This window comes from Lampetra fluviatilis, chromosome 3, assembly GCF_964198595.1.
Source record: "Lampetra fluviatilis chromosome 3, kcLamFluv1.1, whole genome shotgun sequence".
Classification (NCBI taxonomy): domain Eukaryota; kingdom Metazoa; phylum Chordata; class Hyperoartia; order Petromyzontiformes; family Petromyzontidae; genus Lampetra; species Lampetra fluviatilis.
The window spans coordinates 8661995-8723046 of record NC_136277.1 but is presented as its reverse complement, the minus strand read 5'-3'; the positions used below and the strand labels follow the sequence as shown (position 1 = coordinate 8723046).

At 44.2% G+C, this 61052-nt stretch overlaps 1 protein-coding gene and 1 long non-coding RNA gene across 2 annotated transcripts; both read left to right on the top strand.

Annotated features, from left to right (window-relative positions):
* Positions 1–529: 529 nt before the first annotated feature.
* Positions 530–6985, top strand: LOC144948931 (uncharacterized). Its single transcript, XR_013640221.1, has 5 exons — positions 530–536; positions 1938–1997; positions 4462–4548; positions 6084–6176; positions 6554–6985. It is a non-coding gene; the product is annotated as an uncharacterized LOC144948931 (long non-coding RNA).
* Positions 6986–23034: 16049 nt separating this feature from the next.
* On the top strand, positions 23035–42420 carry LOC144948925 (chymotrypsin-like elastase family member 2A). Its single transcript, XM_078878662.1, has 8 exons — positions 23035–23077; positions 32169–32236; positions 33441–33538; positions 35809–35934; positions 36164–36300; positions 39021–39160; positions 40827–40985; positions 42331–42420. Exons 1-8 carry the CDS (start codon positions 23035–23037, stop codon positions 42418–42420), a joined length of 861 nt encoding a protein of 286 aa, XP_078734788.1.
* The last annotated feature ends 18632 nt before the right edge of the window (positions 42421–61052 follow it).

Here is a 61052-nt window from a genome sequence, read left to right as displayed (position 1 = left end):
AAGCTTTAAATCATTGGAAGGATGTTATTAACCAGGTAAAATCTTAACTGCTTCATGGTGTTGCCGTCATTTCCACATCTCCAGCTTCTTCAGCCTCCCACTCCCAGTCCCGCCAACTTCTCTCCCCCCCCCCCCCCGCAATTTGTCTGCTCGTCCTCTAAACGTTCTCGCAGCACTCCCCTCCCCCTACCCCACACCCGCCCCTCTCTATATCTCCCCCCTTGCTCCTCCCCCTCTCTTACCTATATAGCCTCTTGTTACAGCAGCCCTTTTGCCCACTTCAGCAATTGTTTCTTGCTGTGGTTGTCCCACCTGATAACGGATGCTTGTGTTGCACCCGAAACGTCGTGATGTAATTTATTTTATTTTATACCTACGTGACTTTACCGAAAGAACCAAAGAGTATGGGTCCCTGCAGTCACGAAAACTTCAAATCTATAAATTAAATAGCCCTCACCTGCACCACTGTCCCACCTCTCTTCTCGTTCCAGCCAAGAGACAGCTGAATCTCCGCAGAATTCCTGACCGAGTACTCGGTGAGCAGCATGCCAGCGAAACGCACTCGGATGTATTCTCCGCGCATGTCACAATGTCGTGCCGATCTCGTCCGCCCACTCATCAACACGTTCCGTCGTTTTGTCGTCCAAAGAGTGCGCACTGGATGACTGTTACAAGAAGACAGAGGAGTGCCTTGAACCGTACCACCTGCAGTATGCTAAAAACCCAGGTGAATGTTCTACACTGTCGCAAATATTGGGGACTAATCCATGAATGGTAGTAAAGGAGTTTTCACTAACAGTTGATGAACAACAAATACAAATTACATATAGTTTTTGTCTCTACCAATGTGGCCATTTTCATTTTTAATCATACATTTGTTTTATTTTACCTGGTAAGGCCCACTGAGCTCTTTAACTATTTTTCAAAAAACGCATGTTTCTAAATGGTGAGAGAAAACCGGAGGGCCTGGGAAAAATCAACACGTCGACGGGGAGAACATGCAAACTCCAAATATACAGGCGTCAGGGTCGGGATCGAACCCACGACCTCCTGTATACTAGGCGAAAAAGTTAACATCTAAGAAGTTAACATCTACGCCACTGTGGCACCCCATGACAGTGAAGGAGTTTTCACAAATAGTTGGTGAAAAAAGTATGCATATAGTTTTGGTCTCTTTCTGTCAATGTGGCGTGTCGATATCCGCTTTGGTATTGAGAATATTGTTCAATCGAGAACCTGGTGACCCTGAGTTTGAGTCCCAATCACGGCTAACATCATTGGCCAGCGATATCTGTTTAACCTGTCCTGGGTCTCCCTACACCTACCTTCACCAACCGACACTGGCCGGTTGGTGAAGGTGGGTGTGGTGAAGCAATGGATGGACAAAGAGCTGTGAAAACACGGTATATATTGCAGGGTGGCCCAAACGTCAGGACACTTAGGGTTATATTTATTTTTGAAAATCACATTAGGTTATTTAATTTATTTAAACAAATGTTCAAACTTATTTCCATTAACATTAATGCATGCATTCATTCTTTTTAAATGGATTTGGGATATTTTTAAAAGAGATTACAGTTTCCTTATTTAGCTTATTTAAAAAGGAATTGAACTTGTTCATCCTCAGTCAATCTTCTTACCATTTTTAAATGCCATCTGAAAAGGAAGATGAAAAATAGATATTAATAATGATGACAGATAAAATATTAACCTAAGGAATAAACAATTAAAATGTTTATTCCCAGTATTAAAATAAATGTTCCCTGACTTTTGGGCCACCCTGTATATATGCACGCCTACTATAATGCCCCAATGTTCAATAGAATGAGCATTAGACATTCTATTAGAATGCGATCTTTACCTGGCCATGCCCATTACTTTGTTGTTGGACTCTAGGCGCTCTGTCATTGACTTCCGCCCTGTTTTTTTTTCTGCAGCCTCCTTGCGGGAATTTCAGCTGGAACATTGTGCCTACGTCGCCAAGGACTTCCCCCATTGTGAGAACAGGGAGGAGCTCCCCTCCACTCATCTTCCTCTTCCTGCTGTGCTCCCATGGCCATGGGGCACCCTCCAGTCTTGTCTCCTCGTCCCCTGACACCATGAGAACAGCTTCTTCTAGCATTAGCACAAGCGTGGTTGACATTGGCCATGGTGCAGGCAATGAAATGAGGCACATGTTGAACTTCCCTCCTCTTCAATTTAACACGTAGCCTTTCGCGACCAATATTTCTGATTTATGTTTTTTGAGTTAGGTAGTGTAAGTATAAATGTGTCATTAATAGTTCTGCATATTTGCAGATAAACATAATCCATTATCATTTTCATAATTACAATTAACCCCCCCTCTGATCTTTGCACCTGATAGGCTCACAGTGATGATATCATCTTGCTCTATTTAAGACTAGAGGCAGGAAGACTTCTTCACAACGCCTGATGAAGCTGGTTGCAATCACCAGTGAAACATCGCACTCAATTGTAAATGTCGTGAGTTTACTCGCCATCACACCGATGTGCCAAAGTAGTGACTAATTGGCACGTTTTGTTTACGTGACAAACCTTACTAATTGGTTGTGTCGGGTGGTGAACGGTTAACGATACATTTATATTCCCTCCTCTTCATATCCCGGTGCCTGCGTCGCTCTGTCCCGTGGGACCCAGTGAAGCTGCACCACCTGCACACGCCATAGCAAAGCCACCTTCTTCCAGTCTCCATTATAAATGTCACATTTATAGCTGTGAATCAGGAAACCAGGACACTACCTTTCAGGAAGTGACATTGTTAGCAATGAAATATTGATATTAAGACCTTTGTAGATGAGACACATTAAAGGGGAAATGGCATTCCAAACTGTCCTACGCTTGAAATGTTTGTTTTTTGTAAGCCGTTGCAGCTGCAGGAGAGCTCCTTTAGTCTACAGTACCGTAGTCAGTTGCTACCCTTGCATTCAAATTCCCCATGAAAAGTGGGCATTCATGCCGATGTTGTTTTAGGCTTGTCTAGGAAATCGCCTGTGTCCGAGTCTTCAGCCCTTTCCGTTGAACCCAAGTCGCAATTATTGTCATGTATCTCTGAATCCCAGACATTTATGGTTCTGTGCTTGGCATTTATGTGTCGTGTGTATTTCTTATCCAACACTGTCACACTGTCGTCTTTGGTTCATCTTGAACTGTACCGGTTACTCTACCATTGCTTCGTCATGAAAACGTCATCTGCGGCAGTAGCCCCCCCCCCCCGAGTCCACTTCTCCCCAATGCTGGGTGCCTCAACACCTAACATGGATCTCGTTTGACCCAGTGTCATCCAAGTCGGTTTCACGATCAATAATCATCGTCTAATTGTCCACTGGGCTGCAACCATTCATCCTCCTCGTGAGTAAACACTTGTGAGGCACCTTATCTCTGTTGCCTACAAGCAAGACAACCTGGGTTTGCAATCGGAGTTTTCCCTCTTCCAGGCAGATTTGACTCAACAGGATAAGCGAGCTATATCTGCCCCGGTGTTCATTCAGAATTGCTTTTTCATAGAGCCCGTGCAGGTTTAGCCTTGGTGCGCGAGCGTCTGGTTATTGTTAGTCTGTGGGTAGGCCACGTATCAACCGGGGGTATTATGCACTCTGCCTCTGTTTGCAGCTCACAGAAGCTACAGCTGGGGGCCTACGATGTAGCACTCACAAAAACTTGACGCATCATGCAGACCTGTGCATATTCATCCGCACGACCCAGCGGAGAATATTTTAGGAACCAAAAAATTAGTACTCTTTTTAAAGAAAACTACCAGTCCACACGTTCTTTAAGCATGTCCTTCCCTCCACAGTTAGCCAGCCAGTCTTTTGTCTAATGTAGTATGATAGCGTATCCCGTGCATTTGCGCGGCACCCAGAGCCGGCCGGGTTGGAGGGTTGGGTGGGTGTAGGAGGGATGATGTCAGTGCGATGCACAAACTCAGCTCAATGCTGTGGGATGCAGTCACGTTCGCACGTGGACTTAGCCGTGCGCCAGCCAGACAGGAATCCAGGCAAATATGGTATGACGCCAGTCAGGTAAAATAAAAACCCACATTGTTTGAGAGACCTTGATATTTGAAAAGTTTGGCACAATTGTGGCAGCATATACATTTAATAATATTATATGCAATCATCCAGGAAAGCCTCATTGAGTCTCAAGACTCTCTTTCACAAGTGTCCTGCATTGGGATGTTTCGCCAATCTATTAAGGGTTGTCTGTCTTTATGTGGGAGGACACGGGAGAAACCCCACCCAGATGAGGTGATAAGACTCAACGCTTCGCAATGTGAGCTGAATCTATTTCTGTACTGCCATCTCCTAGTTACCTCGCTACCCCATGCCTATAACACCAATTAAAATCCTAACTAGGCTCAAATCTGCCCAGCTTCCAAGTTCCGAAGAGATCGGGCACATTTAAGGGGTTTTGTTTGCTTGTACGTTTTGTGTGTGACCTCAGACTGTGAGACCATGGAATGCACCAAGGAAGTGGATGCTTGCGGAATGCAGAATCGGAATTTGATAGAAGAGGAGAACGGGCCTGACGGTGAGTTACACACCATATTGCACGGAATTGTTTGCCAACTTAAAGAATACATGCAGCCATGGTGTAACGGTTAGTGTACTGGACTTGCAGTTCAAAGGTCGCTGGTTCAATTCGATATCTCGGCAATGCAGGAGTTGAAACAATGGGAACGTTTCTTAAACCTCATCGCCTCTATCCACCAGAGGTTGTCGATCGACAGGTCGCGAGTCGGTGGGGTAAAGTTCAAATACAACGGCCTCTTCCAAGATGTCTGACCAGTATGGAAGGGTAGGCCACACATAACTTCCAGAGGGGATCTATAGAGCGTCTTCTGGTGGAGGCCCTTCCGCCAGCAGCGATTGTAACTATGGCAAGTCCTTAATTTACATTGGGGATACGTCCATGGAAAACGCGACGTTGGGAAAAAGGCGTAAACTGAAAACCTACTTCACCATTGACTTAATGACATAAGTTTAACCCATAGGCTTTCGCGACCAATATTATTCATACGTTATTTTTGGGGTTTTTTCGTTGCATATAATGTGTTCATATCGCCTTGCGGCCACTAGACGTACCAACATTCACCACAATGTAAAGCAAAAAAACTAAAATGTATTACTAAAATCGAATCGTGCCTCCTTGAATCATGACAACTGGGTTGGATCATTCTACCCCTATAATTCCATAGTGGATGGTTGAATTTACATCATTGTCAACTTGTGCCATCTGCCCTACTATCAATATGACAGACCTTTTGACATTGTTATCAAGAGATGGCCACTTTGAGCCAGTGCCATGGATCATAAACCCAAAAATGTGATATAATTAATGCCCTCAGCACATTTTTATCAAGCCAACAATACCTTGTATTCTAGAGACTTGAGTTGGCCACATTTATCCCATAATTCGAGTTGAAAGAGAACTCAAGTTGGATCTTTACCAAAGTTATGTTTTCTATGATTTCTCAAGTTATCCCATGAGTTGGGCAGGTCAGCAAGTTCAGTCAATTTTTTTCGGGTAAGGGCCATTGGGCTTAAGAAGCTCGTTTTCAATGGCGACCCGGCAAATGGTCAATAGTGCCAAGCACGTTACATATGAATGTAGAATTTGCAGGTGTTACATAAAACAAAAGCAGGGACATTTGATAAACATGGCTAATAAACAACCTGAACTATGGACAATGGGAGTCAAGCTATCCATCCAAAATAACAGTTGGCATGACACTCGCGAGTGACAGGTGTTATCTATGAATACTTCTGAGCAAAGACTTTCCCAGACATAGCTTAGGGTAAAAGGCCAAAACCAATTTGCTGACGATAGGTTAAAATATTCCTGCCAGCTACAACATCTTTTTTCTCAAAACATATTTGGTACTGTATTTCCGCTTGGGCCTAATCATGACGCGGAGAATATCAGCAATCGCACGTAGCAAAATTACTTGCAGTTGAGAAAAAAATATGGATACGCAACTGCCAGGATGGCAACATAAGTTTCGTGGTTCACAGTCTACCAGCTCTACAGTGCACTGTGTGTGTGTTGTGTCTCACCGGGTGCAGTGGGTCTCATTGCTGGCGTTGTGGGTGGACTGCTGGTGGCCATCATCGCGGTGGCCTGCGTTGTGCTGTTCATCAAGAAACGAAGCCAGAGTCGTAAGTGCATGCTCGTTTGCACCAGACTCTTTGCTGCATCTTATGTTCATAATCGCGTCAATTGCAGTGAGACCTGACTATTAGCCATTCTTTCCTATTGTCTGTGGCATCGAATGAATAAAAAAAATGCTTAATCTATGTTTTTCATTGATAAGAGAAGCGATGCAGAAAATTCATCATATACATCCTCTTTTTCCGTAATTTTTTTTTACAAATCACCAAAAGAACCCCAGTAAATTTCCCCGGGTGATACATCACCGCCTGCCAGTTTGTTGTCATTCCCCGCACCTCCATTTAATATGGTTGGCTACGTACGGTGGGAAAGAAGTTCAACATGCATACATACTAATCGTGGACCTCTGTCACTCGCACAAAAGGTGGGAGCAGCCCCAACGGACGAGGCTCTCCCGTGCAGTTCAGCCAAGTTGCAACCACCGCCAATGTGTGAGGAAGCAAGAGAGCGAGCATGTGTGCCAGCATGTACGTACATGCGTACGTGCTGTGTGGTACGGAAATCTTTGTTTCACAGTGATGGACAACTCAAAAAGACCACACGTGCCACTCAAACCCATGTTTCTTGCGAATATCTTGTTAATTAGACTGTGTAAGTTTCTTGATTGGCATGCAATGGGGGGACCGTGTACGTCCCGTGCGGTCTTTTGAATTGCCTATGCATGGTTTTCTTGCTCAATAATAATTGCGTTGCTTTGGATCTGCGTTTTACTGAATAATTCCACTTACACATTCTATTGCAAAATTGTAACGAATGACATCAATGACAGCAATAACAATGCAATGATCTGACTAAACAAAATGAAAGCATTGAATCGAATTTCTCCAAGATAAATTCAATGTAATCCTAACGTTTGGCCATAAAACGTTAGGCGCATAAACATATCGCGCTTGTGAGACTCCTGACATATGCGGGTAACTTCATTGTAAACGCAACTTGCAGTTAACTCTAGAGATCCATTGTGTCTAAACCCCCTCTCGTCAATTTCAGTCCCAAGTGGTTCATAATATATGGATATGTGAGACGGTGCAGCGGATAGCTTGGTCCGTTGACCACAAAACATTTTCCTCTTGGTCCTCCCCCCATGATATTGGCACTCATGAATCTGGCCCTGAACGGCATTATCGGCCACCTTTGTAAGTATTATGAAGTTGATCTCCGCTGACATCAAATTGTGATTGAATAAATTGACCCAAAGCGATAAAAGGGTATCTGTTGAAATTTGCACTGACGAGATTGATATTTGTTATGTCTTTAAGACAACTTAAAATACTAGAGGACCATTGTTTAATTAGAGTCCGCATAGATTACCGTTATGCTTTTCGTTGCTTATCATTCAGGTGAATTTTCGTGCATTTTGGTGATCTGGATGTCTGCAGGGCGAGGTTCTCAAACTCCAGTCCTCGCGACCCACCATACTCTGTCTTTCTGCATTTACGTTCTGACGCGCCCCTACTACATTCTCATCTACCCCGACTGGACGTCTGTGGATAAAAAATAGCTTTATAGCTCACCGGATTCCTCCAGTATGAATACATTTTCTGATTCAGAATTACCAATATACTCTCCATTTAAATACAAATGAACTTGTTCGATCCTGCACGGGCCAAATTATTGTTAAACACGTCCAATGTGATGTGATAATCAATTAACGCTGTCTGTGTAAATATAGCACAATCAAATTAATATTGAGATCTCAGTGTGTGTGCACTCGTGGTTCCACGCGACGCGTATAGCGTTTATTGCTTAGCTCTCGTCACGTTAGACGTGTTTAACAATCATGGGGCTCGTGCGGCGTGGAACGAGTTCATTTTATTTGAATGGGGGGTACATTTGTCAATGCCGAGAGACGTAGCATAGTGAGTCACGCGGATTGGAGTTTGGGAAACCGTGTTCTATGAGTTTTTTATTAAAACTGTGGTTCGCTGGTTCGAGCTGAGACTCCAGACCCCTCTCACAAAGCAGATGCAATCCACAAAAATACTACAGCACTTACTTATTAGACACATTAATATGAATAAGAATGCGCTTTTTTAGGGTCCTGCTTTGGGATGTTTAGCCAATTCCATGAATGAGTGGTTATTTTAACTCGAGAATTCAGCCTTGAATTACTCTATACTGTTCCAGTGTCCGGTCCTGGAAGACATGTACAGGGTTGTCCAGATGTCGTGTGACGGCCATTTAATTCTCTTTAACTTAAAGGTTAATTTAATATATAAATGAATATACAATGAATATACAAAGGAAACATATTATGGGTCAATTAATTGAAGGTCACATGACATCTGCACCACTCTGTACAGTGCAAGTAATAATGTGTAATTTCATATATAGGCTTTCACAACCAATATTATTACGATTCTGATTTATTTTCTATTTGGGCTAGATCGTGTCGATATAGTCACGTAAACAAAATGTTACTCTAACCCTCCACCACCTGATAGAATCAATCAGCTTGATTTGTTTGGCTTTGTAAGGTGGTGAAGGTTTACGATCGAAATCAATTATGAATAAGCAATAATAGTTAATTTTCTCACTCAAATAATTCATTATTTATCCCTCTATGTAATAAGATGTTAAATGTGTTGTATAACATCATGCAATAGCGGGTAAAGTATCTACAGAGGGCATTGATACACATGGTCTCTTGGACCCAGGGTCATCCAATGATTAAAGCTGTGGTTAGCACGGTTGGCTTCGTACGGTGCGAAATAAGTTCAACATACATTGTGTACCATTTTTTTCTCCTCATTAACGAAGCTCCGTGTCTATGAAGGAGGCAGAGTGTTGTTGTGGATTGTGTGTTCCTTTAGGCTAAGGCTTTGCGCGATAATTCTGTTAGATTCTGGCCTACCGCTGTCATGAATATAGGTATCAACGTTCCCACAATATAGCCTGACAGCCTAATCACTGCACCACCGCCCCCAATACAGACACACACACACAGTCACAATAATCATTAGCATCGGTGTGAAGATTACAAACAACGGGATAAGTGGACACAATTTCAGTCAACATGGATCGTTGTTGGAAAATTCTAACAACACGCCAAAGTTGGATGTTAACTGAGATGTCTCCAATACATAATTAAAATCTGAAATGAATATCTATGGTATACAAAGACATTAGTGGTGCTGCTTGGTGCACGGTATTGCAATGTGTGCAATCTCTCTTTAATAATCGCTGGGGGTAATTTTTATGAAATTAGTTTTTTCTCTTGGAGTTTATCTTAAATATAATTGTTCATTCATAGGTTCAAGGAGCCGTCGGCAAAGTTGCACAGGATAACGGAAGCTAGCTGTTCACCATTGAACAAAAACTCAACCCGTTCGTCAATAATATTGTGCCCTTAAAAAGAAAAAAAGGTTATAGTAAGGGACGTTTCGGGCAATGCCCCTTTTCACAGTACATAGGAAAGAGGAGCCATTGCGTGAGACATCGCTGATTGTATCTTACGATTATTCAAGCCAATCGTGACGCTGGTTTCATGTCAATACTGCGATTCACATTCACGCCAGCGGAAGGCGTGAATGTGCCTGTGGATAGACTTTAGCCTCCTCATGCCGAGGCGGTGCCCGGCTGATATAAATTTATTCTGAGCTGTTTTTTTAAATAGCAGCTCAATAAACGTGTCACGTTTACTGGGGGGTCGGGTGAAGACAACATGTGATTTGATTTAAATACGGTGGTTTGTTTTCAACACCAGTTTGGTTTTCTGCATATTTGAATATAAACACGTCCGGTGGTGTAAACATCTCTATATATACCAAGTGTGGCAAATATCTGGTGTGTAAATTTCTCTGAAGTGAGAAATAAAGGCTTAAGATTGCTGAAAAATTAAGTGTTGTATTTCAAAGTGCGTACAAAAAGTGTCTAAAGTGTGTGTGTGTGTGTCGGCGCGGTGGCACAGCAGTTAGTGCACTACGCTACGAACCCGGCCAGTTCGAGTCCCGCTTACGGCAAAACACCAGTGGTGAATACAGTATCTAACCTGGTTGTAGGCCTCCCCTAGGTTGACTCAGCTTCAAATGAATACCAGGTGTGCTGAGTAAACATCGCCGCTTGGGAGACAAAGGTGGCTGGGAGTGGTGCTGGCCACCCATCCTCTTGTGTGTCTTGCTGGCCTTCATCGGTTCTTGCCAACAGTATTTGTCCCTACAGTCTGTTGAGGCTATACGTGGGATCTTTGTTAACTCAAATGAGATTTCGTTAAACTCATCAAGTTTGGCAGTGTTCGCCTTGTTGATGCCAAGACCATCCAGCCAATCACAGCAGTACCATGGCCATAGCGCGTTCGCCGCTTGTTGCATGCAAGGTTCACGGATTGAATCCAGTGGCCACCTTGGTTATAACCGAGGTTGTAATAATCATATTAATACTTCACAGCGGATGTTCAAGGTCCCCTGACGTCATTCACAAGAGGAGGTCACTGTGCGCCGGCGTTAGGGTCCAACATTTTCCAATTCTAAAAAGTACAGTCTGTTCTCCTGTAACGCCGGGTGTTTTCATAACGCGAGTTGGATATAACGCGATGAATGTATTAGGGGACACATTTTTTTTTTTATATAACGCGGATGCGAGTTGGTGTAGCATCACACAAGGCGAGATGTTGCTGAATGCTTCTAGATGCTACCCACGCACCTCAGTCTTTGTTCAACCTGCATACGCATCTCACGTGATATCACGGACCGTGCTTTATCCTATTTTATATTATTATAACGCGATTTTCCATAACGTTGTGTTCTTCAGGAACGTGACTACCGCGTTATAGGAAAACAGACTGTAACCCATAAAGAATACTCGGTTGGGATGACAGTATTCCCTCGTTATTCACGAACTGCGAATCGCATCTGGAACTCTACAGGACTGCATCGAGAGAGCGAAAGAAAGTGATGCGAGAAAATGATGAGAGGAAATATGACGAGATAAAATGATGAGAGATAAAGTGATGAGAGATAAAGTGATGAGATATAAAGTGATGAGAAATACAGTGATGAGAGATATGATGCGAGAAAGTAATGCGATAACTTGATGAGAAAGTGATGAGGTTACTTTCCCGTATTGAATAGCTTATTTGTGTATTTAAGGTAATTCATTAACAATATGTTTTTTCATTAGCAAATATCATTGTCCGCGAAATGTAACATTAACGAGCATCTCCAAAACGTATTCCTCATGAAGGAATCCTGTATACACACCAGCAATCAGCAGACTAATGCCCCAGGTCGCTCATGCAAATTATACTTAATCCTTGTCTCTTGAGTTCTCACTGCATTAAACGCAATAAACGCAATAAACTTCGAGCAGTGCTGCCGCAAATGCAACAACACTCCAAAATGGCTTTCGTGAAATTTGAGAGTTGCACATTCAACTATCGTAACATTATTTGCACCCTATGACAAATAAAGCCATCCTGAAAAAAACACGTGCAGTTAAAAACAACACTGCAGGAATGTTGCACCGTTTTAACATCAGCGTATTACTGCTGAGTGCTGATCCATTTGTGTTGTATGCAATTGGTTGGATGGAAAGTAAAAAAACAAATTCACGTAAGTGCACAACATAAGCAATAACAATAATGAGTATTTATTATAACCGTGACTTCCCCTGTTGTCGTTTTCAGATCTAGGGTTGCCGCGGTGTAATTATTGCACGATGCGATATTAATGTTCACGATATGACAAGAATCACGATATCAGTGTCCTATAACTTTTGTAATCGTATTTCACAATTGTATTGCATCGTTTTTGTGTATTTCCAGTAAGTATACTACACTTTAAGGTTCTCATTCACCTGTTTATCCCTTCATATATTCTAAAGGCATATTAATCATTGTAACCACCCCTTCTGCATGGACATATGTCGAACTTCTTTCGTACCGTACATAGCCAACCGTGCTAATCGGAGGTGCTAATTTATAACCATGAAGCCCCGTTAAGAATTATGCTTTTCCTTTCCATTACCGCAAGGCCGTAGCCATGAAGTCAACATTGGGGAGGGGGACCAAATCTTCCAGGGTTCTGGGGTCCCCCCCCCCAGAAAAAAAATTAAATGTAAAAACAAATTTCCTGCCTAAAATAAATAAAAAAAATTCGCTAACACATAGGATGGACTTTTTATTCATTTTTTACAATAATGTATAATAGTGTATTGTGTTACATTGCTCTATTTTTTCTTCTTTACCTTTTTTTCATTGTATGTAATGGCAAAGATTAGGGATTAATAAAGTGCAACCTTAACCACAATCATATGAACAGAAATCTATTTTATAGCAATATATTGGGGGGACATTTTGAGCATATTTGAATATTTGGGGGGATGTATCCAGAACGGGATGTGTCCCCCCCAATATATATTATAATTACGGCCTTGCATTACCGACAATGTCAGTCACTCGACGCTACGCGATGGACGCACACATCAACGAGTCACCCGAGTGATCTCCCCCCGTTGGCACTCTTTTCCCGCGTTTTCTATCATTGCGGGAATTGCTAAATCCGCTATTCTGCTAATAACATTCTCACCTCCCCCCTCGCCTTTGTCGATCCGCTTCTGGATGAAGGCCACCCCATGTTTGTCATCCATGGGTGAAGGGTGGTGGTGGTGGGGGCTGTATTTGTTTAACTATACTTCACCAAGACAGAACCAGTTCCAGATATATAACTCGCTAGTTTTGTTCGCCACAACACTGGATAAAGCTGGAGGCTCTTTCCAGAGTTCATAGCGCAGGAATACGAAAACAGGTATCTTTAGCCAGAATATGTGAAGAGTGTAGAGAAGGGGAGATATTTTGATAAGATCGATGAGAAAAGTTGGTGAAATTAAGAGGAATACTTGGAAGACAAAGGGCACAGTCAATACTGTAGTGATCACTGTAAATAACAGGGAAGATTGAGCAAAACGTAATTTATAAGTTGTTTGAAATAACCAGCTCGAAGATGTTGCTGTTGGAATTTGTAGAAGACGTAATAGATTTAGTCAGACTAAGGGTATCCAGAACGGACAAGAACATGAAGATCTAGAGGGTTGTCAACATGGACATTCAAATCACCAGCAATTATTACTGGAGTGGACATGCTCAGCACTGAACCATATCCTGAGAAGTCCGATGGTGGTTGATCATCTATTATCCGGCGCGCGATTATCTGGCTTCCAACATTATCCGGAATTTCTGGACCGATCCGGCAAAACTGCTTCAAAGGCTGTAAACCAGTCCGGCGATTGGCACCACGTGCGTGACAAAAGAGTAACTATGCTTGATTTCAGTGTCAAATATGATATACAGCACATTATACACTGCATACAATGTAAACAAAAAATACTACACGTATATACGTTTCAATGACTAATAACTACAGAATAAAAACATAATATACAGCACGATCCGGCGAAAAGTGCGTTGTGCAATTCGGCGTCTAAAGTCTACATCATCTGTCAGGCGATCGTCAAACACATCGAGTTGTTGACACAAGAGCATGGTACGTACATCACCCCATGCAAAGTCGTCGAGATTGGAGTGGTAAGTACAGTAAATACAGTAACTTTTAATAGTAGGATATTTATCTTTGTATATTTGTACGTTTTTTATGCAAATTTCATATAGTATAAACATTTAAAACACTCAAAATATATATATACAACACCTAAAACATGTTATACAAGAATGTGCAAAATGGTGATTATCCAGTGTTTGTGAAAATCCGGCACCCCCTTCCCCCCTCCCGAAGCCACTGGATAATCGATTATCTTACTGTAAAAGTTAATTAGTCTCGGGTGGGCGGTAAACCATAGGCAGCTTCAGTTAAGAAAAATAATGGTGATTTAAGAGGAAGGTGTTCAAAGGTGGAGTAGCTGGAACATTTAATCTTAACGAATTTAAAGTTCGATTTTGCAATGACTGCAACACCACTACCCCGACCTGAAGACCGAGCACATTCAAAGAAGTCGTATACTGAAGGGACAGTCAAGAAACGGAGAAACATCTTATCACGAATGCCACGTTTCAGTGAGGCAGAGAATATCAGTAGCCCCTCCAGAAAAAAGTCATTAATAATCGGTATTTTATTGTAAATTGACGGAATATTTAATGAGGATAACTTTTAAAAAGTAATGGCCATGTGGTGCAGGTGTAGATGGGAACCGAGACAGCGAACAGAATAAATGGTGGGTTTGTTGGTATAAACGAGTCAGGCCAATTGATGAATTAATTCTTCCACTGCGACTCGACCCACAGTGTTTCATTTGGCCGTCGTTGTAACATTCCCAGCAGTTGACAAGCCGAGTAGACAAGCTTGGGCCAGGATGACGCGAAGTGTATTTCAAGCCCAGCAGAAATTTACGGGAGTATCTCGTTGCCATATTTCAGAAGTAGGTGATGAGTATAAGTGACAACTTTGGACCAGCTAGCCGGGGTTGTCACAGCACTTATGTACGCAGGTAACTTCCCAGCCACACAACACCCCTTAACTATGAACCAGCGGGCAGCAAGGTCGTAACCAACGACCACACAGGTGCCCAGGGTAAAAGCAGCGGTGGATGAAGGTGTTGTATATGTCGGGTTATGAAATTTTGATAAAAATTAAAAAAATTAAAAAAAATTGGAAAAAGCAGATTTCGCGGAAATTATGCTAATGTATGTGTAGGGGTGATGTAGTGGGGATACGTGCTGGCAGGGAGGATCGTGAGACAGCGCGTGGTGATTGGCTACATCGCGGTCCGCAGGCGGGTGCTCACATCGCGGTCCGCATAGGCCCCGCCCCCTGGAGCGGAGGGCTATGTAAGGCGATGCGCGGAGGCGCTCGGGGAGTTGGTAACCGGCGAAGACAGAAGACGGAGGAAGAGATAGGCCCTGGGACCCCTAGCCCCGCTGCCCTTGTAAGGGCCGGGGCTCTGTGAGGCTCAGAGGCGAGGCCTTGGGATTCACGGCCCGACGCCTCGTAAGGGTCGGGCTGTGTAACTCAGTGGTCGAGACCCGTGGCCGGGCAGGGCGGGTCTGATAGCTTCCCGTGGAGAGAGCGTAGCCGAGAGCCTGAGTGCAAGGCAGAGTTAGGTACGCGTACCCTACGGGAGAGAGTGAGTGCAAGGCCGAGTTGGGCACGTGTAGGGGTCTGATAGGTTCCCGTGGGGAGAGCGTAGCCGGAGAGCCTGAGTGCAAGGCAGAGTTAGGCACGCGTACCCTACGGGAGAGACTGTGTGCGTGGCCGAGCCAGGCACGCGTAGCATAGGCGTTATTTAGGTTGTGCCTGTCATTGTGCAACCATTGTGAATAAATAAGTGCTGCCCCGGCAACTCGTCTCCCGCCATTATTGAAGATATTACATATGTAATTATATGCATATATTATGATAATCACGGAGATAATCATATTGATTTATGCGAATGCTTGCTTTGTTATCCAGAGTTGTATCAATCAGGATAAAACGATTATCTTTGATTAAACATTTATTGATCATCTTGTGTGTTTATGTTATGTTAGGTCTCCAAATTCATATCTCAATGCAGGATACAGTTCTTATAAATAAGAGTTTTGCATGGACTTGGAAAAAAACACTCAACCACTTTGTGTTAAGAATTTTTTATTCTAAAAAACATATGACACTCTAATATGCAAAGGCGAAAGCATACGTCAATAGATTCATCGGCAAGATTATGCAATTAACGAAAATAAATTACTAAAACACTTCTTATTCATGTAACTCGATGGGCAGCAACTGCTTTTCATGATCAGTTGATATTGAATGCACCACCCTTAAGTGGCAACCCTTTTCGAAACACAAAGATAACTTTTTGAAATAATCTTGTTCGTGTGTGTGTTGTGTGTGCGTTGTCCCCTTGTAAAATAATTTTTTTTTAGAGCCGGGAGTTGTGTCGTTAGCTTGCGGGGGGTGGGGGAGGGGTATACCAGCAGCAGCAGCTTCCCGCTCTGCTCCCTCGCTCGGGCGTGTCTCTGCTCTTTTGCTCACTCTCTCCACTGCTAGATGAGTGGCGTCGGCACGACGCTCGCCGTCGTGGTGCGCGATGATTCCGTCGTTGGATAGCGCGCAGCTCCTCCACTGCTGGATGACGAGTCGGCACGACGCTCGCCGTCGTGATGCGATGATTCCGTCGTCGGATAGCGCGCAGCTCCTCCACTGCTGGATGACGAGTCGGCACGACGCTCGCCGTCGTGGTGCGCAATGATTCCGTCGTCGGATAGCGCGCAGCTCCTCCACTGCTGGATGACGAGTCGGTTCTCAGCCGGTGCTGGTCGATGTGTGTGTGTATTAAACACACGGCGCATTCGATGGCGCTCTCCTCTTCCTCAAGGGCGGCCGATCAGGCTCTTTCCACAGCTCCGTTCTCTCTGGCGATGCACGTTGGCTCTCGTTGCTCATCCGCTGCTGCTGGTCCTCTGCGATGCTCGCTTGGTCGATGCTTGGCGATTTCCGCCCTTTTCTCCAGGTTGATTGCTTGTTATCGCAACTCTGTCGGCTCATACCGAACTCAGCCCCTAACAACCCCTCCTCGTCCCATCTCCCCTCGAGGCACGGCACCCATGGTTGGTGTTGATGCCTCGGCAAGCCTCCGCCCCAACTCCCTTGCGAGCCTCCCTCGCAACGCTGCGTCGCAAGCCGAGTCACAAGACTGAGCGCGACTCGACCCAAACTGAACTGCGTGATGTGCGTTTGTGCTTAAAACCCAAAAACGTGAACCCCTCCCCTCTGCGCATGTCTTGCGAGAGAAACAACAACAGAAAAACAGACGTCCCAGGAATGTCAGGTCATAAACCCCTCCTCGCGACCGATCTAACCCCCTAAGTATTTATGGCTGTCATGTTTTTGTGCCGAACCGTTGGAAGACAAAGGTGGCCGGGGCTTGGTGCTGATGTTTGCAGTTTTTAATGGCATTCCGCGTTTTTTTCAAATGCCTGGCGTGGCCTGTGAGGAGTAGCGGGTTGTTTTCATTATTTAATTTAACAAAATATATATATTGGCCTAATTATTCTTAATATAAATTTTTGGAAAAAGGGGCATAAATATAACAGAGGGTCCACGAGTTGGGTGGAGAAGGTTGAAGAGATGGTGGCCACCAGCGTATCCAGATGATGATTGGTCCAGAGGGGGAGGAGAAAGGCACGTGAGGGGGTGGGTGGCCAGCACCACACCCCCAGTGGCGATTTTTACACATCCAACCAGGTACTCATTTGATGCTGAGTCGACCTAGGGGAGGCCCACTGTGTTGGCCTTGAGCAGGAATCGAACTCGTGTCACCAGGGTCATAGCGCAGCATGCTAACTGTTGCACTGCTGATCCCCACGAGCAGCGAAGAGCGTCTTGACAAAATAATTTGCATATCAAGAGGAATTTTGCATATTTATGGGAAATGCAGATATGCGATTAGCACTACTTGTGAAATCGCGTAGGAGGTTTGGCGAGGGGTTTAAAGTCATTATGCCCTTGCATTATGCAGGATTAGCAGCATAAAAGGGAGGGAGTAAGGTCAGAATTAATAAAGGGAAGGAATGTTAATAATAAGGCGCCGCATAAACTAATATGCTTATTGACTATACCTTGTCATATTACTACCCACTCAACTGTATAGCACACTGCTATATATTCACTATAAAATTACGATACTATATATCAATCAACTTCAAGGACAGTGCATATCATTACCATTATCAGAGTTGTTTCTTTTTGTTTGCATTTTAACTGCTTGTGTTGCGGTTATTGCAAACATGATGCCTTGCATAAAGGTGTCAGTTTTGTACCAGTTTAAAGGGTAAAAACCTACTACTATATTTTGCCACTGGTAAAGGAGGTCTCATAGCGTAAATGCTTACCCCGAGCTCTCAATACTCTGATAGTGCACTGTTTGTGAGTTGTACGCCTTTTGGCGTCATCTGGTCCAACACCAATGGAGACTAGGCTCTAAGGAAAGCTGTCTCGGGTGTGGACCAATCAACTTCAAGGACAATGCATATCATCACCATTATCAGAGTTGTTTCTTTTTGTTTGCATTTTGACTGCTTGTGTTGCGGTTATTGCAAACATGATGCCTTGCATAAAGGTGTCAGTTTTGTACCAGTTTAAAGGGTAAAAACCTGCTACTATATTTTGCCACTGGTAAAGGAGGTCTCATAGGGTATATGCTTACCCCGAGCTCTCAATACTCTAATAGTGCACTGTTTTTGAGTTGTACGCCTTTTGGCGTCATCTGGTCCAACACCAATGGAGACTAGGCTCTAAGGAAATCTGTCTCGGGTGTGGACCAATCAACTTCAAGGACCGTGCATATCATTACCATTATCAGAGTTGTTTCTTTTTGTTTGCATTTTGACTGCTTGTGTTGCGATTATTGCAAACATGATGCCTTGCATAAAGGTGTCAGTTTTGTACCAGTTTAAAGGGTAAAACCCTACTACTATATTTTGCCACTGGTAAAGGAGGTCTCATAGTGGGCACAGTACTGTTTATTCAAATGGTGCATTTGCACGAATATTGTGCAGTTGAGGTAAAGTATAGCTTTGAATAGAAACGTCACGTGAATCAAACACAACAGTTATAGTCGGATTAATTTGAGCAGATTCAACACATTGATGAAATGAGCAGCAGTCATGATCTCTCACGGCAACGCAATGCAAAACATCGCTGCTTTTCTCCACATTTTCCTCCTGGGTGTGTCCCCTCCTTTGGCTGTCACCCCATCGTCCGTCATGACCACAAGCCGTCACCTCTCATTTGTGACACAAAGACCAAACTGGTTCAACACTCAGATAAATGAGGCACTGTTGCATTTAACAGGGAGTTTGATTGATAGGATTGAATTGATATTTATTTTTGCAGCTATGCGGTGAATGTGTCTCGGTCCTCTAGGTAATATGTAAGCACATACTAATAATAATTTAATTTTATTTCGCGTCATTCATTTAATTGCATCCCACAACGCTGCACATCAATCAGCCAATCCCTTACACAGATTATACAAAAACAAAACCCCACAACTTACATGTATCCATTGCCTACTCTTGTAACTGTTACACTTCCTTTAGATCTGAACTTTCTATGGGTACCAGACAGGTTTGCCTCCTCCCCAAATACGCAGCTCTGTGTGATGTTAGTCAAGCCGATGGACACAACCATCCTCTGTAAGGAAGATGTTCAAGGAATTATCTTTAATAATTATTAAATTTAACATCAGAAACTGTGTCGCAGCGGATAAAATCCTGTTAATAATGGCAAAACCAGATAACACAATCCCACCATTCCGGAACAAGGATGTTAGCATACGCTCTCTTCTTCTGTGAGCAGCCCATTCTGTAAGCCAGGGGTGCGGAACCTTTTTTCTGCCAAGGGCCATTTGGATATTTAAAATATCATTCGCGGGCCATACAAAATTAACAACTTAAAAATTAGCCTGTTATATTTGGTCAAACATTTAATTAAATCACCCATAATGTGATGGCTGGAACTGCTTCTCTTTGATGAGGCGTGTGATGTTAGCTGGTATTGATGATGTTGCTACTCACAACTGCTTTTCCAGGTTTGCATCGGTCAGTCTGGAGCGCAGTCGACTCTTTGCGATGGTAAGTTTTGAATAAAACTGCACGCAGCAGTAAGTTGTTCCGAACACAGATGCATATTTCAATGCATATCTCCTCAAAGTGGGAAATTCATCATTGCTTATGTAACATTTATATAACTCAAGCAGTGGGAGGTTGTTGTACCTAGCTTTCAGCTCATCATCGCTTTGCAGCTGAATTATTTCGTGTTGTAGGTGATCAGGCACATCAGCTGGTTCCACATTGAACGGTATAGAAAAGATGTTCAATTCCATTTGTTTACTTTTCACGTCCTTCAATCTTTCATTAAATGCCTCAATTAGTTTCGCATATTCACCAGCATTTTCAAGTGTCGTAGAAGGCTTTTGTCCTTCCAGAGTGGGGAAATGCAACGTGTTATTCCTTTCGAGTTGCACTTTCCACAGCCTTAATTTAGCTTCAAATAATTTCACGTTTGAAAGCAGGGAGCTGAGAAGCTGGTTGGGGCCCTGCAGCTTGACGTTGAGCTCTGAGAGGTACTTGGTAATGTCCACCATGAACGCTAAATCACACAGCCACTTGCTATCATTGAGTACCCTGACATGTTTTCCCTTCATCTCCATGAACTGCTTGACTTCATCCCACAGTTCGTAAAACCTCAAGAGCATGTTCCCGTGACTCATCCACCACACTTCACAGTGATAAACAAGATCACCGTACTCAGAGTCAAGATCATTCAGTAACTCATTAAACTGGCGGCTGTTAAACCCTCTGCTTTTGACAAAATGTATGCATGACACTACTGTTGACATCGCATTGTTGAGCCGCAACGACTGTGCACAGAGACTTTATTGGTGTATGATGCAGTGGCATATAATTAAATCACTTGGATCAAGACTGAGACGATTCAGTTATTTCTTGACAAATGAAATTAACCCTTTTTGCGAGCCAACCATGGCTGGAGCTCCATCTGTAGTAAAGCCACTTAACTTTTCAAATGTTAGCTCAAGTTTTTTCATTGATAAAACAAGTCTCTGAAACAAGCCCTCGCCTCTTGTAGTGCCATGCATGGCTTCCAGTGAAAGCAGTTCCTCTCGCGTGCGAATCTCTGCAGTTATCCCACGAACAAAAGCGGCCAGTTGGGCAGTATTTGTTATGTCCGTTGTCTCGTCACAAGTCAGAGAGAAAAATTGTAAATCTCCTGCAGAATCCTTTAGTGTTTTTCAATATCTTGTGCGAAGTCAGTAATCCGATCTGAGACGGTTCTCCGAGACAATTTTACTTTGTCTGGTGCTAACAACTCCGCAGCAGCCACCATGCACTCTTATCACAAACCCTCCCTCTACAAGAGGCCTCAGCTTCTTTGCGATTTAGCTCACTCACTACATAACTCGTCTGAATAACGTTGTCTCTGTCACAACGAGGCCTATTGAAAGCGGCTTGTGATTCCATACTCCGCTGAAGAGCATTGATTTTATCCAGACGCATTTGGCCTCCCAATTCATTGAGTTTAGCATGTTTTGAGCTGTAACGACGCTCCAGATTGGCTTTTTTAATTACTGCTAACACATTGCCACAAATCGGCATACAGGTTTGCCTTTGACTTCAACAACATTTTTTTTATCCATTTCTCTTGGAAAGATCCATACTCTGTATCAACTTTTCTTTTCTTCGTAGTCGCCATTTGTAGGATGTCACACCACTTAAGTTTTAATAGCTATCCAGTGTGTGTGTCGCCAGCGATGTGATTATTCAGTAAAGCAAAGCTACCGAGCGGGGTGGGGGCCGTCACGTCATTGTGGACGGGAGCAACGTCGCCATGGCTCGCGAGTGGAAGTGAGCGAGTGAGTGAGGAGGTCGTGATGGCGTGGAGGAGGCCGTGATGGCGGGGAGGAGGCCGTGATACACTCACTCATCATACACTGACCCACTCACACATCATACACTGACTCACTCACACATCATACGCTGACTCACTCATCATACGCTGACTCACTCACACATCATACACTCACACAACCACTGACGTATTCACTCATCATTCACTGACTGACACATCATACACTCACTCACACTACCACTGACTCACTCACACGTCATACACTGACTTACTCATCATACACTGGGAGTGACTCATGCTGCCAGCTATGGCTGGAAGATTGGTCGTACTTTAATCTAAATTGTCTCATGGTTATTGTTTGTTATATTGTTATTGTTTGACTTGCATCACACTGAAATTTTTGCACACAGCGTTGTAATACGTTTTTTTTTCTGGAAGATTTGCTGGTTTATCCAGGATGTTTCTGTTGCACGTCGTCGCTTTAAGATGTTCTCTGTTCAAATTTTGTTTGTTGCGGTTGCACCGGACTCAAGAGTTGCATGGCTCACAGGGCTATACCTAATAAATGCAACTTGATTTTGCTTTGATTGCTGTTCTAATCCTGCATCTTGGATTTGGAACATATCCAACGTTCGTATCATCGACTCTTGAGGTCTTTTCTGTGTACTGTAATTTCCTTAATCTGCATCAGAAATTCAGTTTTTGCGAGGATTTGTTGATCGTGGACGTGTGGATAAAGGTTGGATTGGAGGTATTATCTGTGTCGACAAATAATTCGACAACATCGTCGTCAATCATCGGAGGCAAGGTCATCTCATCGCATCTCGTCTCATCATCATCGTATCGCCGTAGTTTCGCCGCAGTGTGTTAACACTTTCGCAACATGTACACTCCCAGCCTGCCTGGCACTGACTGTCCTCTGAGTCACCGCAATACAGGCAGACGGGCCGTGGGCAGCCGACGAGAAGCATACGTGTCTGTCCCGTCATGCAATCGTATGTGTCCTGTCTATCCCATAATAGACATTCCTTGCTTGTCCATCAAAATTTACGTTATTATTAGGATTCACTTAATATAAATTTATGTTGCTATGAAAAAAGCTCCTAGATTGATTGAATTTCGAGTCCCGCCTGCGGCTGCCTTGGCAGGGCCAGACAAAATGATTACGCGGGCCTTATACGGCCCGCGGGCCGGACGTTCCCCACCCCTGCTCTAAGCAAACGTAACACTGGATATAGACCAAAAGATAATACGTGTCGTCATACACATTCAGCACCACCTTTGCATTGTATTATTTACATAGCATATGCAAATAAAGGGGTGTTGTAATGTTTTACGTGTTAGGTGTGTTTACAAGCTGTGCAATAGGGGTTCACAACCCAACGTTAAACATTGAAAAAACAAATCGTGCCAGTCTCTAAGGGAGCCTTGTAACAGACAGAGGATTACTGCACAGAGTTCAGGAGACTCGCAGCAAGAACCCGTCATGCTCCATCATCTTCTGATCTATGTGGCTCTTGGGGCAATGGGTAAGTGCTGTTCTCATTAAGAATACTCACGAATCAGTAAAGCATTTTAAACCAACGCCAACCAGTAATTTAATCACAAGTTCAAAGTGATGTTCTACTCAAATGAGTATTGAGCTGGCACTTATCTCCTGTTTTACAACCCTGTGAGCCTTTGGTGGATATTCAACATTTCCTCTGGTGGGGAGACGTGTTTATCCATAGGAAAATCACTGTTGACTTCTGAGACGACTGTTAGTAATTGTATCGAACCCAGAGGGATGATGGGCTTGTCAGTCCCTGCAACCAGAATTTGAACCTTTCGGTTGCGAGCTGCTGGTTCTGCTGCTCAGCCACCGGGTCGGATATGGGTTAATCTAGCCCTGGCTGTCCCGCTCTACTGTGATAGTAATGTGCCGTGCTGCATGTAATTCGCACTCCCCAGAATGTGCGCTGCCCCCAGTCACCATTTGCCGTGTGATATTTATTACCCCCGGGTTAGGCTTGGAGTTGGGGTTCCACAGTGGCGAGATGTGAACTACCTCGCCTGGTATGCAGGAGGTCGTGGGATCGATCCCGATCCTGACGCATGGACATTTGGAGTTTGCATGTTCTCCCCATGGTCGCTTGTCTTTTTCTCGGGGTCTTTCGGGTTTTGCCTCCACATTTAGAAACACGCGTTTAGAGTATTTGGCTGTTTTAAAGTTCCACATTATTGAGATATCATTTGTGGCTCGGTCGCTTCTGAAAAATATCTGTATAGCTCAGTAGGCCTTACCAGGTAAACATTATATAGTTTGTCTATACCTCAACAGATTTTCAAACTAAAGGTTGTAGAATCGAATACATTTATTGACTCTACAACCATTATTAGATGGGTACAGGTTTATCCGGGAGATTGGAAATGACAGTGGGCGGTAATCTTATGCAGGTTGAGGTTATTTAGGGACACCCTGAAATGTATCGTGAATGTTGCTACTGGCGTATAACATTTTGATGGCCTACAAATTGGTCCCCCAGCCAGACTATGCTGGTGCCATGTACATGTGCAGGCGCCCAAGAGGTACGAGACCAGAGACAAGGGGCTATGTGGCCTGTATAGCGGGAGAGGTCAGGACACAGATGGCGAGCGTGAAGACGAGTAGTAATAGAGTGTATATATGTCTACTCGTGCATTAGCACCGTGGTAAAGTTGGTTTGAAGTTCGATATCCATGTGGTTTTCGCAACCGCATCTCATCTACACGCCTCAAACCTGAAATCATGGCCAGTTGTGAATTCTTTCATGACCTTCGCTTTTTTCTGTTAATGGCCTATGGGGAAAAATAGCTTGCCCATTTCCAAGTGTAATAGGCGCGTGTATATAAAAAAATGTGTATAGGATTCACAGCAAAACTCACTTATTTTCCAGAGCTCACCCCACGACCCTTTAATCTCCCTCTCGTAACCACCACCGTTCCTGTTCGCTCTTCATATTCCTGTTACGTCCACAAATTTGCGTGCGTAATGAATAGCATTATAATTATTATGATATGGCTATCACTCATTCATTCAATCCGTCATCATTTACTGCCATCAATTTCGCTTTCACCGAATTCACGCATCACAGATTTGCCCGTCGCTTCCTCCCATGTATTTTATTCACCTCATCTCCACCATGACATGCATTAGTACCGTTCTTAATTTTTTTGTAAAGCGCCTTACTTAAGACGCTACATACATTATGTTAAGATGAGAGGTGGGAGGGCAGAAAGGTAGGAAACGAAGGCAGAATGGAGAGGTAACAATCTGATAGGAGAGGTGAAACGGAAGGTCATAACCGTTGGTCATTGGGGTTGTTTGACAATACTTCACCACGCTGCACGGTGTGATCTGATAAATGTAAGTGCCTAGGTTCGTTTCACACATCACCTGCTGCTGTTGTTAACCATGGCGGGGAATCAAGCCACTGTGGTTTTAGCGTTACATTGCTACACTTAACTACTGTAGGTTCAAAGTCTCAAAGCAATAACGTGTTTGTGTGACGCCACACACTACAGTCTCTCAAGTTTTAATATCTGCACAGAGGGAGCAAAGAGTGAGATGAAATGAAGTCGCCTATTTTTAGCGATTTTACACATGACAATCAGAAGTTATAGGCATCGCTTTCATGTTTTAATGCTCATCATATAATGTAGTCATATGATGGCAGTCAAAGTGCTCATCTTTGTTGGTGGTCCTGAGTCGTTTGTGGAAATTCCAAATTCTTTGGACGTGATCCAGTCTCGCTTGACCCCATTTTTGACTTGCCCCAAAGTTTGAGGCCCGACTCATTATAAGCGATCCTGGAGAGACGATGTATTGGTGGAGTTTATCCTCAACTTGCATTCGCACAGGCCCCCTTTCAAGTGTGAACTCGAGATCGGGATGTCATCTTGGCCAAAGCCATTAACGCCACCACACCTCGCCAACACCTTCTACCCTCTGCCAGAATATACAGCTGCTGCACAGTAGATACGTTACTTCCACTATCCACCCTCAGGATTTCCCACCGTCCGCTCTTAGGTCTTCCCCTTGGTCGTTGGACTCGTGGAGACCACTCCAATGCCTATCGCAGTAATTGTCCCTCCTCCGCCCGGCACACGTCCCACCCAACACCAAAACACTTGTCTACAATGTTAATTTCTTCTGCATTGCTTATCCCATTCTGCCATGGAATTCCCAGCCTCACACAGCTGGGCTCAACAACAATTCATTTTCAAGCTGCTTAATTAGAGTTCAGATCTCTAAGCCATACAGTAACACATGGAGCACTCCTGCCTCAAATACCCTGTTCTTTACACTCAGCCCTATCTCTCTTCACTTCCAAAGTCGTTTATGTAGCCCATCACAACCCTGCCCTGCTCTAGCAATACCCTTCTTTAACTGCTTCTCATAGACCCCTGCATTTTGAACGTCACTGCCCAAGGACACAAAGTCCTCAACTACGTTAACATTCTCTCCTAATGGGACTCTTGATCATTCCTACTATAATCACCCAGGAATGTCTCTCCTTAACGCTCGTGACGTCACTACACATCGACCAGCCCCCCTCATTAATATTCATGAGCAGGTGACATCACTCAATATGGAGTACTCCCCCCCTCACTAATAATCATGAGCAAGTGACGTCACTCCACATCGAATAGCCCCCCTCATTAATAATTATGAGCAGGTGATGTCCTCCAAATGGACACCCCCCCCAATTCAGAATAATTATCGGCTGACGTCACTCCACATGGGGGGCCGAGGCGCCTCCTCCCCGCTCCTCGGCGTCAACTTACAACTCTCACTACAAAGGCAGTACACTCACGTCACGCGATCTCCGTAACGTTATTGAGACATCAAAGTAAAAAGGACGTCATGATGAATAAGGGATTATAAATCTTGACTTAAAGCTTTCCTGACTGCAGGAATTCATATTCTTTGGGTCTTTCGGTAAAGTCATGTAGAACAAAGAAATTACAAAAAACTACGATGTTTCGATCGCAACACAATCAATCGTCATCAGGAGAAGAAAAGAGGGGGAAAGCTGCTGAGGCAGGATGTTTTAATGTTTTAAATGGGTTTAGTCCAAGGGTCATAAACGAAGTCGGCAGTGCTAGTGATGTTAAAGTGAGAAATTTGCATGTAAATGTAAGAAGCGTCATCAGGAAGAAAAAAGAGGGGGAAAGTTGATGTCTCGGCCTCGCTTTGCGCTGCGTTGCACCACTATCTGAATAGATAACCTCGTATTCAATACACCTTCAGAGCCAGGGTGAACATCCGACTCCAAACGTATTTAATGAATTGAATGAGTTAAAACTGATGGGAAAACACAGCACAAAATACAGGATCTGTTAATATTTGGAAATATCAATACAATAAATGAACACTACAGCATCATAACATTGTCTTAGATAACATGAAACTCAACAATAGATCCTGGATGGACCAGGCATCTACATTAGTACTGAATAGCTATACAAGAGAATAAGCTACTGTGTTAAATAAGGGCACATCGTGTAATCACCATACTGTAGCCTAAATGTACAGCACTGCACATAACACTGAACTGTGGATGACATATTTCGTCATCCTGGCTCTCAAGATCGCAATAAGGTTACATGGGTACAAGTCTGACTCGACTTATTCAATTAAAAGTAACATTCACAATAATGCAAGTGGCAGGCTTCGTTGTTAACTAGGCCTCATATTTATTATAACAATTTAACAACATTATAAAGGCATTTACAGCATTATAACGGCCATCCTAACATTATAAGAGCATTCCCAGTATTATTTATTATAAGAACATAAACGAACTTACAGACAATGATTCTTAAAGTCCTACAATGAACAGATGTACCTGTCTTCACTGAGACGCTATTTGTGCCTCCATTTTGTACTCTGTGTAATGGCTGACACCCTGCCGCATGGCTTAGAGAATGTCAAATCGTAACTTCCTGGTTACGTGACCAAACTCAACATCAATACAGGAAATTCCTGTGTATGCACACCCCCACACCTGCCGTGAGGCAGGCTGTATTAGAGGTTTGAAATTGGTGTAACCCAAGGGTCATAAACGAAGTGGGCAGGGCTAGTGATCTTAAAGTGAGAAATTTCCATATATAATTGGATAGCTACCTCCTAAACGAGGGTGCAGAGGTGGCCATTGTATTGTAAGAGATTAGCATGTCAATGTAAGATCGCAGAACCGCCGCCACATCGAGGACAAATAACTACTTATATCGGAAGGTAGGATGGAAACATCACAGCCAGTTATGACTTAAACTGGTTAATAACGTCCTTCCAATGATTGCTCAGTTTGTACCCATATTCTCGGTTGAGATTGTGTCTATATGTCTGGATGGCTTCATGAACGAATCTTTGTTGATAACCAGTGGGTTTGCAGAGTACCTTTGTCTTGGAGAAATCAATTTCGTGTGAGCCCACCGCATTAAAACAATGATCAGCCACGGCCGAGGTATTGGTCCTGCCATGTTTCAGATCTGCCTTTTGTTCATGAACACGGTCCGAGACATGTCGCTTAGTTTCCCCAATGTAACTACTGCTGTAGACACAGCTTAGTTTGTAGACGCTGGAGTATTGCATGTGTAGAGGTATTATTGTGCATTCCCCACGCTGTTAGCCGGTAGTATCGATAGGGGGCGGAAGAGGGGCTGAGCCACAGTGTTAAGGGACTATGGCCCACAGTAACCAGAGATGCAGACCCCAGATCCCAGGAGGGGGCTGGGGGATGACATCACCCCCAGGTCCTGCTGGAAGGTTCAGAAAGGAAGGCGTGGCCGGGGCGGAGCGAGCCATGGCCCTGCATAAAAGCCGGACCTCTGAACGGTCCTGGCAGTCATTGTCCACCCGAAGACCGAAGAGCCTCCTGGAAGAGAAGAGCCCAATGTACAGAGCCGTACCCCTCGCAAGGGTCGGCTCAAGCTTACACCAGTGAAGACCAGCTTCACTCAAGAAGCGTGTACATTAGCTAAGTGAGATGCGTACTAGTCTGGAGGGGCTAGTTCCTTAGTGTATCGGGTGTAAGGGGGCATTACCCCTTTGTGTTAAGTAATCATTCTTAAATAAATACATGTTGCCTCAGAGAGACTCTCCTCTAGTCATTTAACCCACGAGACATGTCAGGCATCACATCCTTCAAAGATGGGATCAGATCACGAATTTTACGTGCTGTATTGAATCGAACCTGGATCTTGTGTTTGCTCATGATTTTGGAAATATTTTGGTGACCCCTGCTATGTATGGCAAGGTGATGGTTTTGATTGGGTCCTCAGATGGTTCTTTCCAATGGATTGTGTAGTCTGAATATCCATTCATCTTGAGAGCTTGGTGTACGTGTTCCAGTTCACTGGCTAAGTGGTGATGGTCGGACATACATCGAGCTCTATGGTGTAGAGTTTTGATGAGGGAGTTATTCTGAGATGGATGGTGGTGGGAGTCAGGTTTTAGGTAGGCATCCATATGGGTGGCTTTGTTGTAGACAGAGTTTCCTATTGAGCCATCTGGTCTCTTTTCGATTAAAACATCCAAGAATGGTAACTTGACATCCTTTTTTACCTCCATGGTGAATTTGATGGCTGGGTGTATGTAATTGATGTGGTTGAGGAATTGGTTCAGAGCCGTTAGGCCATGTGGCCAGATGACGAACGTGTCATCTCCGTACCTCTTCCACAAGGACGGATATAGAGTGGATGCCTGGATGGCATCTGTCTCAAAATTTGCAATGAAACATTGGCTACAACTGGAGATAAGGGAGAACCCATTGGGGTACCTTCAACTTGTTTGTAGAATGTTCCATTCAGGTGTAGTAAATGTTGGTGAGGCAGTGTCTAACCAGGACCGGTACATCAGCATTCAGTCCTTGTTGGACCACATCTTCAATGATTGCAATTGTGTCAGGCACAGGAACTTTGGTAACCAAAGAGACTACATCGAAACTAACGAGCAAATCACATGGAGATAGTGAGATGTCCTTATTTAATGATACCAAGTGAGCTGAGTTAAGTACAGCTGAGGTGGTCTTACCAGTGAATGGTTGTAAGGTCTCAGACAGACATCAGGCCAGTTTGTCGGTGGGTGAGTCAATGGTGGAGACGATAGGACGAAGTGGTGTGCCTTCTTCATGGAATTTTGGTAAGCCCTACAATCTGGATGGTCTAGCAACAGAGGGTTTTAAGGAAAACCGCTTGGTTGGTTCGATTTTACATTGACATTGACATGCTAATCTCTCACAATACAATGGCAACATCCGCGCTCTCGTCGTGGAGGTAGCTCTCCCATCTTACATTAACATGCAAATGTCTCGCTTTAACATCACTAGCCCCGCCCACTTCGTTTATGACCCTAGGGCTACACACATTTCAAACCTCTAAAACAGCCTGCCTCAGCAGCTTTCCCCCTATTTTTTTTCTCCTGATGACGATAACTTGTGTTGCAATCGAAATGTCGTTTTTTTTTGTAAAAAAAATTGTTCTATGTGACTTTACCGAAAGACACAAAGAATAAGAGATTATAACTTTAAAATGAAATAGGTTTGTGTCATCGCACCCTAAAAAATTGCACACGCATTAATGCAGTATCACGTCGCGGTCTGCTATTCACTTGCAAGTTTCAGATTTACTGCAATACACCCGTCCTTGGATGGGCAAAAGGCTAGTTATGAAAGAATATCTATGCCCCCTGGTATTTCCATCTGCAACTTCAGGTAGTTGCTGTCACCCCAGTTCTTCAATATCCATCACTTAATCCTGATATGCCTGCAAACTACCACGCTATTTCAAATCTTCCATTCTTACCGAATGTCATCAAACGTGCCATATACGATAATCTAATTAACCGTTTTCTTTAACATTACTCTCTTTGACCAAGTTCAATCTGTTTTTTGTTTAATCACTTAACCAATCTGCTTTAATTCTTGTCTCAAATTACCTTTTTTTCTCCTGACTCTGGATCTCTTTCTTCCTTGGTTCTCATGTATTTATCCTCTGCATATCTGCATTTAAGACTATTGATCATTCTATTTTCTTCGAGTGCCTTCACATTCATGTCGGCTGGTTAGAAAGGCATCGAACCAGCCGACATGAATGTTAAGGCACTTTCATCATCTGTATTACGTTTCTAGAAATGGTGTCACATCCTCTCACAAGCTTCTGCTTTATGGTGTTCCCCAAGGGTCTATTCTGGGTCCTCTTCAATTCACCATATATATTATTCCGCCTTGGCAAACTCATTTCAAGCTTTGGTATAAAACACCATTTCTATGCGGATGATGCACAGATTTATATTCGTTTAAATCAACTTGATTCAAATTCCATTTCCACACTTTATTCCTGTCTTGCTGCAGTGTCTAACTTGTTCACAGCAAATGTTATTCAACTAAATAACTCTAAAACTGAAGTTATCTTGGGGGAAAAATCGATTACCTCACAACATCAGCAAATCTACTGTTCATCTGCTTGAAACGGATCTTCATGTTAGTTAACAGGCACAGAATTTGGGTTGCATTATTGGCTCTAACCTCTCCTTTTCTTCTCACATTTCCTATATGTGCAAGACCACTTACTTTCATCTTCAGATTTCTCGTATCCGCAATTATTTCTCTGATACAGCTACAGAAATAATAATTAATACATGTGTAACTTCCAGGCTGGATTATTGAAATCATCTGTATATGATGTTTGTTCGTCTCTCATTCAACGCGTGTAGTATATTCAATACGCAGCTGCTAGAGTACTCACTCATACCCATAAGCACCATCATATTAGTGGGCCTTACCTAGTAAAATAAAAAAAAAAATGTAATTTACATTACATCCAATTTACGATTCATCCACTGGCTACCTTTTCAGTCCAGAATCACTTTCAAGATTGCACTCACTGTTTAAAAAATTCTTCCCGTGCTAGCCCCTGCCTATATTACTCCTCTGATTTCAGTTGACTCCCCTCCCCAGGTTCTCCGTTCATCTTCTCTAGGTCTGCTCTCCACCCCAAAAATAAAACTTAAAACCATTAGTGAATTAGCTTTCTCATGCACAGCCCCTGCAGTCTGGAATGCCCTCCCACTACACATCTAACAAGTCCAACATATTATTCAAATGTGAACTAAAGGCTTTTTATTCAACCAGGTATATGCTGAAAAATAGGTAATCACTTTTGGACATTGGACCAATTGATATTAAGTTGTCGTAACGTTTTGAAACTTCACCGCCGCCCCATCTGGCTTGGTTGGTAAGTTGGGATTGTGGTCTGGGATGTGTATACCTAATTGACAAACTTCTTTCTTTTCATAACTTATTTGTTGTTGTTTTTGTGCAATTTCTTATATTTTTTTCCATTTTGCTTGGTAGTAGGGATTTCATTTGCGTTGTATGTATGTGTGTGTTGGGCTTCTTTCGCACCGTACGTAGCCAACCGCGTATATGGGATTTGGTCCTTATATAATTAATGTAAAGCGTTGTGGGATGCTTTTGGCATTAATGGCGCTATATAAAATTCAAGTATTGTTATTATTATAGCTAAACCGGGGTTATTGTTGTCTTTGGGTGTGCTCTTTGAACCTGAATGTTGTAGCGTATTGTGTCTCTTCAACAGGGCATGTCTCAGCTCAGAACCGCATTGTCAACGGGGTGGAAGCAGCCCCACACACATGGCCCTGGCAGGTATATACCTCACACAGCAACAGCTGCCTTTCCCCACGAAGTGATGGTGACATCCTCCTTGGCGTTCGTGCCAGCAAAATCTGATTGAGCATGTGTTGGCTGGGCACGTGGGCTACATGACCCATCTAAAGTTTCCCTCACCCGTCAAAGGGATTTTTTTCGAAGGCATTTTTTGTCATTATATATAAGCTCCCAACATAATTCAACCCTGATATAACCCACTATTATTGTAAGCAGGTCAGCCTGAATGTTTCAAGCCAGCATTAGGTGTTTATGTAAAGGGGTTCAATTACAGATTGTCCTCGCTTTATGGGGGGTTTGGTTTGTGCGATTTCATTTAGATGTGGCTAACCTGTTTCTACCCAAAATTCGCGATATGCGGTTTGAATTCACTCATGCCGCTATGCAGTCGGACGTGGGATATTGTGCATACTACTATATGTGCCACTTTGCATGCCGCTGTCTCGTGCTGTGCATTGTGGATTGGGTGACTGCAGTCTATGCTACGCAATTCCACTTTGTGAGCCCTTATTTGGAATGCATCTACCGCATAAATCGAGAGAAACCTGTACATAGCATAAGATTTGCATACTGGCTGCAAAAAACCACAAGGAATTACACATCAGGCAGCTTCACAACAATATTACATCACCAATGCAATGCCAAAGCCACTCATCTGATTGAGCATAAGACCTCTTGCCATCAGCACAATCTCCTCCCATCCCTCTCAACAACACCATCACTCAGATGAGGGACGGTAGCAGACCCGATAATATAAAAAAACCCATATGGTAGTTAATCCCCACCTCTTCATGGATACTTTCAAGGGTAACAGAAAGATCCCTCCCTCCTCAGAATGGGTGGGCATCAGCATACTCTCCATGCCATTGTGGAGTAGTGGGGATGACGTCATTTGCGTGGTCTCAGTACACAGAGTTCAATGTTATAGGACAGAGGTCAATTTCCACCGTGTGCAAATTATCCCATGATTATACAGTGCACACAGTTCACCCTTGCCTCACTGGGGTGGACCATCAGTGAACGTGTCCACTAGAGCCAACTGCCGCGGGTACACGCACTCTCCGGGCCAGCCCCGTAACCATTCCAGTTCCAGCACGGTTCACGAGCGGCTGTGGATATAATGCTTGATGTCCTTCTGTGTGCCTCAACTCGATAAACCCGACGTTTTTTTTTTCCGATGCAGGCGTCGCTGCAGGCGCAGACGGGGACTGGCTGGTACCACGTGTGTGGTGGCTCGCTCGTGCGACAGCAGTGGGTGATGACCTCCGCACACTGCATCCAGTGAGTTGTGTTTGTTTGGCACAGGGTGTCAGGTAAGGGTCTGAGAGAAACTCCACAGCCCCTCCCCATTAAAAGTCCCACATCAAGCTAATTTTAATGGATCGCGGGGTGGGGGGGTACTAAGTAAGGTACAGTATTTATACGAGCTGTGTAACACTGAAGCTGCGCCCACCCTGCACGCATGCGCATTCTACAGTTTTTCAGCGTCTGATCCGGCTGGAAACAGCCAGTACCAGCGGAGAGCCATGGGGTACGGATGCACGCCTCCACGCGGCGTGGACTGGGGGACATCGCGCGTCAGCACTTCTTGTGTACAGGTTTCGAGTTGGAGTTCGAGAATAAAACGGAACCCACCTGGAAGAAGCCTCACGTCCATCGTTGTGTGCAATGCGGACACTAGAGTATGTTGGCATACTATCTTTAAATCAAATGTGCAGCCACCGATCTGGGCACGAGCTCAAACGGTTCGAAAGTGATACATTTTCAATGGTGTTACAATCATCATTGGCCACAATCCACTAGATGAAGACCTCCCCAAACTGTAGTCATCATATCATGGTCATGAAATGCAAAGGTCCCTCTAACTCATGCATGGCGGATGTCCTCTTAGATGTGGTCGTTTATTTTTCTGCTGGCCATTGCGAGTTTAGTCCAGTGTTCCGTATTGTCCCTTCTCGTGTATATTGTCTGTATTGACAAATGGATCAGATACGTGGACATCGACAGATAAATGAAACAAACGATGAATAGTGTGCAAAGGAGCTTAGAGACGTGCATCCTTATTAGCACAATGAGTGGCGAGGAGAGCAACACAGATTAAAGAACATGCATGTTAGATGACACCTCTCATTGAGTGTTTATAAAGGTAAAGTGGGCTTGGGCAGAACCTGTGTTCTAATTAAAGTTGTGGGACTTGAGGTGGCTCAGAAGATATGTGCCATTATCTGTATCAAGAGCACCCAGGCAACACTACTGATCAAGGCCGTAGCCATGGATTCAACATTGGGGGGGACCAAATCTTCCAAGGGGTCTGGGGTCCCCCCCCCCCACCAGAAAAATCTAAGTTTGAAAACTCATTTCCTAATAATAGGGGTTTTCCTCTTTTTTCTGGCAACAAAACTGAAACCTTTTTACAAGGAATCATGTGTGCATTAAACTTGTGGTCAAAATGCAAACAAAAACACACTGATAATATTTGCATTGTCCTTGAAACTAATTGGTCCACACCAGTGACGGCTTTCTTTTGAGCCTCATCTCAATTGGTGCTAGACCAGAGGACGCCAGAAGGCGTACTGCTCAAAGACGATGCACTATCAAAGTCATGAGGGCTCGGGGTAAGCATCTACATCATTAGACCTCCTTTGCCAGTACTAAAATGTAATAATAGGGGTTTTCCCTTTTTTCTCATTTCCTGCCATTTCCTGCCTAAAATATTAAAACATTAACTTACACATAGGATAGACTTTTTTAATGTTTCACAATAATGTCTAATAGTTTAATGTATTACATTGCTCTGTTTTTTCTTTTTTACCTTTTCATGTTTCATTGTATGGAATGGCAGAGATTAGGGATTAATAAAGTACAACCATAACCACAATCATATAAACAAATCTATTTTATAGCAATATATTGTGGGGGACATTTTGAGCATATTTGAATATTGGGGGGGGATTGTCCCACCCAATAAATATTATAATTACGGCCTTGCTGCTGATCAAGATCCCTGTTTAGAATCTTGGTTTGCCACTGAATAAGCATGGGTTTCTTAAGTGCAGCGAATTCATGACTGTGAACTACAAATCACAGCCTACATTTGGTTTCAAATCTGGCCTAGGTCTGCAGATAATTTATTTTTGTAATACTGTAGAAGTTGAAAATTCTATGCTCCAACAATCCACAAGTTCTATAATTCTCAGCGCCCATGTGGTCCACAACTCCTATATAATTCACAGGGCCAGAGATCCCAAAATCAGAAATTTTACTGCGGAAGTTTGGCTTTTATTTGCGGTGTACCGCCGGTTACAAAATCTACTGGGAGATCCCCCACATATCACCGTGGATTATAGGAGTTTCTCTTTATATATGTTTGTAGTTCACTCATGATTCGACTCCAATATCCTATGGTGATAATAAAAAACATTTAAATCCCTTTGTTAAGCTACTTCTCGATGAAGGCTTTCTCATATTGTCTAACTTCATGGGTATTGTTTAACCGTATTTCATCTTGGTGGTAAATGCAGAGCACTGTCTGGTCCCATCCCCGCACACAGGGCAGATCGTGTCTATCGTATGGTACTGGGCAAGCACAACTTACATCTCAACGACGCTGGGCAATTCAAGTCGACAATCGCTCTGAGTGTCGTGCATCCTTCCTGGAATAATGATCCAACCAGAGGGTGGAGTACCACATTGCACATTTAACACCGTACAACTTTAAGCACAGCGATTGTGCCACCACTCCACACGATCTTGTAACGAGACGAGAAGACTGCGGCCGCAATTTACAGACAATAAAAAACTAAATTGGTTGGGGTGGATTATTGGTGAGGGGCAGACATGTGACATATGCACCGTAGTCTCGTTTTATATCGAGTTCTCTCTACTCCACCGCCATCTACCCTGCAGGTTTGACATCGCTCTGATGAAGCTATCTTCCCCCGCACCTCTTAGCGAGCAAATTAAACTCGCGGTGCTGCCACGCGCGGAGCAGGAGCTGTGGGATAACGGCACCTGCATGGCTACAGGCTGGGGTCTCCTCGCGAGTGAGTGCACATGACACCGACCACACGACCAATGCAATGCATATTCATTTGGGTTGTTTTGATATTAAGTGACAATCACATGAAGAGACAGTAAATATTTGGGTACCTGCTTGGTTACATATACAGTAGTAAAATGCTTGAAGGTTGCAAATGATAGGAAAATGCGATCACAGGCCAAATTAGTGAAAATTTGACAAATAATGTTTGATTAGAGGCGCCACGGTAGCGACATGATAACTATCTCACCTGGTATATAGGAGGTCGTGGGTTCGATCTCAACCTGACGCCTTTATATTTAGAGTTGGCATGTTCTCCCCGTGGTCATGTGGATTTTTCTCCGCGTCCTCCAGTTTTTCCCTCCACATTTAGAAACATACGTTTCGAGTATTTGGCTGCTATACATGTCCACGTGATAAGCCACTTCGTTGAGCTATCATTTGTGGCCAGGTCGCTTAAAATAAAGCTGTAAAGCTCAGTGGGCGTTACCTGGTAAAATTAAAATAAAGTTTAGTTTTAATTAAAACTAGTTTTCAACTCATAACGCAGCACACCGTAGAGAGAGACAGAATGACTCAGAGGTGCAAAGGAGAAACCACAGACAAGTGGGAAGGCAAGAGCTAAAGTCTCCCCTCCTCCAAAGCTCTGTGGACCTCCAAATATTACGGTGTTATCAGCCAATTAATGAATGTTTATACATGTGGGAGGAAACCAGAGAACCCAGAGAAAACCCACCGCTGAGAGAAGGGCAATAATCATTAAGGTGGAACAGGTGGAGTCCACATTTGCTGTACCGCCGTCTGCCAGACTAGGGTACGGCACCTCCTTGACACCCACGGGAAGATAGTTTGACAACTTCTGTGTGATCCACCAACCATCGCTGCCTCCACAGCGCTGGATTACAGGCCACGTGCATAGCCACTACCGCTCAGGAACTGGTGGTTTTGCACAAGGCTGAGAGCTTTATGTACACATAGTGCACTGCTTTTGTGTGTTGTTGAAACGTTTATAAAGCTCTGGCAATGAACGTAATATTTCCCTCTGTGCACTTTCTAGTCGATCATCCACAGTTGTCTAAGCCTCCAGTGAACCACGTTGCAGTGGGACATTGCTCTTTCCCCTCGGCTGTGTCGACATCCACTAAACTCGCCGCCGCCAGCTCGTAGTGCTGTCTATTCCCTACTGGTTCCAATCTAGGGTTAAAAATGTTATTTCCCCCAACATTTAATATGCAAAAACATTTGTCAGTAACACCGTGGCACTCCTTCATAGCATGCAGAGAGGCTAGAGAGTAGATCGGAATTTGAGACCAAACCTCCTTACACGATGGAGCCTGATGAGCATTACATTTTTAAATCGTTATCTGAGGACCAGTTTTTAAATTGGCATAAGTAGAGTTTGCTAATGGTAGTTACGAAGAAATATATTTAGTAACAGACACAATATTTGCTCTTATTTTGTCATGACTAGGTAACTCAGGTGGCTATTTACCCATCGTATGAGATCCTCAAATCAAATCCGTATACCCACCCATGATTAAACTTAGTTTTCAAATGTACTGAGTTGACCAAAATAAAAATAAATTGTCATCCAGATGCAGCTTATTCCAGCTTTGAGAATTAACCGTCTTAGTTTTATTTTAATTCAACAAATACTCCATACGCGATGTTGTGCATTCACACGCTGCTCACTGAAAGAATTTCAATGAGGAAAATTTTTGCATGATGAAATTATTGGAATTTTAAATAAAATCAAACACTTTTCATCGCTGTAACGTGACCCGGGTATGGTGGTGCATGCCTATGATCCGGTACTTTGCAGGCGAGGGTTGCTGGATCACGCAAATGTTATAAAACTCCCTTCCTGTGGGTGTTGAGGAGGAGCCAAACCCTGACTTGCCAGGAGATGCAGTACAGCAACAAATGTGGACTCCACCTGTTCCATCTGTAGAGTGTTGCCCCCCGTGCACGCCTGGGTTTTCTAAGGTTGTCCTAGTTTCCTCCCACGTGTAAATGTTGATTGGTTGATAACACCTTAATATACAGAGATCTGCAGAGCTTGGGCAATTGTTGGAGCAAGCTCATCGGGTGGCTGTCCTCCTGCTTGTCTGTGCTTCCTCGCGCCTCTGACTCATTCTCACTACGTGAGTGAGCGAATACTGTGAGGCGTTACAAAGTTGAAATTATTATACTTGGAGGCGAGTGCTGGTTGCATCACGTCAGTTTATGAAACTCTCACACCTACTGAGCTGCGAGATAGCCAAGAGATGGCAGTACTGGGAATGGATTGTGAAGCCATTCTGTGCAGACCTTTATGCATGTTCCTCTCATATGCATGATTTCTCCTTGGTACTGCGGTTTTCTCCAAATGCACAAATACAACCTCTTACACCCCAAAAGCTGACACCTTCTGAAAAAAGGGGCTCGAGACTCGTCCGGGCTTTAACCAGGTGAACTAAGAACATCGTGTGTGTTACTACTATGGTAGCTATGCAGGAGCTCATACTGAGCATTCCACTGCCCCAAAGGGATGTGGCAATGCCCCCCCCTGCCTACTACATGGAGGGAATACCTCTGTAAGTGTTAAAAGTTAACAGTTAGTGAGAATTTCTGGGTTCTCTGCTGTCACGATGGAACTAGTACACTAAGTACGATTCGGAGCCAGGAAGATACTACTTGGGGTAATAGAAAAATAACACACTACGTGTTGCTGCTTGATTGCAGGTGATGGTCAGTTTCCCAGCGTGCTGCAGGAGGCCAAGCTCCCGTTTGTGAACTACTTCACGTGCAGCCAGCGTGAGTGGTGGTGGCACAACGTCAACACGAACCTGATTTGTGCTGGGGATGATCACGCAGTTTGCAATGTAAGTAGAAATACACCGAGCTCACGTGTGGCATGGCGATGCACACCCGGTATCCAGCAATTTCAATTTCATGTCAATATCTCTTTAATTAGTAACTTTTTTTCTTTCTTTTCACTTTTTCCCACAATTTCATCCCAATTTGTGGTATTGGCGTCTTGTCATGAGACAAAGCATGAATTCGCATCTCTCACAGATAAGTCTGACCAGTCATGTTTGAAAAGGGCCACGTAAACTAAACTAAACAATTTTTAAAATAATGTGTTTTATTTTGATTATTTTATTACTTCCCTTCTACGTGACTTTACCGAAAGAACCAAGAAGATGACTCCCTGCAGTCACGAAAGCTTTAAATCGAAATTTAAACAATTTTTATTTTACCAGGTAAGGCCAACTGAGCTATATAGCTCTTTTTCAGAAGCAACCTGGCCAGAATTGATAGCTCAACGATATAGCGTATCATGTGGATATTTGTAGCATCTTAATACTTAAAACGCATGTTGGTTTTAAATGTGGACAGGAAAAAACCTGAGGACCTGAAGAACAATCCACGTGACCACAGAGACCATGCAAACTCCAAATATGCATGTGTCAGCGTCGGGATTGAACCCACGAACTCCTGTATACCAGGTGCCCTTACATCATATCTGAGATCTCTTCGTAAAATGACCTCTAGTTCACACAATATGGGGTGGGGGGACGGGGGCAGTAATTCCCACTCGCTCTGCCACTGACAGTAATGTTCACTTCATGACGGTCAAACAAATAGTCTTGAATCTTAGAGCTGATTCGCAATTTTCGCTGTTTGAGATGCAATTTTCATGAATGATGCTGTATAAAATACAATTGTTATTAACAATTACTTATTATTACTATTAATAACATTAAGCCAAATCACATTCGGAATACAATTAGATAATTTTATATGGAGGAGAATAGATGAATTGACAATCTGTGTACTCAACAGCCATAGGCCACCACGAGATACCTTGGCTGAACCGATATTGCGCATTTACCAATCTGAACGTTGAGTGGAAGCCCCAAAGCTCAAATGATATAACAATAATTTAGAGCCATCTGACAATCCACTGTTAGATGGATACCTCACGGCACCATGTCGGTCTTGGGTGGTTGCTTGGCCATACTTCACCACGCTGGTCTGTATGAGTTGGTGAATGCCTAGCAGTTTTCGGGGGTGGGGCGGGGGAATGCAAGGCCGGTTCACATTTCAAATCGCCACTGATATTATCTGTGGCCAAGAAATAAACTCAAACCGCTGGGTTCGTAGTGTAGTAATAATAATTGACACTTCTAAAGTGCCTTTCACCCGGAGGTCACAAGGCCCTGTAGAAAAAAACACACACACATGCACGCAGACTCACATCAATAAAATACAACTCCAAAACCAAGTAGTGAGGAAATAGACAAAGCCCTTACAAATGAATCAGCAGAGAAAACATCCAGTGGAAGTGAACTCCACAGCCTGGGGTCCACATGAGGAAATGCCCGGCCAACCATCATCGTACAGAGACTTGACCTCAGCACACACAACATGCCAGACTCAGAATACCGAATTGCAGTGCGCTAACCACTGTAGAATCACAGCACTGAGAATGCTCGTAGATTCGGCCTGAACAGCTGCCTTTTTTGTTCTCTGCCTCCCACACAGGGTGACTCGGGTGGGCCACTGAGTTGCCAGGAACCCAACGGTTCATGGGTTGTGTATGGAATCACCAGCTTTGGACATAAGAACTGCAGCGTTTTCCACAAGCCCTCTGTGTTCACACGGGTGTCTGCCTACACAGACTGGGTCTCTCAAGTGATGGAGGTAAGGAGGGATGTATTACAGGCAGAATTGTGTCCCTTTTCCACTGGTACACCCGAGCTGAGCCGGTGCAGAACCCTCACGGTGCAGGTGGTTTACCGCTGGCTACTTTCCATTCCGAGCCAGAACCAAATATTGGTAGGTTGGCCTCACAAGACATCTCAAATCTGGCTCAGAGCCTAGCAGGGTCAGGGGAGGCACTAATGACATATTTATTGTGTGTGGCGTCGGTGGCATGGCTCGGTTTCGACAATGGAAAAACGACTTTGTGTCTCCCGAGCCACACCGGGCTTTACAGCGGAAAAGAAATCTTATTTAAATCCAAATCGCAGTTGGGGGGGGGGGACCAATTCAGGGCTACGTCTCTCTGAAAGCAGTAAAATGAGCAGACCTACCTCTTTGAAAATAAACTTCTGCCCATCGAATACTTGGGAGTTTTAATCGGGAAAAGGAGTTTTACATGGGTGGAACACGTCTGCGGGATGGAAGAGGGCAGGACAGGAATTAAAGTGGCACTCAGAGGTTGGCGCCTAAAGGGGAAGACTTAAAATGGCTTTGTCCATGCAGACCTCCTGCCAAACAACACCACTGTGCAAGTTTGTCGTGGTTGTGCTGCATGCGTACTCTGCATTGTGTTTGTGGGATAGGGCCTATCGGGCCAGGCAATAGTGGCAATGGGGCCAGGAGGGATAGACTTCGTGAGAGAGGACAAAAGAGTGGTCCGAGGAACTTCAGTGCGTCGGATATAGATATGGACACAGAGAGGGGGATGGAGTCAGGGCCAGAGGGAAAGTGCAGGTGGAGGGAAAGTAAGAGAAGGGAGCGGTGCAGCTGGCCAAAGGGGGAATCGTAGAATGCTGCGAAAATGGGAATAGATCGAGGGCATGGGCGACCGTTTGAGGGAAATGCTTTCGGAGATTTGTGGAGCGAGCTCGGAGGGGACCCCTGCCGGCAAAGACACAGAGGCGAGAGCAGAGAGTGGGATTTTAGCGCTGACTTTCACAAAAGCTGCTCATATCATAGATGCGTTCCGCACATCACATTTGGTGAGACATATCGGGAGTGATTTCTTTCTACATTCAGGGGCACTGTTGACAAGTGACGAGCACGTGGATTATTGAGTACGTGGATTATTGAGTACGTGAACCCAATTTGTCGACTGGAACTCGGTAACTACACACGATTTTTAACCCCTTAATGGAATAAAATACAATGCACCCCAAAACGATGTTAGAAATTAACTGACAAACGAATGGTCTCGTGGCAAATACTCAGAGGGAAACATTCAGCAGGGTATGCCCTTCGGATGATCTTATTGTAACGTGCGCTTTGTGTTCTCTGTTCACAGACTTCATCACGATCAACAGCAAGTCTGTGCTCTGCACACCTTCTCATGCTCGGCCTCACCCAGTTGCTCGTGAGCCTCTTCCGGAACTGACGCTCGCTCTTTCGATCTGCACGGTCATGCACGGTGAGCCTCGCAGTGATAATTTAAGAATCGATTATTTTTATTTCTTCAACGTGGTAGTGATGTGTAACGAACTCTCGTGGCTGCAGGGGTCAAGGAAACTAATAGCGTATGATGCAAACAAATAATAAAATCTTCTTGGTTCCTTCGGTAAAGTCACGTAGAAGGGAAGTAATAAAATAATAAAAATAAAACATAATAAAATAATTCTCACGACGTTTCGGCCACAAAGCAAGCAGCCGTCCTCAGGTGAAGAACATGTCTGTCGATAAGACAGAGTCTGAAGAAGATGAATCCCTGCAGTCACGAAAGCTTTAAATCGAAATAATAAAATGTTTAATCTATACTCCCACGTACCATTCCGATTCATATGCCAAGTAAACATGCAACGTTGGGCCAACGTTGGTCTGACAGTAACAACCACATGCTAATGTTGGCCCGACGTTCAATGTTTACTGGGTACGTATCAAATTGGGCGTGTGGAAATAGATGATTTTCGACCCAATGTTGGCATGTATTTGGAACCGTCGGACTCACATTAGCCCAAGGTTGCGTGTCTACTGGGTGTCTCTTGAGCATACAAAACAATTTTAAGCAAGTAATGGATGTTTTGTTGTATTCGTAACGCACAGATCAGCTTGGTTTTATGAGTTTCTGAGTAACTAACGATTGTGTAAAGGCACGGCCCTGCAATTCCTTGCTAACGCCACTGCTGGCAGAAGGGTCTCCACTAGAGGGAGCTCTCGGGAGTCCCTGTTGGAGTATTTTCACGTTCGCCAGAGGCCTAGGGAGAGGTGGGAGTACCCATACTCTACCCCACCACACGCAACCTGCGGATTGACTGACTGGTGACCCATTTACACTGCTGGGTGGACAGCAGCGGGGAGCAGGGGGTTTCAGAAACCTTCCCAACATTCCAACTGCCACTCCGGGAGCTCCAACTGTCAACATCTGGGCTGTAAGTATCGTGTGCTCAAAAGTTTATCCGTATATGTTATGGCAACAGTCCAATGATTCACACGATAATTTAAATGTAGCCTAAGGTCTTGCTCAGCTCTGCCAACCACTCTTTACAGAAAATGATTGCCCACCACCTAGTGGTGGATACTGTCATGTAATGCCATACTCTGGGATGGGGGTTCCCCTCACATAATATACAGATGTCTTGTGATCCCCATTTAACTTTCTAAAGCAAGGTTTATTAAAACGGAAATTAATATACAAAGGAAAAAATAATAATTTGGGGTAAATTGATTGGGGGCCACAACACATCTGGACCCCCCCCCCCCCTGTATATAAGTGCTCTGAGATGCCCCAGAGTATAAGGCGCGATATCAACGACAAATTATTATCATTGTATGTACAGCCTTTTGTTAATCCATTGCTGCATAAGGGGGCCTCCCTCCCTACCGTATCAGTCATGGGAGCTGCTTGGCCGCGCTGGTCAGTGCGGAATATTGTGAAGGGGAGGGCCCAGCACCGGTTTTAGAGATTACCACTCATGACCAAGTAGCAGCAGCTGGGTGTCGAACTTGGGTCACTGGTTTCAGTGCCGTATTCAGGAAGAGGTGGGTGGGGCGGGATAGGCGCCCGCCCCTCTCGGTTGGAGCCGAATTGATGCGGGTATTTTGGGAGGGTGACAGTTGGGGATGGAGGGAAGGTGGGGGACGATGGCACTACGTGCCGGTGGCCCAAATGGGCTAAAATCCACTATGGCCACCACTCCACTCGCGAATCCTGTAAATGTCCTTAATTTACACCCAGGAGAGCTTTGCTAAGTGTCAAGGCTCATTTCCATATTTTTATGGCATTCTCAAAACGATTGTTTGGCACAAGGGAGGGCACCACTGTCTCCAGATATACCCCACGCAGGGTAAGAATTTACACAAACTCTATTTCTATTATAAGTATAGGTTTTACCCTTTCTGGCAATAAGATGTTAAAACACCAAACTTAAACCTTTCGCAATGGATAATATCTGCATTAAGCACGTATACCTGTAGTGAACATGCAAACAATAAGCATGCTCTGCTAGTATATGCTTTGTCTTTGGTCCACACCAGAGACAGCTTTCTTGAGAGCCGAGTCTCCAACAGTGTTAGACCAGAGGACATCAAAAGGCGAAAAGCACAAAGACTCTATTCCTATATGTATGTTGAACTTCCTTTGCACCATACGTAGCCAACCGTGCTAATCGGAGGTGCTATGAAGAAGCGCCATTGCCCGAAACATCGCCTATGAGATATACTGTATTGTATATGTCCTTTTCAGGAAGCGTTGTTGATGAATGTGTTAAGATCTAATTCATGTACGGGAACCAACTTGCTGTACCACCATCTACTAGCCATCTCATGGCATGGCGCTTTGCCTATTGAACACTTTCAAACCAATCCTTAATATTTCGATTTAAAGCTTTCGTGACTGCAGGGATTCATCTTCTTGGTTCTTTCGGTCAAGTCACGTCGAAGGGAAGTAATAAAATAATAAAAATTAAACATAATAAAATAATTCTCACGACGTTTCGGCCACAACGCAAGCAGCCGTCCGCAGGTGAAGAACAGGTCTGTCAGAAAGACAGCGTCTGAATGAACACCACCAGGCTTGGCAGCGTATATTTAAGCTGGGTTGGAAGGGGAAGAGCGCCCCGACAAAGGAATTCGCATATCAAGAGGAATCTAGCATACCCATGGGAAATGCAGGTATGCCACCAGTACCACTTATGCCCGTGCATTATGCAGGAATAGCAGCATCAAAGGGAGGGGATATGGGAAATGCAGGTATGTGATTAGTACTACTTATGCCCGTGCATTATGCAGGATTAGCAGCATCAAAGGGAGGGGATTATGCATAAGGCTGCCTGCCCTACGCCGAACTCTGCGGTATTCATCCGCAACCTCACTGCGCTGCACAATTTGCGCTTACGTAGCTAACACAAACAATTCTGCACATTTAACTTTTTTTTACACGATTTACTGGAGCATTTTCGTAAGGTCGGATTTCCGTAAGTCGGGTCTTCTATAACCCGGGGACATACTTTGCAACCAAGATATGCAGTAATTGGTCTAAAAAGGGAACACCTACACACATCTCCCAATGCTGTGAGTCGAAAATTATATGCTTAGAATGTTTTTCAAAAGCGTCCCGAACACCAGTCTCCCTGTAACCTGGAAGCAGTGTTCAGGTCACTGAATATTGTTCACTCGTTCAGGCTCCACCTATTCGGGAAACCTATTCAACCAATGCTGCTGCTGATAAGATGCACTTCCAGTGGGCCCTGTGACAGATTGGATTTGTCTGCTTATTTATTTTTTATTATTGCACGCTTTTATTTAACTCACTTTGTCTGTTGTATCCTCAAATCTTGTAACTCAATATTTACCCACTTCCCAATGTGGTATCGACTGCGAACTTGGTATACGTATGTCATACTGATGACAATACTATATTCTATCATTAAAATAAAATATATATATTTTTAAACAATCTTTTTAAAATGTTATGTTTCGGCTTGGGTCTAATTGTCCACGCTCAACTCACGTTGGCTGTAAATCACCACAATCCCTTACGTTGTGGCAAGCTTCGGGGCCACTTCCTGGAGTCGTGGATTTCCCCATTACTCGTACGGTACATATCATTAAAGCGTGTTTTTTAAAAAGTATTTTTAAACATGACTTATTTTTACTTATATTCTCCACAATTATATTTTGTGTAATGTATTTTACGAACCAGGAGCCATATCTAACAGAGAGGTTCTTTGTCTATAAGTACCTGGCAGTTCACCAGCAGATTCAAGCAATTCCTACTCTGCTGATGAGACACGCAATGCCAAAAACTGGTTCAGAGTATTCTTGTATTGAACCACTGCAGCTGATTAGATGCAAGGAGGGATTTTGTCTGCTTATGTATGTTTGTTGCTGATATTCTACGCGGTGCTCATGATTATTTCAGTCCTAAAAGGTAAGCTAATGCCCTACATTATTTACACAAGATTTGCTTATTCAGATTACAGGTGGTTTATCTATGCATCCGCACCTCTAATTAGCACGGTTGGCTACGTATTGTGCGAAAGAAGTTCAACATACACATACATCTGTGTTTTCTTACACGTTCTGTCATCTCAGCTCCCTGTTCTCCCCTCTTCTCTCTCCCTGTGTGTTTAGGCTCCAAGATGACACCGACTTGCAATGCCTCGCATCACCTTTCCCAATTGAATTGCATCACCGTGCATCATGCATCACCTTTCGCAATTGAATTTATAATAAAAGCACTCATATGATAGTGGAACTATGTTTTGCGGTACAATGTCGCACGTCCGACTCGCTGGAAACCAAGGTCATGCCATGCTTGTGTAATGAAGATATGTGCTGTACAACATCTGTACCATCGAAAGAAGCCCATAGAGCCTAGCCGCTCATTTTATGTGTAGTGAGCGACTTCCGAGACACGTCGAGTAGAAGGCTTCTTATTTATTAAAAGCACACGGGGTGTGCAGGTACACATAGTCTATCCTAACACGCAGCCCATCTCCGTCATACACTATGCGAGCTGTTTGACTAGCGTAGTGGCGGCAACGGAGATGGTCTTGCACAAGAACAGTCACGTGGTCGAAGACGAAGAAATGACAACGAGCAGCGACGCAGCCAGGACCCAGGACCCGCAGAACAGCCCCAAACCTCTGGTTCGGTCCCCCTTATATCTGCCAGGCGCGGCCAAGCTCCACCTCTGGTCACGCCCCCTTTCCAGAACCTTCGGGGCTGGTTACTGGAGCTTCTAGACTGACTCCGCCCTTCACATTTACCCCAGATACCCTCTTATAAGGCATTATGTAATGCAGCCATAACCATAATTACCCCCTGTCATTACATATGTACGTTGAACTTCTTTCGCACCGAACGTAGCCAACCGTGCTAATCGGAGGTGTGGGGGGAAGGACAACAAACTAAATTCTTGTGTAATAATTCAATATAAATCTCTATATCGAATATATAATACATCCATAAGCCTACGTGTTAAACTGATATAATATACAGTACGCTGATATGAAAAATGTCTGTTATGTGAACATCTATGGAAAAATACAGTTACACCATGATGCACAAACACAGCACTGGGTGTTATTAATTGGTGAGAGTGGATAGGTGACGGTCGGATATGCAACACCGTACCACACGTGTGTAAAAGTTTACATTTACTGTCACTTAATACACATTTTTCAGATAATAGCATTAGACTTACTGCGATTCGCTGTATAAATTATTAATATGTCCACGGCAGTTTAACTTTTTTTTAGTGTACATACAATGAACCTCGCTACGTTGTGTAAACACGTTTGTCTCTCACACATCTGGCGAGCACTTTAACGACCTATAGCACACGCGTTTGTCCACAATGTGTGAGTACGCATTGCCGTCCGGCAACGATGTCAAACATTTACACTTTGCACACGCCGCGTCAACGTCCGGAGGTACGGAATCAGCGTTCCTGTTGGGGGAAATTGCCCCCCTGAGTAACCCAGACGCGGGTCTTTAACTCACTAAGTCTTTAAATTAATGGCTCTTCTTTTCCCAAAGAGATCCAGCCAAGGAGATTGAACCCAAATGTTTGAGTATGGAAAATGCTCTTAAGATGTCTCGTAAAGCAGGCTACAATTGTATGATTATAAAATGTCATAAGATGGATTTTCTCGGCGCCCCCCCCCCCCATTAGGGGCCGTCCATAAATTACGTCACGCACCTGGGGGGGGGGGGGTCAGACATTCGTGACGATGTGTGACGACGGGGGGAGGGGGGGTTTGAGAAATGTGACGACACATCAAAATGCGCAACTTTAAATATCGACAACACGTTCTACTTAATTAAATATACTTTTTAATAAATGTTTTTCCTACAACATCAGAGTGCAGCGCCACATTAAATACACACAATGACAATAGTTTAAAGCGATTTGAAGTATGTTTTATATTGGGGGGGGCAGAGCTTTGTGATGTCATATTTGAGGGGGGGGGTCTCACTTTTTGTGACGCCGTGACTTGTTTTCCTTACCCCGCACCCCCGATTATCACGGTTGGCTACATACGGTGCGAAATAATCTTATATCAGCTCCTAAGCTTTGCATTCATAAACTAGCATTATCTTGCTTCTATATTCCCTTTTACCCTTTATTTTAGTCTATCATGCTCACTGCTGCATGGCACACCGCCACTGTGTTCCTATGTGGCCCAGCACTTCGCAGTAGCTGCAGATGGATGTCCCACATTTGCATTCTGTTGGGATATACTGTAAAATTGGGAATCAACACATTCCTGTGGAGGGAGCTGGTAGGAACGTTGGGTTGCTCGGTCAATGGCCAGTGTCAATGGCGGCGTGGTGTATTCCTCAAATATGGCCGACTGTGAGGGCGGGCACAAGCCGGCGTGAGTAGGTTAAACGTTTAAGGGCACCACGGGTGACCAGCTCCTCCCCACCCAGCCCCACCCCTCCACCCCCACCCAGCCCCACCCACCCTCCCCACCCACCCCCTCCCCACCCAGCCCCTCCCCACCCTCCCCTCTCCACCCTCCCCTCTCCACCCAGCCCCATCCCTCCCATTTTTGGATACACGACGGACGGACACAATAATCCCCTGTGGGCTGGTGTAACCAGGAGGTTCCTACCAGTAAAATTTGGTGTTCTGTTTAATTCTGGCAACATTACAGCTTTGAGACTTAAAATCAATAGGGTATATTGACACGTGATTCTTTTTTCCAGGGCATTAAAAAAGGTTCGCGGCCCTTATTGGTGTAGGCAAAGAGGTTAACACGAGCCATTTTAATAAAAAAACACTTTCATATATAAAAAGTCACACCATCTGCCGGAGCCGTTCTCTCACATAGGCGTTGATGCACCATTCGCTGCGAGAATTTGGGGGGAGCTTCATATATTCTCACGACATGATGCCAAGCACTGCGATCGCAATGAAATTACACAAAACAACCGCGCTCGGTGAAGATAAACTGTGGCAGACCGGATGAGGACACGTGCGGGAGAAAATGGGGTTTAAATGTATTTGTTTATGTGGCACATTAGGAATGGACCACCCTTTTTATTATTTCCTTGTGCAGCAAGGGAGTAAACTAATAAAGTGTGGTTTTGTGAAAGTCCTTATGTGCTGTGCAGGACATCAATGCACGTGTGTACATCAGCATGCGATAACGGAGTTGGGCCTGTAGGCGGCTGGCAGGGTTATTGATTAGCCGGACGTGTACACCAGTAACATGGTTAATGGAGACTCGGTTGAAGATTGCTGTGCGTGACACGCGTGCTGTTGCATTTTACAGATTAACCACAATAAATGTGTTTGCCCTCCATTGGAGCACCTGCCCACGTCCTTTATTTCGAGTGTGCAACATTTACTTTTCTAATACTTTTTCACTGCTTTCGTGTTTCTTTCAGAATTGCTTGTTGTTGCAACGTTGTGACTCACCCCTACTGGACATCTGTGAAAATGAGCTTCATAGTTCATTGGATTCCTCCAGTATAAATACATACTTTTATTCTTTATCTGACATTTGTATACTAAGAAAAGGACAAGCGTCCTACCCACTTGGGATACAGCGTCGGTGCTGAGATGTGATTTATTCCTACGTTTCATCTATCACCCTCCGCCCAAATCCTGGCCCGTGGAGTCACAGCGCGCAAGCCCCCACCAGCGATCCTGCTTGTGAAATGATAGCGTCGACCATTGGTACTGTACAGGTACCCCTCTATCTACGGACATTCGGTTTAGGAAATATTATTTTGACGCAACTGACAAATCATGGGCAATTTTGGAATTTCCACGTTTACGAAATTTCAAACAGCACGCGTCACGAGATCGAACAAGAAGGACCCGGGAGCCTGCGTTATCCGTCCACAACAGCATCACGGTATCCCTGCAGTGCCACAGGAATGCCTCCACATCACCTGTACAGGCATTTCAACATGCAGGTGTTTTGGTTAATTCCATGACAAGCTGACAAGGGTAATTATTTTTTTTGTAATTGGATTATTCAATCGTTTTTAGATGTATGATCTTTATTTTTATGTTTTATACAGGTGTATATTTTGAGGTTAGGAGTCGAGTTGGAATGATGTCCAAAAACGCATCCCAAATTTTTCGATTTACAAAATTTTGTTTTACGCGTGTGTTTTTTTAAAGAAAGCATCCCTTTCGTAAATGGAGGGCTACCTGTACTCGTGAATCCAGTGCACTGGGGAATAACGAGACGTTAACCTGCATTGATGTAAAATGTGCATGAGGTGGCAGGCAAGACAAGTCTATTGTCCAGCAAGCAGAGCATGTTGATGTTCGAGTAGTCTTGTGTCAGTGATGTTCTCTATGTCCAGCCAATTATGTTCTGTACAGCCAATTAAATCAGGTCCTCAAGTGTACTGAATTGATGGCCTTAGCTCGGTTATCTCACGAAGGAGCATAAACCATTACGCCAGTCATCTTCGCAGCAGCTTTTGGCTAGCCATTGGACAAAGATGGGCACTGCATCGCGCGTATTCAGATGTGCTTCTGCGGCCGTCTGGAATGCTCTTCCTTCCGATATTAGAAAGCTACTGGAGCTATGTACTTTTTCATCTATATTGAAAACTCATTTCTTTCGAATTGCCTTTTGTGTTTAGTTTGTTGTCCTTCCCTCGCACCTCCAATTAGCACGGTTGGCTATGTGCGTTGCGAAAGACGTTCAGCATACACATGTCAACAACGGCACAACAGAAAGCATTGCATCTAAAGTTGCTTCTGCACTTCATTTTGAATAAATTGCAGCTATTGAGAAATAAATATGCTGGTTTCACTGTCACGTGATGAACATTATTCTCAGTGGGAGAGCCGGCAGGAAAGTGCTGTCCCCTTACTGTTTGGACAAATGTGTCGAGGGATATCAGAAGTAGCTCTGTGATATTCGCTTCTGTGGGCTATTCTGTAGCACGGCGAGTTGCTCTGCTCTGAGAGGTCTGCATGGGTTGATCGTCTCACGACGCGATAACACAATCTGAACACAATTGGAGATTAGCCAATTGTAGCTAATCGCCTGATGAAGCTGCTTGTGATCACCAGTGAAACGTCGTACTCAAATTGTAAATGTTGTGAGTTTACTCTCCAACGTACCGGTGTGCTGAGGTAGAAACTCATCGGTACGTTTTGTTTAAGTGACACACCTTACTCATTGGCGGGTTTGGCCGAACGTTCATATTGACGCGATCTGCAAAAAAATCCTTTATTACGGATAATTTTGGTCGCGAAAGCCTGCGTGTTAAACTGGGCATTGTGGGTTTTGTTGTTGGGGTCCGGACATACTTCTTCCCAATACAACCAGCAACCATGTACAAGAGAAAGTGCTTTTGAGGTTAAATGATAATGCGTTCGTCGTATCGTAAAGGATTTTATTCCCAATTGGTGCGCTCTTGCGTTACAAGGCTGATGGATCACAAAAGACAAATATCCCCCACGTAGCCTACACAGACGGATGGGGCGAACGCTGTTAGAAAGCACGAATAAAGGCTAAAATGGTGTACAAGGGGAGGAGTGGCCAGCACCACGCCCGGCCGCCTTTGTCTCCACAGTGGTGAAAGTTGACACACCGCACCGTGTACTTATTGAAGGCTGAGTCGACCTAGGGGAGGCTCAGGACCGGTTCAGATATTCTTCACCGATGTTGGCTGTGATTGGGAATGCAACTCTGGTCGCCCAGTTCGTAGCACAGGGCATATCACGCACACAGTTACTCCCAACCAGGAATATAACATGACGAGAAAGGGGGCAGCACATCACTGTTGGTGATGCGTAGTTCACCAAGATGTGATTCACCCTTCAAAAGTCCACACGTTATATGCTTTAGCGATGATCAAATCCAGAAGGCGTCCTTGTATGTTCAACTTCTTTTGCACCGTATGGGGCCGTCCATAAATGACGTCACGCACCTGGGGGGGGGGGGGTCAGACATTTGTGACGATGTGTGACGAGGTGGAGGGGGGTTTGAGAAATGTGACGTCACATAAAAATGCGCAACTTTAAATAAATATAGACAACACGTTCTACTTAATTACCTTATTTTCCCGCATATAGCCCGCATACGCATATAACCCGCAGACGCATATACCCCGCAAAGATAGCGTTTTGTGTAAAAAAAAATTAAGATAGCCAGAACCTCCATATACCCTGCATGCATTAATATATTAACGTCGTTACCGCAGCTTAATTCCACCATATTAATACGAAGTTTACATTTGTAATACATTCCACTATCAATTGTTAATATTAAAATCATAACGTACACAAAGAAAACAAACGAACTAACCGGAAACGAGTGAACTTAAAACAGTAAATAAGTAACAAAAGTAAATATCCAATAAATAAGTAACACATAACTGGTAGATACGTAAGTACAGTTTTAGCACTGGTAGATTGCGCACTGGGAAGATAATAGCGACATTACGGTAACACCATCGCTTCGCCCCCCACCTCTCTCTCCCCAGCTGCCCCCACCCCCCAACCTCCCACCTCTCCCTCCCCCCAGCTCTCCCTCGTCGGTAAACAAAGTGCACGCACTTCAAACATGGTCGTTCAATTGTACAAACAATTCATTTAAAACGTGATAACATGTGCAATTTTAGTGTGAGTGGTTTATTCAGCAGTGCTTTAGTCAAAGGTAAGTGTTGCATAGTGGATAGTGCTACTGTAATGCGGGCGTAAGCGACCTTCCGGATGTGACGTCACGGGGGGTGGAGTCATGTGACGTGGGTGGAAGGTTCGGGTCCTTAAGCGGGTAAACCGGAAGGGGAAGTCAGTCGGGGTGTGAGCGGAAAAGAGTGAGGCCACGCGGGCGAGTGAGAAGAGGGGGGGCACCGACGGCCATCGGGAGCCAACCCCGAAGACAAGAGGAAGCTGCGGAGTGGTGTGCAGCTGCAGAGGAGACAGCCAGAAGGGCTGCGTGTTAGAGGCAGCGGTGTGGCTGCCAGGAGGAGCTGCGGAGAGAGAGAGAGACAGCACGAGGCTGTCAGAGCTGCGGAGGGAGAGAGGGAGACAGCACGAGGCTGTCAGAGCTGTGGAGAGAGAGGAGTTGCAGCGAGTACAGCCAAGGGGGGCTGTGTGAGAGAAACAGCAGCGGGGCTGCTGTTGTGGATCGGGCCGACATTGGAGTCAGCACCGTGGAGAAGCTACAGAGTAAAGACAGCCGTGTGGGTGTACAGCACGAACCGAATAAAGGACACTGAGCCAGACATCGTGGTCCAGTCGTTTATTACACTACCATGAAAACATTAAACGAGTTATGACATGTCACACGTGTAAAATATTTTTGGGATAGCCCGCACCTCCATATACCCCGCAGGGTCTTGTTTTGTTTGTAAAAAGTGGTATACCCCGCGGGTTATATGCGGGAAAATACGGTAAATAGACTTTTTAATAAATGTTTTCTCCTACATCAGAGCGCAGCGCCACATTAAATACGCACTACAATGACAATAGGAGGGGGGGGGCAGAGCTTTGTGACGTCATATTTGAGGGAGGGTCTGACTTTTGTGACGATGGGGGGGGGGGTCAAAAATCGTACAAAATCGCGTGACGTCATTTATGGACGGCCCCTATGTAGCCAACCGTGCTACAGATGGGGAAAGGAATTGGCGGATGTCGCACAGAGCGAGGTAAGAGGTCCTGCCAAGAGTCCGAGACACGTGGGAGAAGATAGAGAAGCCTGGGATCAAAAACAAAGTCCAAGGTTTTGCTCACCCTTTGCCAGAGTGAATCTGTCTGTGGATATTAGCGGTGGCATATCCTTCACAAAACGTCCCTATGGTACTTACGAATAAGGGGTGCTTGGGGGGGGGCGTTTCGACGCCACTGTGTCAGATGTAATACTTCCAGTTTAGTTTTAAAGACGGCGGTTGTGATTTTCCCCGGGACGGCCCTGTGTGCTACGTTGAACGTACGGTGGGGAATGCATGTCGCGGGGGGCAGGGGTGGGGGTTAGTTTACTATTAAATGCATGAGGTTAACCGAATTAGTGTAGAAGCAACAACTATTAATATCCATAATACAGGTTTTTTTTTTAGTTAGATCGTGTAAATATATAAATGTGCTGGTAAACCCGCCACCACCCGACACATCCAATTCGTAAGGTTTGTCACGTAAACAGAACATGCTAATTGTAACGAGTACAGCGCAGCCGCAACATTTACAATCTGAGTACGACGTTTCGCCAGTAATTAGCATAATCAGGCGACAGCCAGAACTGTTACTAGTTAACGTGTATGGGTCATGGGAATGTCATTCATGCACCGCTGCTGTCACTTGCAATCTGCTTTTGTTGTTGTTACGGTCCAGATATGGAAGATTTCATCGTCTCCTTGAGTTAGTTTACAGTATGAGGACCGTTGATGAGATTTTAAGTTTAAAACCAATTTTATTTTAATCATTTTAATAGTATAAATGCTGTTTGTCTCTTAACTGTGATTATCAAACATGTTATTGTTAGTTTTAATGTTAAGTTAGAAACACTTACGCTGTGCTCTCCAGTTGCTTGGGTGAGTTTTGCCCCATCCTAACCAGCTGGCTCAAAAACTTAACAAACTAAAGTGCCATCTTTATTCCCTATGAAGCACAGTGGGCTGTGTTACGAGCATCGTTGGAGCATGCCGATAAGCACGATTCAATGGGAAAAAAAATTCCGCGACAGTGGCAGACTGCAAATGTATCTGATTTCAGATCAGCGTAAACGGTGGATGCAGCCGTGATGGTAATAATGGTCAACACATGCACTTTCAATCGCGAGGTAGCCGTTTGGAATCGATCTCTCGGTGAGGCAGTTGATAGAATGGTGCCAGTTTCTTTTTTTAATCCACCCCCCGAACGCATTGCCGTATTAAGCTAGTGCAGGGCCTGTAGCATATGTTATGAAGGGGCCCTAAATAAAAAAAACACAAATATTAAAACACAATTTTTTTACTTGCATAGTAATGTAATTGTATTTTTTTTCTATACAGCAACATAATACGACAAATCGCTAACCTTAAACACCAGAGTCGTTCATAAAAGTTGAAGGCGGTACAGTACTATAGTGATAGAGCAAGTGCAGAATCACTGAACCGGAATTGATAGCTTTAAAGCATTTAGCGTGGGGCCTTGAAAGTGCGGGGCCCATAGCATTTACTACTTTTGCTACTACAATAATCCGGCACTGCCCCCCCCGGTCTCTGTTCACCCAGCAGTATAAATGGATACACCACAGTCGATTGTTAGGTCACGTTCAGTGGGGTAAAGTGTGGGCACTCCCACATCTTCCAAGGCGTATGTCCAGCATAGAAGAGGAGGCCAAATACCCTCTACAAGTGCCCTCTAGAGCTCCACTTAGTGGAGGCCCTTTCTGGAACTGTAGCATGACCAAGACATTTCAGGACTCTACCTTTATCTTTTAGGTCCAGTGGTATGTATATGTGTTGTAGTGTTCAGTTAACGCATTGCGCTACGAACCTGGAGACCGAGGTTTGATTCCAGCTCATGGCCAACACCAGTGACGATTATTATCTGAACCGGTCCTGGGCTTCCCTTAAGCCGACTCAGACTCAAGTGAGTATCTCATGTCGTGTGTAAACATCGCCACTGGGGAGACAAAAGCGGCCGGGCGTGGTGTTGGCCACCCACGTCCTCGTGTGTCGTGCACCAGCCTTCATAGGTGCTCGTTCACAACACCTGCCCCAACAGTCTGTTCAGGCTATACGGGGGATCTTTGTCTTTTATCTCTTGCATAACTTTACAAGGCAGTAGTTGCTGAAATACATCAATAACATTATTGTACAAGGCACCAGTAACTGATACCCTATGTTGATTACCTCGTGATATAAAGCTAACGAGATAAGAACCTGGTGAGTCAGCGAAGTATGGTCAAATATAATTTCCATGACCCATACACGCTCTGAAGAATGGCCATTTCCTGAAACTGTCGCCTGTTAAATGCGTGTACTTTTAAGAAAACTGGGTTGTTGGTGAATGTGTTGACATGTACTAGTGTTTGCTTAACTTTGAAGACAGAGAGAACATTAGGCATGGATAGCTGAGCTCACCCCGTTGCTACAGTGTGGGGAGCAGAGGGCAAAACAGACAACATCCACCGTTGGAGTGTATTGTACAGTGCTTATATGCTCCCACTTTTATGCCCCACCTTCATTTAAACCACATCGATCAGTATAGTGAACTGTGGTCAAATAACCCCCACGACTTGCACTGCGTGAGGGGCTTAGGAGAGGTCCATAAATGACGTCACGCATTTTGGGGGGGGGGGGTCAGACATTTGTGACGATGTGTGACGGGGGGGGGGTTGAGGAAATGTGACGTCACATCAAAATGCGCAACTTTAAATAAATATAAACAACACGTTCTACTTAATTAAAAATACTTTTTGATAAATGTTTTCTCCTACAACATTAGAGTGCAGCGCCACATTAAATACGCACTAAAATAACAAGAGTTTAAAGCGATTTGAAGCATGTTTTATTTTCAAAATGGAAATATGGTTGGGGGGGGAGGCAGAGCTTTCTGACGTAATATTTGAGGGGGGGGTCTGACTTTTTGTGACGCCGTGTGACGAGGGGGGGGGGGAATCTCCAAAATCGCGTGACGTCATTTATGGACGCCCCCTTATCTCGTAGTGGATTGACAAAACCGCTGTAAACTTGATCTGTTTTTAATATTTATTTTAATAATTTGTTTTCCTATGCTTTGCACTCCAATCGTTTTTTTGTATCGTTTGTTGCTGTAACATTCTGACCCGCCCCTACTGGACATTTGTGGAAAAAAGAGCTTCATAGCTCATCGGATTTCTCCAGGGTTAATAAAGATTATGATTCTGACTCCGAGATGGAAACATGCCGACAAATTGCGAAAGAGGCGATGGCTGATTTTACTCCCTCACATTGAAACAATCCGGTTAGACAGACTTTGTGAAAAACCTGTGCCTTTATTACTAAATTCTGAGCATATTTGGGTGTGACTTAAACGCGTCAAGATTACAATTATTTGTTTGCGAGCGTCATATTGCAAGACACCTTTAAAGCGCACTGCTCGTGGTCTCAAGCTATGGCTGGTGAGAAAATTTAACCAAGCGGCAAAGTCTAAACAAGTGGATTCACTGCTGTGATGCAAGCCGGTTAATGTCGTGGAGGAAAGTCCAAAACATTTTGGGGGGATTTTTTTTCTCTCATTTTTTTATCAAGAGGGAAAGTCCCCTGACAATTACTATACCTGTAACGACCCTCGATAACGTTCCCGCGCAACATCGGCATCCCCTCACCCCTTACACGCTGATCTCAATCCCTGCACCGAGTTGACCGGGAGTAACCCCGCGGACATGAAGACAAGGGATTGGTGGCTGGCGATGAGTGAGACGTGGTCCGAGACGGGAGGATAGGGGATTGGTGGCTGGGAACGAGGAGACATGGAAACGGCGTACCCATGTCAATATTGTGAGTTTACTCTCCGCACACCGTGTGCTGCTGAAGCAGTGAGATACATTTGGCACGTTTGACACCTTTATTTATCCGCTGTGTCGGGTGGAGGAGGGTTTACGACACATGTGTATATGACCTAACCTTAAAGACACCACGTATTAATCACAGTTACTCAATGAACACGAGATTAAACTCGTTGTGCAAACTTTGCGCTGAAACTGATGTGGGATTTTCCAGCCTCGTAGTGACCCAATAATGATGACTTCATGCCCATGTGTTTTAGCCGGGGGCGCTTTCGCTCGCCGCTGTTGATTTTATTCTTTAATTCTATTTACAGGAGGTCAATGTCAGCACCTATAGCCTCAGGGCTCTGTGCGGTATAACATCCATTATCTACACATCTAAAAAGGTAAAATATGCAAAGGTGTGGCCCTGCAAGTGCTTGCTCGCAATGTAGCTGTAGGAACGACCTCCAGGATAGTTTAAATCCATCGTGGTAGTTGGTCTACTCCTCGACGTTGACCAAATGTGTTGGAAGAGGTGGGTGTGCCCACAGTTTAAACTGCCACGTGCGACATGCCAATAGAGTCACTGTGGTGTTTTAAGTTCGACTGCTGGATGGACGGAGGTGGCGGAGGGGATTTTAGAAAACTTCCACTAATGCTTCATGAATTCGTTCGTTAGTTCGTTTCTCAATTCGCTTGTCCTGGTAAAGGGTCGCGGCGGCAGCATATTGTGTAGGGCGGTCAAGACCTCCTTTTCCCTGGCGACGGGCTCCAGCTTCTGGGCCGGCCCCGGGGTCTTCGCCCAGTTTGAATCGTGTATTCTTTGACTGAAATTTATTCCAATGCTAGCGATAAAAGCTTTGGTGTGTGCATGTAAGACTCTATTGTTAAGACTAAACGCGAAACCATGCGAAGGAGAGTGTGAAAAACGAGACAAACAGGACTCGATTAGCCTACTGAATTGAATCGTGACCCCTGGTATATTGCAAGACTGCTACATTTTGTCCAAACGTAATTGCATAGTTACGCAGTTTTGGTACTGCCCGAAACGTCGCCTATTATATGTTTTTCATTTGGCGAATGTGCTGCAGTTTACAAAATGGAGATTCATGATAATATGTTCTCATGTGAACAAATAATGTTTTTTTGCACTTTACTTAACCAAGGCAGAGTCTATAGAAAAACTTCGTGTCTTTTTGAATTAGAAATCTGAAATTGTAGGGTCTCTGCACCGGACTGTATTTACAGATTGATTAAGACATATATATAAAAAATAAACACACGTACTCCAAATTAGCAGAGCAGAGGTTACAGCACAATAATTGAGCCTAATGTGCACACTTAATTTGTATTTTTGCTCCATTCCCAAATTTCGTCTTATTGGTGTCACATAATGCACATGTGTTGTGCAATCGAACGAATATAATCCATTTGGCCCACGGAAGTGGATATTGCAGAGACAACTCCGAGATCCCTCCATCCACAGAGTAGGGGGCAGCACTTTCCGACTCGCCCCTGCCTCGACGGAGGAGTCTCTCACGTAGCAGTCAAATCAATATTTAGAATTTTCAAGAGTGCATAAACTAATTTTACGTGATAGTTTTTTTGTGTGCAGTCACGGTGAATAGACTTTTTTTAAATCCTTTATATTAAGTCCGCTTGCTTGCTTACGACCGTGCAAATCTTTCGGTCGTTTTTTAACCCACTTCCCGTGATCCAATCGAGCTGACATTTTCCACACAGACTCGTTGTGCGTGACAATTAATGTTCGTGAAAATTTTTTCCCAAAATGTTACTTTTTAGGACAAAAATATTATATTTAATTAGCAATTGCTTAATGGTGCAATACAATCATCTGACCCATAGGTGGCAGCCATCTCAAGCCAGAGGACGAGAGGACTCTAGCCGTCACGCATATAAAGGATTTATAGTGAAAAACTTTGTTTTTACGGGTTAATTTTTTCGAGTTTAACCAGAGATGGCTTCCTGGATTATAGCACAGACTCTCCATGGTGCCAGCTCAACCCTCGGACCTCTGAGCCACCCAACAATCTGCACATTTCCTCATTTAAAACAGAAATCGCATGTAAAATGTCCATCTCTCTCTAAAAGGCCACCTCTTTTAGAGTCCCAACCTCTTTCACGTAGCTTTTGAGCGACTCCGAGCTTGGATCCATACCTCGCAGTTGGCTACGCACGGTGCGAAAGAAGTTCAACATACATGCCAGTGGAATAGTGTGCGTGTGATACACTGCAAGGGTATCATTATTAAATTGCATTATTATGCATATTATAGCAAAATAGTTAGCAAATCTATTAAGGGAGCCTACATTTGACTTGAGTATTTCTAGGAATACGTCGATACTGGGAGACATTACCAAGCATATCGCTACAGTATCAATACAGGCTGAGTTGACTATTTCTAATGATTCTCAATCATTAAAGCAAAATTCGAACATATTGAGATGTTTGAATTTCAAGTGATAGTTGCATCGACATTATACAAGGCAGGTGTACATTTTAAGCTAAGCAGAGTTTGAGCCTGGATATGTATGTTGAACTTATTTCGCACAGTACATAGCTAACCGTGATAATCGAGATAGGTGCTTGGATGAGTGATCACCATGCAGAGACAGGTTGTCATAGGGCTTGCGGGGCTGCATTGTGGGCAGCTCAACAAAAACAAATCATCTAAAAACAGATCCAATCTAAAAAAATGTTAGGGATCGAGATGGCCGGGTGGCTTAGTTGGTACAGTGCTGAAGTGGCATCGCTGAGATCCTGAGTTCGAGTTCAGTTTCCAGCCATGGGAATTTCATTAAAATTCTGCTGCACACAATGTAGCCCCGCAAGCTATATGACAACTTGCATGTGTATTATTGTACTGTGGATCTATGCTCGTACACATTTATATATATGCGACCTGCCTTCACCAAGCTGCATTGACAAAGCACAGTGGTGGTGTATGTTCCAACGACCCCCCACAACCCGTGCTGCATGGGATGACACACATGTCGTACGTGTACATTACTAACCGAGTGGTGAGAAGTATTGCATGACTAGCCTTGGCATGTGAAAACACAAACAAAATGTATTGTTTAAAATTTCTAAAGCATGCGGTAGATTTTCC

Coding starts and splice junctions, on each gene's coding strand:
- LOC144948925 (XM_078878662.1), top strand. CDS start 23,035: ATGCTCCATCATCTTCTGATCTATGTGGCTCTTGGGGCAATGG. Junction 33,539..35,808: donor ACCTCCGCACACTGCATCCA/GTGAGTTGTGTT, acceptor CCCCGCACACAG/GGCAGATCGTGTCTATCGTA. Junction 39,161..40,826: donor ATGATCACGCAGTTTGCAAT/GTAAGTAGAAAT, acceptor CCTCCCACACAG/GGTGACTCGGGTGGGCCACT.